The sequence below is a fragment of the Gallinula chloropus genome, assembly GCF_964237585.1.
Source record: "Gallinula chloropus genome assembly, chromosome: 5".
Lineage (NCBI taxonomy): Eukaryota > Metazoa > Chordata > Aves > Gruiformes > Rallidae > Gallinula > Gallinula chloropus.
In genome coordinates this window covers 61,448,429-61,519,469 of record NC_140090.1, presented here as the reverse complement: position 1 = coordinate 61,519,469, position 71,041 = coordinate 61,448,429, and the positions used below count along the sequence as shown (strand labels likewise).

Below are 71,041 nucleotides of genomic sequence, written 5' to 3'. Positions count from 1 at the left end.
ACAGACAAAACCCCAGACTGAAGTGATGTACAGGGAAAAGGACCTTGAGAACACACAGCCTGAAAATTCTGTCTGAGAAATGCAAAGCTACATTTCATACTCCTTGCATTTGGACTATTTTGGGAGCTGGGAAGGTTTTCCACATCTATGGAAGAGGCATATAGCATTGCTGCTTCTTTGGTTTAAATTCAGTCATGTTGAAACTTCTCCTTCCAGAAAGAAATTATTTTTATCTCTTTTACTTTGAAAATACATACTTAATCTTATTTAGAGTATTATGCAGCATATTGTAGAAAACTTCCTGCTGAATTTGTATTAAAATTTGCATATTATATGACTACCAACTTTCAGAAGTTAAGTAAAGCTATCTTGTAAAAATCAGATATATTTATAAACAATATAAAAATGAACATGCTGACTTTTTAATTTCAGTGTTTAAAGCGATCATCTTGATAAGATAAAATACAGGGAGAAGCAGAAGTAATGCAAAGCCTTGTTGCAACAAGCAGTGTGCCTTCCAAATGTTTGAATTAAAGTGCACCATCTGATGAAAACCAGCAAAGTTTTCATGCAGCTGCTTTGCAGACCCTGAAACCATGTGATCAGCAAGCCAGAGAATTTCAGAATTTCAGAGCTTCTATCTGGGCCTCTTCCTTATTAAAAAAAACATTCTGAGCCTACCTCAAAACACTTGTTTTGAGCTATTTAGCTCTAACCACCATAATTACAGAGACATTTAACCTGACTAGGCCTAAGACAATCTGCTGGTATATAAAAACACACGTTTCCAAGGTCTCCGTGACAGCACCATTCTACTGCCTTTGCGGACCTACAGCAGGTGAGAAGGTGACAGAAGGTCCTGTAGAACAGAAGCTAAATTATCAGCTGGGCTCTGATGCTTTTCTGCAGAAAAATAATAAATCACTCTGCATACTGGCATGCCTAACAACTCCACATCAAAGGAAATTTGTCTAAGCTTCAGGAAAAAAAACTTACTAAATGCTCCCATGGAAAGGCTGGGGTTTCCATTGAATTGCAGGGCTGCATGGAGTCTCAAAGCCTGGTAGGATCTGCTACTCCCATCCCTACTAATAACACCAGACAATCAGAAATCTGTTTGCAACCCTCAATTTTCTCACTGTGTTATTTTGCCCATGAAGATGTCACAGTTGGAAAACTGTGAGCAACTTATTAACAGTTGTGGCTTTATTACAGTAAGATAGTACAGGTGCCTGGTTGACATTCAGATTTGCAATTGAGTAGAAGTTGGAAAGCAGCTAAAATTCTTCGATGGAAAGATGGAAACATGGTTCTGACTTACACACTTACATGCATTTAACAAAGGTACTGAAGTTTTCCACTTGTGTCCCAAAAAGAAGGTAACCCAGCTGGGCATAGGCAAAGAAGACAATGAAGAACATAATGGCAAAGCCCAGGATGTCCTTGGCGCAACGTGCCAGTGTTGAGGAGAGCTGGGTCATTGTTTTGTTAAAGCTAATATACTTGAATATCTGCAAGAAGAAAGAATAGGGACAGAGCTGGGCCAAACCATCAGCTAGGTCAGTCTCTCCCATATATGTGCATGCTTAATAAGAGAAGAGGTTCACTATATTACCAAAGCACTGTCACAGCTAGTCTAGGGGAACAGTGGCTTAGTGTTTAGCATATTTGTCCCAGATGTGCCACCGTCTTCTTGTGGGATCATGAACATATCACTTTCTTCCCTGTTTCAAAGGAAAATAGAAAGAGGAACTGCTCTAAGGACAAATGTCTTGTGGCTAATGAGGAGCCATAAGTACAGTGTGGCTTTCCACCATGAGAAAATGCTTTGATTGAAATGCAAAATCCATGCCAACAGATGAGCTATTTCTAGTTGCTGGGTGGCCATTATGAAAGAAAAATGTTGTTTGCCAGAGTATCCTCCAAAATAGTAAACCAGTACAGGATGGACAAAATTTCATTGTACTTGGCATTTTCTAAAACCACTTTTACATCACAATGTCTGAGCTCTCAACATCCCCATGCACTATCTCCAAATAAATGGCCTCAGAATGCAGGGTGAAGCGTTGCCTGAATTTACTGCAAAACAGAACATACAACTTTGAGGATAATCCTCTGATATATAGTTGTTACTCTCATTCACTCAGAGAGGTGGAAGAATCAACCCCCAAGCTACCTAGAGGAAGAGGGTTGAGACTGGAGTCCTGCCATCTCCCACACCCCCTTACACCCCATACCTTGATCCAGGCAAAGAATAAGTTGACTGCATTCATATTGTTGTACTGTGTCTGCCAGAATGCCAGGAACTCGAAGTCTGCATAGGTGTTGGGGTGTTTCAGCAACTCTCCCAACAGTCTGTTCACCTCAATGGTGCGGAAGATGTGAAACCCAATAGCGACAATGGAGAGCTGTGAAGAGGAAGAGTCTGCAGTGAGTGCTGTGCTTATGCCTTCCAGAGTAATTAAAGTGTTAGGGAATTCCTTGGTATCATGCTTCAATGTGGGGGGTGGAAATAAGGTCCTGTTGTGCTGAATGATGCCCTGACTTCACTGCCTCTCAGGCATCCCTAAGGAAGCAATTTTCTCATAATAGCTGATAGAAGAGCATATGTCCCTTTGCTAGTTCATTTTTCCCTTAGAGCGAATCATGGGTCAGCTCTTGTCTTATCTAGACCAGTTTCCCCATTCCTTCATTTGTTTTGGCTCTTATACCTCTCTGTCATTGCTCAAAAAAATTAAAGTGTTATCCTCACCAGAATGACAACCACATCCAGGATGTTCCAGATGCTGGTGAAGTACTGAAGCTTGTGGATACGCAGCTCCAAAATCTCCTCTACCACATAGTAGAAGATGAAGATACAGAAGACAATTTCACAGGCAACGATGAAGAAGTCCCATGCACTGACATATCGTATAAGCTTGACTGTCCGTATTTGCCAGGAGGGAATGGCACCACCAGTGGCTGGAAACTCAACCACCAACCTTGAAGGGGACAAAAAAACCTCTGATAATTACAAAAAAGTAGATGAAGGCTCTTAGATAATTTTGAGAGGCATCAAACCTGAGCATGAGTTGTACATGTGTTTATGCAGTGTTTTTTCTGCTGCTTCATTACCCAGGATAGGAAGGTGTGAATGGTGAAGAGAAGTGTGACTGGCTATGTCAGGAAGACCAAGTCTTCTTAACAATCTATGTAACATCTACTGACACTACTCAGTCCTACCACCCTGGTATACCATATTAAAATATTTGCATTCTATGAAATGTGGCATTGAGGAAGGCATAAGAAGCAGAAGAATATTCAGTGGGATTCAGCTTACCTCAGAACACAGAAGAGATTGATATTTGCATTATACACAGAGAAATCAATAAAGACAACTCGTGTCCCTCGATCCAGCCACAACTTCTCCTTCAAGATTTGCAGGGCTTCAGCACTCTCTTCCCTGGTCAACTTGAGGTCTATGTAGTATCCTCCCCCACTGTAACTGGTTAGTCTTCCCCAATGAGATGAGCCACCCAGCTCCTCCTCAGAATGATACCTCCACCTGCAACAGACCAGCCATGAGCTGTGCAGCCTGCTCTAGGCAATCCTGCTCTGGCAGTGGAGTTGGACTAGATGATCTCCACCCCAGGCTTGGATACGATTTTGTAGCCAGGATAAAACAGATTCTATCTTCAAGGGACAGAACAGATTTTAATTAAAGAGCTAACACCTAATTCTGATTCCAGATCTGACCCTGCATAAGTTCATTATTGATAGATTTCTGATCTAGTGCTTTGCAGCAGTGACACATGACTAGCTGTAGGAGGGAAAATACTGCAAGTTCAGTGGCTGTACCACAGTCTTGTTTGCATGGAGCCTACTACCAGGGTCTGCTGTAGTGCCTACTACCATGATGCACACAATTCTCTGATGACAGAAAACTTACACTTATATTTCTTTATGAACAAAAGCTTCTTGTTCACAAACCAATAAAGCAGCAAGCAAAGAGTTACTGAACTGAAGCTACATCACATTACTATAGAGAAATAGGTTTTCAAGATGAGAGACATATGCTTCCTTCTCTGGGTCCTGAAATCCAGAAGAGAAGCAGGTAGCATAATCAATTTGACAGATCCAGTCTCAGAAGACTCTATTTATCCTCACCCTACTAAAACCAGACAGTTTCTACCTAATTCTCCACTGGATTTTTCTTGGCTTTCCTAATAGGTCCCCCTTTGCCACTCATTCTGTTGTGGTTTTCCTCAACTAGGCACTTGCCCTTATTGATAGACAAAAAAGGACATGCTGCTACTGACTGCAAGGGCAATTCCAACCTTATATGAAAAAATGAAACCCTGGCATCGTGTCACTCAGCAGATCTTATTTTAACTAGAAGAGACTAATTTGGGGAAACTAAAAAAAAAATAATAGAAGTCACAGGATTTCTAATCCTGAAGAGCAGGAGGTATACTTACGCTGTTCCATTGATGAGTCCAAAGGAGACCTTTTCCTCCTTATCTTCTGAGTATACATCATAGCAGCCTGAGATTTCCTCCTTGAAGTCATCATGGACCACACAGGAGTTGTTCTTCACCTTCAGCTGTCGCACACGTGGAACACCCAGCAGAAGGTTCTCATAATAGATGTATGACTGGGTGCCATGTGCTGCTAGGGACTCATTGTTGTACCACTTTGTCCAGTAAAGATTATCCAGAAGTGGCCCTTGTGCATACTGCAAGAGAGGGAGAGGAGAACAACTACTGCATAACTCACATGTTGGAGGGGTTTTCTTAGCCTGGGATTGAGATAGTAAGACCTGGCTGACTCCTCTCTACTCCCCAAGTTGGAAAGTAGTAGAAGCTTGTGGTGGATAGGGAAAGACCAGGACTGCTGGTAGAAGAGGGATGCTAGACAGCAGGATCATTGTTGGCTCCTCACAGGCCTGTAATATGGTTGCTGCACCTTGTTGGGCTAATAAGGAGACAAGAGCCCTACAAACCTCTTTGCCCCTTTCACTTCAGGAAGCACAAATCTCAAGGAATTGCCTTGGCATGAGGTGTGAATTATGAAGAGGAGGTGTGCCAGTGCCCTGGAAACAGCAGGACAAAAACAATAGTGCCATAGTTCACTGGGTTTTTTAATACAGCTGAGAAAGACAAAGCTAACTGACAACCAATTTCTGGCTGACTGTCAGAGATAAGTGGTCGCAATATCTCAACAGCATTTGCTGTGGCTCATATTGTTCCTTCATCAGTTCTTTGATAGGAATATATTAGACCCCAGACATCCTGCCCCTCCCCCTTGTTCCCTTGGATAAAAGTCAGTGCAAATTTCAATCCAGCTTCTTGATAAAGAATCTATAGATCAGCCCAGGCATGCTTACAGGCAAGCTGAGTATGCTGTTCCCACAATTACCACAAAAACAGACACAGGCCTGTTACTGTAACACCAGCATGAAGACGCTGGACTGCAGAATTAAAAGCCATTTCTACCACAAGGAAGCCTGAAGTAAGTCACTTTGCTTCTACAAGGACAATCAATGAGCATCATAGCACATCAACTTCTTTTTGTTACATCCTGTCTGTTTACCTGGTAAGTTACTGGGGAATGGACTCTTCTGGGCACACACAGCAGTTAGCCTAGCCAGCATTCAGGTCGCAGTGCTCAGAGGGATCAATTATATTTTAAATCTGTGGATATTTTGCATGCAAATAGTATAGTAACTATTGCTAGTAGCTGGCAAAAGCTTGTCGCAGCAAAATGCAGTGCTGAAATCACTGGGTAACACGCTCAGAGGGAACTGAATATCCCAATCTAGCTGACAGGGTTCCCCATGCTAGCCCAGATTTGTACTCACCACCCAGAAGTCGGTCATGCTGCCAATGGACTGGAAGGACACACGGCCATCTGAAGAGGTCTGCAGGAAGAGCTCAGACATGACTTTGGTGTAGTAATAGGCATTGGAACTTGTCATTCCATATGTCACTAAGAAGAAACAAGAGGAAGGTCCTTCTTTATACCTGCATATTGGACTCTGCTATAAAGCTATGTATATATTCACTTTCTCTGTAGCTTATACTATCACAAGTAGCCAAGCAACGCACAAGAGAAGAAATCTCAGGAATTCTAATCATATTATGTTCTACTTTCTTAGGGATTTACAAACTTACCTGTTGCATGTTCCAGACTTTAAACTGTCAGACTGACAGACACTGAGTTTAAAATCAGAAAAGACCATAGAATGATGGTAACAATTTTTGTTCTCAGACAAACTTTCTGAGATTTCTTTTTTCTTCCCCCCACAACAAAGTCCATGGTCTATATTTTGAAGTTCTGATATCAAGCCACGAAGGCATAGAAACTACCCCATTGTCCCACATGAAAAGCTCCAGTTAACTTAAGTTCTTATTTTCCAAGGAACCTCAAACAGGAGCATGCTCTAACTTCCCTAAACATGTTTCACCTCTCCAATGCTCCTGCCTGCATAAAAGCATCCATCACAGTGATCACTAAGAACATGTCCTACTCTTGAAAGGGCATTATGAAAATAAAGCAGCTGACATTCAAGACTCCACCACCACCACTTCTGGATGAGTCAGTGTGTGACTACTGGTACATCTATATGCATATTTGGTTTTTTAGGAAGAGTGACTGAAGCATTGTTGCCCTGGGCCACTGTGATAGTAACTCAGATTGGTATTGTCTGTTTATCTCTACTGCCATAGGTTCCATGAAATCACTGTCCCAGGCCACAGGTGCTTATTTGTGATAATGAATGAACCTTCCCAAAAAACAAACAGCCATTGTTCCACCCACACAAAGTCCATAAGCATTCAGTACAAGGATGTATTAAATCCATCCAAGAACAACAGTGTGAGCTGACATCTGCTTCATCACCTCAGCCACCCTTCCAGCCTCAGAGGGAAAAATCTCTCTGAACCCTGTGTCTTCAGTCCCAGGAAATTTCTAGAGCTGCTCTTTGGAGTTTGAACATCATCTCTGAAACTAAGAAAACACCTCAGGCAGGTTATCCCAAAACTGGGAAGTCAATGGCTAAAGCTGATAACATGGATCAGGAAATACTGGTTAAACTTAACCAGTATCAGTTGGGTCTAGAGCAATAGTCAGTTACTTAACTTGTGTAGGCAGCAGCTGTTCCGTTGGTTAATGGCAGACCTGCTTGCTGCAGTGAGTGTGTGTACAATAAATTGAACACCTACAACAAAGTGAGGAAGTCTCATCATAAAATCTCACATTATTCCCCTCACATTGTCATGAGATATGACAGCTACTTACACAGACAGATGTCCACCAAGAACACAATATAAACGAGCAGCTCTCGCAGTGTGGTCTTCACATAAAGCTCTCTGTTTTCAGCTGTGTTCTCAGTCAGCGTAGTGCCCCACAAACCTGTTGAGCATAAAGAAGAAATTGGAGAGTTTTGATGGCCATTCTCAAAGGCCATGTGAGGACCTGAAGTCCTGTTTCCAAAGAACATTCTTGGGAGTCAGATTTTTGTCACTATTCAAAGCTGTCTATTTAAAAACTTGACTAAAAGCTGCAACCCCCCCCCCTAAAAAACAACTATAATGCCAGTGTAAAAGATTTGAGGCTGATCAAAACTGAAATATACTTGCTTTCTTACTTTGCTAAATCACTCTCCAGCTTTCTATTTGAATTCAATATAGACTGATCTTTTTCTTGACTGCTTTTCAGCTTACTCTTTGTGACAAAGACTAGATTTCTTTAAGTACTCTTGAAAACTCATTTCATCTCAGGTATTCATGTGCCAACATCTGACTTTCTGAAAGGACTTCCATAGCAGAACTGCATCTGATATTAGCTTTACAAACATCAGTCCCAGTGTATATTGAACCACCAGACCCCAAATATTTTCCCCTTGCTTACATAAATACTCATGCAGATTTCTTGTAGATCATAAGACTCAAATAATTCAATATTTCCACCATAAATCTTAGACCCAAATTATCTTTGGGATGTCTATCAATGGAGCTCTACTGACTTCAATACAGTTGTGCCAATTGCTCCAGCTAGTGATCCAGTTTCTTCATACAGTGAAAGCAACTCATTAAACATCACCAGGGTTGATCAAAAAGAGAGAAGCACTTCCTTTAAAAGGACCCTTTATATTTTTGGTTTGATGAGCCGCCTGACACCATTAGCATGTCTGTTTGTCCTTGCTGTAATGGCTTTCTGTTGCGATTTCTGAAACGCTTCCAAAGTTGAAAGGCGTAAGAACTTCCACTTGAAAGCTTACTGATGGAAGCCACGTCAATAATACCCATAGTCCTGCTGCAGCTCCTACAGAGCTCAGCCCTGATGCCCATCCCCAGCAGTACACAACAATCATCTTCCTGCAGGCCAGGATCAAAGCTGATCAAAGGCCACATATTTGAAGCCATCTCTGGCAGAGGACAAAGTGCTTTTTTCTTTGGAGCGAGCAAAAGTGGTATAGTGGTCTGTGCACAATTACTTCTGTCCTTTTCATAGCTCTTTGGCACCTCAACAGATTAGAGATCTTTTTGCACCATCAGCTACCATAGTGACTGTTGCAGCATCTACCCTTGCTCCTGGACAAACTAGAATCCTGTTCTGGACATGCCAGACCAGCAATAGAAATGAGAGCTGGAGAAGATCTGGATTAATTTATATGCAGGAGAGAGTAGCATGTGGTCTACAGGACCACAATGAAGAAAAAAATGGGAAAACGAACCATCCACCTGTTCAGATCACTTTTATGTGATTCCTTTCATCTCTAGATATGACTACATTACAATCTTTTAACAGGTTTGTTTAGTTTTCCATGAAGGAGGAAACTTCCAAACCTTAGGAAGAGAGGCACAGATTTTCTTTGCTTTGGGAACAGAAGTGTCCTCAGGAACACCTGAAATATGCATGCAAATATGCTTGAAAGCTTGGTTCAGAGACTTGTCCAAAACTGTAGCTGGAAGACTACGAGGTAGGTCCAGCATACTTTCAGACTGCATCCAGTAATTATAAAACTGTATCAGTTGAGGTTTAGTTTCAGCTGTTTCTTTAGGAAATTTGCCATGGAAATGTACCACCTCATACACAAGACATATCCCCATCTGCGTCTTCTTGAGCACCACTTACCCCCTTGGGAAGACAGCTGTTTTGAACACAACGTTTGGAACAGGAGGTTACTCAAGACTAGAAGACATCCAGGCTTCCTTATGGCATTTTGCATGACCATCCAGCACTCACAAGGCAGAGCAAAGAAAAAAGCCTCAGAATCCAGAAGACCAGGCTATACTGTTACTCAATTTCAGATACTGTTACAGGATACAGCTCTGAGAAAAGTTCTTGCAGGACCAGGAAGCAGAGCTCCCAGTGTTGCTTTTCTTCTAAGTCAGGAAGAAGTAAACATTGGCAAGAAAATGATAATTTCCTGAAAAATAGCTTATTGCTTTTCCTTCCCTGTTTTTACAGCATCAGGACTTTATATCTTCGAGAAGAAACTGTTCAACAAATGCTTTTGTCCAGGGCTTTATCCTTACAAGAGGCCGAGCTTGCTCCAAGCTTTCTGATTGCCTCTGAATAACGCTACATAATATCTCTTTACCCTTTGTCTTCTAAACTGGAAACTAGCACCTCTTTCTTTCAGTTGTCTTCAAGCAAAATTTTTTAAAATACATTTCTGTTACCATCTGTATTTCAGTCCTGACAGTGCTAGATTTAGTCTGGGGAATGTTTATGTCATTTCTTAATTTACTGTAACACAGGAACTGGCACCACTCCATCTAGAAAATGCACGCAAAGACAGCATAGTCTCATCATCAGAGCAATGGTTCCTGTGGATTCCTGCCTTGTAGCAAAGGTAACAGGACAAACCCTGGAGCTACAAGAAAGCACACAGAACAAGGATGTTCTTTACAGGCCAGCCAAAGACTCCACTTGCCTATATGGAGCAGGTTTCTGAACTGCACAGATACTATGGGGTTTCTACTTTCTGCATCCCCATGCTCACACCACCCAAATACCATTGTTCTTCTCAAGGGATAGCAAATCCTGTCTAGCGAGATATCAGAGCTTTACCTCGAATGCCTCTGAAGATGTAGAAACAGCACTTGAGGAAAGGACTTGTCTTCCCATCCACAGCTTTGCTCTGCTTTTCCGGGTAGGGCAGCTGATCCCTCACCTCTTCAAAGTTCTCATAGGGATTCTCTAGGATGGACTTGGGGTTGTAGATAGCTCGAATCTTCAAAGAAGTAGAGGGAGACCCATTGTAAACAGGATTATCCCAAGCTTTCTTCCCCACTGACTCCATTTCATGCTCCTCTGAGGCTTGAGAGTGGGTCTCAACTCTCTTGTTTAGGTGAGATGAGCTCATAGCTAGTTACTGCCAGCAGAAGTACTTCTTAACTGAAACTGTGAAGATTGCCTGCCCAAGCTGCAGCTGTAAACTGGCAGAGAAAGAATCAGGCACACCAAACAGCTTGTCCAGCTCAGCAACCCAGGAGAGGGCACACGTCCTCTCTATTTTATACCAGCTCAGCTGATGACACCTATCAGAGGGGTGGCACTACCCGTTGTTAGGAACCACCGACAGCAGCAAGTCCAAGAGACCTTCTCTGTTTTTTAAGGGAGGTAACAGACCCAGATACCATCGTGGGAAGAGGAGGCTGCTAGAACGCAGCCCCAAAGTTGGGGTACGGAGGGGAGGGATAGAGGAGGAGGCAGCTGGGATTTAATTAGACCCCTCAGGCTGCCTGCAGCCGAGATCGCTCCAGGTGAAGCAGTAGCGGGCGCGGCGAGGGCTGAGGGTGCCGGTGGGGAGAGAGCTGGGCGCCCGGCTGAGCGGGGCCGCCCGGGGAGCCTTTGCTGCGGGGGTCGGGGAAGTCCTGAATGGTCAGTTAAGCGCCGAAGAGCAGAAACGCTCCCTGTAAGCGGCGGCAGCGCTGAGCCGGGCGGGCGGGCGCAGCTCGCCCCAGGCGGCTGCCTGCGCTACGGCTCGGAGATACTGTAATTCGTGGTCCAAGCAATGCGGGTACTTCAGGAATAAACTGAGGTTTGGCCTAAAACGTGGTGCCGGTCACCATTTCCATATCATCCTCTTTGCTGCCTCATTGTTAAAAGCAGGAGTAAAAAATGGGAGCAAACCTCTAGTGTTGATTTTGGAAACCAAGGGCTCTGCTTTTTAGTAATTTTCACAATCCCTGCATTGGCGGCTGGCCCTGAGGCAAGGCTCAGACAAATCGGGATTATACCACACAAAACTGGAAATAGTAACAGATAGGTGTTGCCAGCTTTCCCCACCTAGGCAGGGGATACATTGGCTGCTGTTGGAGAATGCTGTTATGAATAGGCTAAGTGATGCTATCTAAGGGATGATAATGAGAGAAGGTCTAGATGATCTCTGAAGACCCTTTACATCACAGAATTGTGTGATGCTGGGAGTAGGACTCCAGTCCCTGTCAACTGCCCTGTGGCTTGGGTAACGTGTGAGCTAGCCATCCTGCACGTCTCAAGCCTTGAAGGAGGCTACAGCAGCACACTGCTGAACAGAGTTTACCAACTGGCTGGTATTCACCTGTGAATGAAACAGTACTTGCAGACAGGAGGGAGTAATCACTTTTTAAACGTAAGACATTTCATCTATTGGAAGTAATGTGAGGGGAAAGAGAGAAGAGTTACATTTTTAAAAATTCAACAAATAATCTTAATATTTAGTTTGTGTAATTTTGTCAGTGCTCTGAATTCAATTAAACTGCTGATTCAAAAGGCTAATTGAAACAAAATGCTTACAATTAAAATTAAATAAGTAAAGTTGTCTTAAGCTACACACACACCACACTCCCAGTACAATGCTCTGTTAAGATCTCCAGCAATTAAGAACCTTAGAGTCACAACTGATAAGCAATATGAAATATGGCAAAATATAAAAAGACTTTTTACTAAGCAATGCTGCTGTGGTAAAAAAGACACCCTGTAAGACCAAGGAATATCATTTATCATTCTTCTGTAGCTAGCAAACAGCAGCCCTGCTTCTGATTGTATGAACATTCCTACAGGTACCTGAAAATCTTCTCACTAAAAAAAAAAAGTAAAAAAAACCCAAACCCATGTGTTTCTGAAAATATATTTTTCCCAATCATGTTTCCTGGACTAATAAAATACTTTGCCTTCCACCACACCCCTGCTCTTGTTTAGAGCAATCACTTGGCTTATAGACAGTTAGAACAACTCTGCTCCTGCAACAAAGTTGACCAGCACTTACCTGTCATTCAGCAGACGCTGGGCAGGCTTCAGAATTCAGGAAGCATTGCATCCTCCGGAAACAGTTCTCAAACAATCCCCTACAAAGACCTCCAGAAAGAGGGCAGAAAGCGATGGTGTGGACAGGAACACGTGTGCCAGGCGCACATCCAGTGCCTTTGGCATTTGTGACTTGCCATACCATCGCCGCGAGCCTGTAACCAGCCTCTTGGCCTGATCCAAACCTATCCTTTTGCACCAGCTTTTCACAGGGCTGTGAGCTGATCTGCTGGGGGTAGCACAGCATACTTCTCTCTCAGTGGCATTGCACAATTTGGCTTACCCATGCTTGTAGTTATGAGGATATCCTCCCAAAGGCTCTTGGGAAAATGGACATCACAGTGCTGAAAGGGAGGGTGGGTGCACAGGAACCTTGGTGGGTTTTGTGTGGCTTGCTTAGGTTTGTTTGGGTTTTGGGGGTCCTTGGTTCTTTTCCTTTGTTTACTCTTAAAGTGTCCCTCTATACAGCTAATCTGCGGTGCTTCTGTGGTGCAAATAAACCTCCTCCACATAAAGAAATGAAGGAAATGGAGACGCCCTCAAAGGGGTAGTCCCTCCCCAAAAAGGGAAAGATAAACAAAATGAAATATTTGAAGATTAGTTAAGGAAAAAGCAATAGAGAAAAAGATAGTTGGGGTTACTAAACGATTTGAGTGAATTGCTAAAATCCAAGACCTGGTTGGGAGGATGTGGATGCAGTGTTGGGTGCAGTGCTTTAGTGAGCCAGGGAAGGAAAAGAGCCATGAGGAGCAGTGCAAGCGCCTCACCTAAGGAAACCAACCCCTCCTGAAGGATCAGTCAAATGCAGCTTTAGAAGAAGATTGCCCGAGGCCAGTGATGATTAGAGACATTAAAAAGAAAATGAACCAACCAAACCACAAAATGAGGGGACCAAGGGACTGAACCCTTGATAAAAGTCTAGCTAGGAAAAGAAAAAAACCCAAATCAAACCCCCCAATACCCTGTAAAATTTTTAATGGATACAGGCACCTCATATTCATAACTCCATCCTGACCGAAACCAGGACATCAGTATTAAACCAAAACCTGATCCCTGTAGGTCAGGGTTTTGTAACTGTTTGAGGTGGTTTGGCCCTGCCTAGAGGCCAAATGCCTACCAAAGCCACTCTATCACTCCCCTTTTCAGCCAGAAAGGGGAGAAAATATATATTGGGAGGCTTAGGATTCGAGGTAAGGACAGGGAAAGATCATTCTGCAATTAGTGTCATGGGCAAAACAGACTCAACACAGAACAAAGGAAAGAAAACTAATTTATTACAACTACACTACACACCCAGTGGCACCAAGGTTGGGTAATGAACAGTGTGGCCAGGTTTTAAAGCACCTTCCCCCCACCCCTCCCTTCTTAGCAGACTTCACTTTAGTAATGGTTTCACTCCCTTCTCCCCCCACCTCCCCTCCCAACATGGAGCGGGGAGGGGCAGGGAATGGGGGAATGGGGTTTCGGTCAGTTCCTCACAAGCTGCTTTCCTCCTCTAGATCTTCAACCACCTCTACTTTCCCCCACCCCTCCCCTCTTAGCAGACTTTAGTCATAACTTCACTCCCTTCTTTCCCCCTCATCGTGGCACGGGGAGGGGCAGGGAATGGGGTGTGGGGGTTTTCAGTCAGTTCCTCCTGAGTTCTCTTAGCTGGGGGGGTGCATTTCACACACCCCCTTCCCCTGTGGCACCGTGGGGTCTCACCCGCAGGAGACAGCCCTCCACAAACTTTTCCAGTGTGAGGCCTTTCTATCGGGGCATCATCTTGTCACCAATTGCCTCAGCATGTCTCCCATCCATGGGATGCGACCATTGGGCCCAGACTGCTCCAGCCTGGTCCCCCCCAGAGTCACAAGTCCCCCAGCAAACCTGCTGTGGTGTGGGTCAGTCTCTCCACAGGCTGTAGATGGTCTCTGCTCTCCATCATTTTCCATGGGCTGCAGGGGGACAGCCAGCTTCACCATGGTCATCTCCACGGGCTGCAGGGGAAGCTCTCTCAGCCATCTCTGCAGCCCCCCTTCTCCACCAGCATCCAGATACACAAAACTGTGACGCTGTTATAGGAGCACAGCTCATTTTCCCATCTCTGTGTAGCACAATGATCACGTGGTGCACACGTGGGGAACTCAGGCAGCAGCCTTTCCAGAGGAACGTTAATGGTACCTGCGCTGAGCCAAGGTAAAGCTCCTTTGTGAACAATCCAATCTTTAAAAGGCAGAGAAAATAGGAGCGATGGTGTACAGTGACACAATTAGATGCTTCTTCAAGTGCTCTGTTCCTGAAAAAAAGAAGTCTGGTGAAGTAGATACCCAAGAGAGCAAACAAGTTTTGCAGCAACGATGGATCCTGTATTTAGGGGCCAACATTACAGTGGCTGGGGGTGGCAGGTTTTACTACACATTATACCTCGGAAGGGGATTAATCACAGTACAAGACTCACAAAGAACCAGACGGAGGATTGGAATGAATTTTATTAAAAAGTACACGTGGTGTTACCCATCCTCCAGGTTAACTAGGAATAGCTGGAATACCTCTATTCATCCCAAGTACACTAACAACATGACAATTAAAACGGGGGGCGGGAGGGTGGGGTGGGGTGTGGGGAGGGTTATTTCAACAACGAGCAAAACAGTCCATAAAGTAAATTGGGGAATAGGCAAGTGGAAGGTTTCGCCCAATATTCCTGGACAGGAATTTCCACACAGAAATTGTAGGAGACACATTCTCTCCAGACCAGACTTACCCATTGGGAAGCTTTAGCTGGAATGCACACAGGGCCAATTTAGCCGTGCGTAACACCATGAGGATTTACAAGGCAGCCCTTGTAAGTGCTCCTTGTGCCAGCAGGGCAGCAGGAAAGTGTCTAGTGCTGCCGCCTGGACAGTGAGGTCGAGCACCACTGCCAAAAGCCCACTCCTCCTTGGCTGTGCACACCGACCCAGTTGCACCACACAGGCAAAGTCAACTTGGCCCTATACCCTACACCTAACTTGGACCTGTCCAACACTTCACTGACAAGTTTCCAAAACCTACCTACAAACCATCCAAACCTCATCCTTGGCACCAACTTGGTCCCTTAGACAAGCCTTCACAAAACTCCTCTCCTGCCACACTCCAACATCCAACACCTGCAGCAAAGCCTGTGCAAGAACACTCCAGCATCAACCAGCTCCTGCCAGAAACAACTCACTTGCATCTCAAGCTTCCGCCCTACACTACCTGCTGACAAACACACACTATCCTCACCAAAGCCAAACATTGCAACAGCCAGTGCAAAATTAATGTTGCCTGTGCAGCGCAACCTTGTAGGTGTGAGTCAAGGCAGAGGCGGGCTGGAAAGTGGCAGTGGACACCCTATGGTTTAAAAGGGCATTTTACTGGGGAGTCTGGGCTCTGCCTGGGAGAAGTGTATAAGCAGAGGGTGTTTAAAGGCAAGACAGGAAGGGTTCTCCAGGTCGCTGAAGCACAGAGTAACACATTCTCTCGGGTTTCTGCCATAGGATCCCCTTGTCCACTTGCTTTTCTATCACACTGGGTGCTGCTGCGGGGAGAGAGAGAGACAGACAGACTTAGGACAGGATTAACAACCTCAACAGCCCTGTCCCAAGCATATAAAGTTAACCCAAGCCTGGGCACATACAGAGCAGCCTGAGAAGGTTTATGCCACTCTATGCCCCCACGAAAAGCCTGACAATTTAAGGAATCATACAGAAGATAGTTCTCGAGGAGGCACCCAAACTTGTGATATACATTCTGGATCCATCCTTCACAAATCAACATTTATAGTCAGCACCTTTTTTTGAGGTATCTTAGCATTTCCCTTTGCATCCAATCCTCAGTGCAATCTTCTTTTTCATCTACCTCAGCATTTCATGCTGCAGGACCTCTGGTGTCACTGCCTGCCAGAGGTACATACAACAAGTGTTTCCCCCTGAAGTCCTTTTCACATCACATCACACACACACCCCCCCCCTTGGATTACTTCAGGTTTTAGCCACTGAAGCCTCTACTGATGCAGTCCTGCAGTTTGTGTACCTCAATATGTCCTGCTTAAGGCATTTTGGGACCATGCCCTTGTTGAGGTACCTCAGTTTTTCCTCTTCAACAGTCCCCAGAAGTCATCGCCTTCCAGAGGTACCTCAGTACCATCTACTCTTCTCAGCATTCCTTCTAAAGCATCCCCCCCTGGTGCCACCCCCTCTATAATGTCCCTCAGGCTTTCCCAGTGAAAACTTACCCTCCCTCCCTCTAGTGTTTCCTGCTGAATTCTCCCCATTGGCTTCATTTTCCTGAGGTACCCCAATTGTTCTTGCTGAACCACCACTCTCCCTCCCCATGCCGCCATACCTCCCCCGAGCCTTTCCCGGCAACATCTTCCCCAGCCCCGAGGTACCGCAGGGATTCCCGCTAAAGCACCCCCGGATCTCGTCCCCGCCTGAGGTGCCTCAACATTTACCGTTGAATCCCCCATGGCGCCGGCCGTCCTCCCTCCCCCGCGAGGTACCTCATACTTTCCCGCTGAGGCGGACCCCTCTGCCGGTTCCATTCTCGAAGTAACTCAGCCCTATCCGCGCCGCTCCCCCGGCGCTGTCCCCTGCCCCGTGAGGTACTTCAGCCTTTACGGCTGAAGATCCCCCACGGCGCCTTTTCGTGTTGTCCCCAGCCCCGCGGAGATACCTCAGCGCCTCCGGCTGAAGCTCCTCCGTCCCGCCTCGCCTCACGGCTCGTCCCGCCTCGCCTCACGCTGCCGCCTCGGCTGGAAGCCGCACGCGCCTCGGAGCCCGCGCGGCGCCTGCCGTGGAGCGATTCAGTGACGAAGCCTGAGAGACGTTCCCGCCCAGTCCGCCGCACGAGTCAACCGCGTCCCGCCGCGGGACCGCCGGAGAGCCCCGCCAGGCGCCCGCGGCCGCAGAGCGCCGCTGTCCCTCTCGGGGGTTGCATCAAGGCCAGAGGCTGGGAAACCGGTGGCCGCAGCACCGAGCGGCTGTTACACATCCCAAGAAACAAGTTAGGCTTCCAAGCAGAGGACCTGTGTGCCGAGGAAGCTGTTTGTGCTGCAGTTTTTAGGTTTTCCCAGCACAGCGTATGAACGGCAGTGTTTTCATTACTTTTAATCTCAATCGAGTTTTCTCTGGCTAAGTCAGGTTCAGCATCCATGAGCGGATTTACTCTGTGTTTGGAATACCTGATGCCATTCTCATCCTAAGAACGCGCATAGGCTAAGATACGCAAGCACCTCCTGAGAGGCTTGTTGAGGAACCAACACAAAAGGTGTACGCAAGCACAGACTGAAATCCAGCTGTAGAAACCTGGTACTTGCAAGTGTCATACAACATAGCAACCAGTCTCCATAACCATTTGTATGTTTCCATATGTGTACTTACCAACACTTGCCTATTTCCCAACACCCTGGAAAGCTCTCTTGCTTTCACACCTGTGCAGTGGCCCTCAGTGGGGGCTGCCTGGCTGCAAGCTCACAGGGAACCCACCACGTGTGCAACTCCAGCTGAGCTGGAAGAAGCGAGTGAAAGGGCACCTTGCAAGGTCCTTTCCAAGACAATGGCCGTTTTTCCCTCTTTTCAGAATATAATGACTAGATATTCTGGACCTGTGAGTGCTATTTGGATTACTAACATATCTCAGGATGTTGTTTTCTTAAACTACATGCACATGTGGATGTACACACACACACCCTCCCACACCCCCACACACTCCCCTACAGTATTTTCTGGATTCCACATCAGCCAACAAGCACTAAAGCCTGCACTTCCAATCTCCATTGTCTCTGTAAAAACTCAAGGCCTTGAGGGCATCTTTCCCCAGGGTTTCTTGCAGGATATTCAGCATGGCAGTCTCAGTATGCTGAAGCAAATGGGGTCTTGGATGGGAACCTTTCTGCCTCAGGGCTCCCATAGCTGCTCGGGGCCTTGAGCACCCCGTGCCAGTGACCCTCCAGCAGCTGCACAGCCCCTGTATTTCTATTTGAAGAATAAATTCCCTTCTGGTAGTCCAAATCCATCAAACCATATTGCTTTCTAATAGTCAAATCAGTTTTCAACGCAAAGAACAAATCCACATATGCTAGTTCATCCCATTTCTTATATCCTTGACCAAACGACGTTAATTTAAATACAGTATGATATTTCAAGGTACCATTTTCAGGTCGTATTTCACCATTAACCAATTGATATTGTGGCCACCATTCATTACAATACTGTTTTAATTTAGCCCTAGTCAGAGGCATCCCTCCAAATTTACTTCAATACTTTAAGATGCATCCTAAGGGAGAAGGGAGAGCAACTTTCTCGGAAGTAGTGGAACCTAAACCAACATTTCACACACCAAAGTTCCAAAATTTCTATTACAAAATGAGGGATCTCTTCCCTACGTTACTAACACCAACATGCAGAAACAAGGCCACGCTGCTGCTGAGTCTATATGTTACATCTTATTCAGAGCTTAAGCAAAACCAAACCCACACTGCTGCTTTAAAAGTCCTGCTTTCCCCCCTTCTCCTCTTAAATGCCTCTTTCAAATAGCATTGCACCATTGTGTCGCTTACAGCCTGATGCAGGAGAAGGGCTGATGCATTTCTTGGTGTGGTCTTTTAAGAACGATTTCCTTCACTCTTGCAGGAATCAGTAATTGTTTCAGTGGCATCACCCACCAGCCCTGGTCATGTTTTGAGCAATCTGATTGTTCCATCAATTGCTTTTCCTTTCCAGTGCATTTTGGAGGCAACAGCTCTAAATGAGAACCTGGAATTAAAGCTCCTTCTATGCTGGACTCCCTCATGGGTGCTTCTTTAGCTAGCTAAACTGCTTTTTGATTTTCGTTTTGGAGACTCGGTAGCCTGCTAAAGCTAGAAAATTGAGCAAGCTGACTGTAGCTTGCAGGCACCCTTCATAGGTATCAGTACCAATCAACAAGCCATCTACGTATTGTAACAGCGTGGTATTATACTCACTGTGTCATTGCTGTAGTTCCTTTGCCCAGTGCATTACCAAACGATGTGGGGCTATTTTTGAATCCCTGGGGAAGCGCAGTCCAACTGAGTTGCATCTTCTGTCCTGTAGCTGGGTTTTCCCATCCAAAAGCAAAAATGGTCTGACCATGTTCACCCACAGGAATACAAAAGAAAGCATCCTTCAAGTCCACTACTGTAAAATAAGTACTGGTATCAGGAACTGAGGCAAGGAGGGGGTAAAGATCTGGAACACAGAGTGCACGTAAAGATCTGGTGCACAGGGCGCATGTCTAGAGACCTCGCATTAACTTCTCATACATCCTGTACTGGTCTATATTCCTGGGAGTTAGGTTTCTTCACAGGCAAAATTGGAGTATTAAATTCTGACTGGCATCCCCTTAGTTGTCCGTGCTCTAAAAAGGAATTTATTTCAGGTTCCAGTCCCTTCTGAGCTTCCAATTTCATAGGATTGAAACCGGCTGGGCTCCTGGTTTCAATTGCATCTTTACCAGAGTCCCATTCTTGTCTCGTCCTGGTGTTCCTGGGGTCCAGACTGTAGGTATTCCGGCATCCAGTACTTCCTCAGTAATATCCCCCTCTTCCATAGGGTTCTTCTCCATCATATCTGAGCTCTCCACACATTCTCTGGGTGAATATGTAACTGAGCAAAATCTTCAGAGAAGGTTAACTGTGCATTTAATTTACAGAGTAAATCCCGCCCAAGTAACAGCAAAGTGTATTATGGCATAGAGAGGAACTTCTGTGTCAATTTAGTAGCCCAAATTCCAAGTTCCATAGGCTGTAAAAATGTCCTCAGAGGGTTTTTCTTTCTTGTAGTGCTAACAATGCTTATCTTATTCTTACCTGATGGTCCCTTACAACTAGTTAATACAGAATGGGTGGCCCCGCTACCAATCAAAAAAATCTATTGTTTCATTCCCCAACTTAATTGGAACAAGAGTATCGGCTGGGAAAGCTTTAAGAGATTCCTCTGGTCCCCTGCAATCTAACGCAACCTCTGCCATTACCCCAACGTTTTCCTCTTTCTGCTCCCCTCGGCTATTCCAAAGATGGGGACATTTCTTTTTCCAGTGACCCTCCTGCTTACAATAGGCACCCTGACTTGTTCCTAAGGAAACTGCACAGCAGCTTCCTCTGCTACCTCCACAACACCTGCCTCTGCCTCGGAATCCTCCTCATATGCCTCTTCTTCCCTCTCCTTCTGTCAGGGTAGCCAGCAAAGCAGCCTGCATTTTTGCTCAGCCGTGCTTCTCCTGTTATTTCACCTCTTCCCTATTAGCAAATACTGTGCATGCAATCGACATCAATTATGACGTTGTCATTCCATTTGCACCACCAACCTTTTGCAGTTCCCTTCTAATGTCCAAGGCCAGTTGACCAATGAACAACATATTGAAGAACCTCACAGTGCCAGCATCCTCCGGATCCAAATCTGTCCATTTTCAAGCTGCCTCACACAATCTATCATAAAAGGCAGACGGGGTTTCTTTGTTGCCCCACCTTATTTCATACAATTTAGATACCTCTTGGGGCTTTTCTACCCCCTTTTGGATTCTGTACAGATATAGTTCTTGGTGTATCTTCTATTCCCCATAATCCTTCATCTGTATTAGGCTCCCACTCAAGATCTTCCCTTGGGAGGTAAATGTCAGTGGTAGGCACTCCTCGGTGCTTCTGGTACAATACTTCCCTATCTTTTTCTAAGTTAGTACGTTTCACCCTAAACTAAACAGTGTCTAAGTACTAACCCAGGCACATTTTTGTCCCTGTGAAGCGGACAAATTCTACTTTGTAGATGTCATGGGTCAGCGTTGTACTGGCATTACGGAGAGACTTTGAAGCACCTTGGGCAGGGATGAATGTCCAGGTGAGCACCACACATAAAGGAGCACACGTGCCCTACAGGCCCGTCTTGAAAGCCAAAGGTACTTCCTCTTGTGCAATGCAGCCAGCTCTGGGATGGCAACCGACCATCATTTCTCCCCCAGAGGTAATCCAGGCTTAGAAAGGCAAGCAGCTTCCTGTGGGCTGAGCTGCTACCCATGCCAATGCCAGGCCGTTTGGTTACAGGCTGCTCCTTTTAGCACAGCCAGCAGAAAGAAGGGTGCACACAGCCTGTGCCCCATGGCATGTCACAAAAAACACCAGCCAGTGTCCCTGCAAAGGCAAAGTGGGACTCGAAGAGGGAAGATTTCTTCCCCAATCTGGCAGCTATCTGCTGGATGCAGGCAAGTCCCTGCATAATACCCCTGAGAATACAGCAGGTTGCAAGTGCAAGAGGAAGAGATGCTGATCACTCCTCCTTGGTTAGCTCCTGAAAGAGCATAGGCTGGTTTTCAAACAGCTCCACACCAGCCACTGACAATTCAGGCAGATCATTTGCTGCTTTCCCTCAGTATCTCTGCGCACAGAGTGAAGAACCAGACAGAGAGTGGAGTCTTTTCCAACTAGAGAGAATCATGATACCGTAGAGGCCTTTCCAGTAATCGGGAATCCTTAGCATGTTCCCTTAGAGGGCTTATGCATTACATGAATAGAAAAGCAAAGGCACAGAGGCAGACACTGGCTGCATGATCTATGGCAGGCAAAGAGCAAGGAAAACCTCCAGGCTCCCACCCCACAGGGTTCCTGGCCAATGCAGCCTGCCTTCCTATAGCTCAACCCCAACAGGAAGAGATCGGCATCCAAGGATTCAATACCTTGTTTCTTTAGTCCCAACGAGGCCTTCCCTACTGGCACCCAGTATGCTTCTATGGTAAGTAAGGTGGTGTAAGGAGCAGTTTAGCTCTGCAGAAGTAGGAAGAGCTAGCTGAAGAGAAGAACTTTCAAGACAGAACAGGCCTAAGCTGGTGAACGTTGTGCTAATGCATAGGAAAAAACAACAGGAAGGCTTAGAAGTGAGGGACAAATTGTGACTTCCCATTAGGCTTGTTAACTGAAGCAGGCACGAAGGAAAACAGCATCACTACACACACCTTCCTGATGGAATACCATAACTCATCTAATGGGAGACTGTTAAAAGAAGGTGTCTGTTGTGCTATCGTTTACTTCCTCCTGAACTTTGTGTTGCTGCTGGCAGTCTCACCTTCAGATGCATCAGCACTTTTTGAACTCCTTGGTCTCTGAGGCGCAGGTAAAGCCGATACTCTTGTCAGTTTGTTCACATCAAGTCTGGCATTGAAATCTTGGGTGGTTTCGTTACCTATTATTCATACTTTGCTGCTTTTCATCTATTTGCCAATTACATGCTTACAAGGTTAGTAAAGCTCTTAAACTCGCTGTTGTGGCCACCTCGTTTTGCTGGGCGGCACATGCCTCTCGGCTACAGACTGGCACAGGTCTGCCATTTGGGAAACCTCACTGGGAGCACCACTGACCTTTTCTGACTTTCTGTATGCATTCTGTGGGGATAGTGTTCAAACCCCTTAGCAATCTGGGTCCAGCCTATCCCAGACACTTGTGTGTGTGTGTGTCCCATTGTCATCATCATTGACATCATCGTTCTCCCCACCCCAGCTGGGGTGATAGCCAGCAGGTGAGACCCATGGGATGTTTTGAGTGTTACAAGCCCTATACTTCCAAGTTTTGCTGGATGTCAGCAGCCCGGCAGGGGTCAACAGACCAGATCCACCTCTCAGTTTCTCCCCTTCTTCCCCTGTAGACAGCCAAAACATCACATTCTCTACGCACACACCAACTGCCGGCTATGTGGCCGCACAGGCCAAGGACAAGGGCAGCCCACCGGCAGAGCCCAGGTGAGACGGCAGCGGGATCTTGCTCTCTCCCATCCCGCTGCCCTTCCCGTGACGGCCTGAGGAGCCAGTGGCCTCGCTCGGAAGGCGGGTGGGCTCCCACCTTCCCCGGGCTCTCCGCGCTGGCACCTCCCAGGTGCCGCCGGGGCCTTGGCCACCGGGTGGCAGCAGCGCTCCGTCCTCCGGCCGCCACCGCCGCAGGGACCGCGGCAGCCCATCGCCCGCAGCCCCGCCTGGGGCCGAGCGCCCGGCTGGCGAGCTGGGCCCGCACACAGCATCTGCTTGGAAACCGAGGGTCGAGGGGCTGCCGTCTGCCCTTCACCTCGGCCGGGTAACGCCGTTTCCCCCCATCCCCCCCCGACCAGATCTTCGGGTGTTCTTTCTGTAGGAGCAGGGGGGTGGCACAGACCTCCCATGCACGCACAGCAAAGCCCATCTGTGAGGGGAAACCTCTAATGCTGCCCCAGAAGCCGCCCACCAACATGACTTTGGGGCTGCTGCCTTATCCTCAAGGGGGACCCCAGTCCCAGGCGGGTCATGGGCAGAGGGGGAGGTGGCACCTCTGGGTGATGGCAAACCATCCGCTGACTTCCCCAGATGCCTGCCCACGTCAGGCCACAGCACAGCAGCGGGGAAGCACTGCCTGGAGTGCCATCCTGGCAGGTTAAGCTTTATTTGTGAGCCACACTCAGGCCTCAGCTAAATCTCACTGCAACATAACCCTGCTCCCTCTTGTTCAGTGCACAGAGGAAGCAGCCCGCTGAGCACTGGGAATCCCGGGAATCCCAGTCCCACCAGCACTCACCTCCCACTCACACCCGGTTTGGTGTTGTCTTCTGCCAAAGGCCAAGCTGGATGGGCTGTGGTGGTTTCATGCTGACTGGAGACTAACCGCCCACCACAGTCGCTCTATCCCTCCCCTTTTCAGCCGGATAGGGTGGAAAATACATAGTGAGAGGCTTAGGAGTCGAGATAAGGACGGGGGAGATCATTCCACAGTCAGCATCACAGGCAAAACGGACTCACAACAAGGAATAAAAAACAAACAGAATTTGTTACACACACACATGCACACAGTGAAACCAGAGTAGGATAATGAAGAGTAAAACCAAATCTTAAAACACCTCCTTCCACCCTTCCATTCTTCATGGACTCAACTTTATTCATAAATTCTCTACCTTCCTCCCCACCCCCCTCCCCAAGGTGGCACAGGCTGACCTGTGGTGAGGGGCATGGGGGGAGATTCCTCACACTCTCCCCTGCTCCAGCATGGGGTCCCACCCACGGGAGACAGTCCTCCACACCTTCTCTAACCTGAGTCTTTTCCCATAGGGTTTCAGCTCTTCACCAACTCCCCCAGTGAGGATCACTTCTATGGAGTGCAGTCTCTCAGGCCCAGACTGCTCCACCCTGGTCGCCCAGGAAGTCACAAGTCCCCCCAGAGAGCCTGCTCTGGTATTGGCCTCTCTCTCTATGGGCTGCAGGTTCTGCCAGGAGCTCACTCCAATGCGGGTTACAGCATCTTCCATATGTCTCCACCTGATCCAGCATCGGGTCCTTCACAGGCTGCAGGTGGGTTCTCTGCTCCCCATCATCTTCCATGGGCTGCAGGGGGGAGAACCTCTTCCACCAGGGTCTTCTCCACAGGCTACGGGGAATCTTCCTCCTCTGGTGCCTGGACCACCTTCTCTCTTCACTGTCCTTGGTGTCTGCAAAGTTCTGTTACTTCTTCTCACTCCTTTCTCTGGCGGCAAAAAGCATCTGCTTGCAGTCTCTGTCAGCAACCCCGTCTAGTGGAAGGTACCTCTGCCTATGGGAGGGGGAGGGGCGTGGAATGAGATGCTCTTCAAGATCCCTTCCAACCAACCTAAACCATTCCGTGATTTGATGGAGCACCGTCAGTTACTGCCTACTCTCCCAGCCCGGTTACAAGACTCATCCTATGCTGCCAGGACAGAGCCACAAAAACACCTAAGTGAGAAGCAGACAATCTCCTGCAAGAGCTCAGCAGAACACTCAGCTATCAGCCCTGCCTGAGGACCAGTGCAGGTGGTTGAGGTGAAGGGGGTGCAATTTATTCCCCCTGGGAAAGCTTTTTCTGTCAGGTTTCTGCTCCCTGCATATCACCCACAAGCTGCAGCATGAGGGACAGACGCACAGCGCAGAGAGAGTGAAGGATATGCAGTCCCCACCAGCAGCCCCCACCAGCAGCTGCCTGCCAGGCTCTTTGCAGTTTAATCATCACCTGTTGAGCAGGGCTGGGTGAGAGACCTCGGGAATCCTCCCACCTCTCAGGGCCTTCTGGCAGGGGCAGACAATGAAGGTATCCCCTGCAGGTAATTTAGGGAAAGTCCAAGGGGTGGGGCTGGGAGGATAAAACTGGATTAGCAGTTCAGATTTACAACCTGGGCACTGGTTAACAGTCATGTAGCTCGTTCCTGCCCAGAGTGCAACTCGCCTCTTCCTGCCTCTTCCTGTCATGCCTGGAGCAAACTTAAGTGATGAGACAAACTAAGATCAGGGATGCCCTGAGCAAAACCTTGAGCATCTCTGATACTTGCTGCGGGAGTATCCCTCTGGCCCTCCCACAGGTATCAACCGCTGACCTTCTGAGGCTGCTTTTCCCTTAGCCCATGGCTGAGACTCATGTGGTGACAAGGAGAGACCCTGTCCCCAAGGGCAAAAGAACTGAATGTGATAGATTCAGCCAGCACCAGGGGAAGAGCTGGGTCCTTGCACCTGGGGTCCTGGCACCTCCTGAGATCCAGGTGTGAACCCCAGGGAGGACATGCACAGCAAGGAGTTGTGACATCTTTGGAAACCAGGGCTTGAACCCTCCAGGCACCATAGAGCAGTCCTAGTCCTACCCCAGCATGCCCAGAGCTCACTCTACTCCTTTGGGGTATAGTGCTGGCTGAGTCCTGGACACAGAGCTGCTGCCTTCCTACCTCTGTCCACTGGTTTTCTCTAACCAAATCACTCTTTAGGTGAAGATTAGCTGCCCCCAGTTCAATTGTATGACCTCAACCTGCACAGTCTGGTTTCCTTCTGTTCAGTCCTGAGCATGTAATTCCAAATAATCCACGAAGGTCCCATTTTAGGGGACCAAAGGCCTCGAGGGACCATCTGAAAAGCCAGAGGCTGCCATTGGTTTTGGGATGAGATGCTACACATGCTTGACATTCAGGCATGAGCCAATCCCCGTGGTTGAGCCAGGTCTGTAAGGATAAACCTGACTGATTGAGAAAGAGGAGGTGAAGGAGGAGTCGGGGCCCTGCAGGTCACTGGCAGCGTCATGTGTTTGCACAGCAACTGGCCGTTATCTGTGTTCCAGCGCTTTCCGGATCCACCCTACCCTGCGTTCAGGAGTGTTAGCTGGGATCCTGGGGGCCCTGTGGGGTGCTCCCAGCATATTTCAGAAGCTGTGACATGGCAGTCACTTGCTAATAGTTTGACTGGTGCCATCCTGACAGGCATCCATCCCCCATCATTCCACAGCCCAGAGTCACACCTGCAAATGAAGCTTTGCTGATGCAGGGTGGGGTAAGTTTGGCTGGGTTCTGCCTGTGTTATTTTTTCTCATCAGGGAGGCTCTTTGAGTTTTTAAGGTTGCTAATCTTTACACAAAATTCCTTTTGCAGAGCTGTTTTTCCTAAGGCACAATACAGAGCCAGCAGCCTATTTAAAAAGCAGACTGGAACAAGGGACAAACAAAGCAAAACTTTGGAGCTAAGGTGTCCCCAGTGCCAAGCAGAGCCAGACAGTTATTCCACGTGCCTTTCCTATGCCACTGTTCCTACATCAGCAGTTTTTTCTGCTTGCAGTAGCATGATGTTATAAGCACATGCCTCATTGCTGCCCCCAAACCCTTATCTGCAGAACTGCCATGTCACCAATTTACTCTCTTGGTGTAGGTTTGGAGAGTCAATTTTTCCCACCAAGCCAGAACTTTGTCAAGTGAATTGCATCCTGTTTATTTCAGTCCATGTATGCCATTTGCCAAGACCTTGCTGGAAGTCTAAACAGTATGACCTCCAGCACATTTTTCACCCTTCCTAGTCCAGTACAGTCTGCAGAAGTAGGAAACTTGTTCTGTCTTCCATCACATATATCAGCTGGGAAACACTGAGGAGCCATACTGCATGTATGGATCCCAGTGCTGTTCTAGCAGGCCTCAGACTGAAAGTGGGTACTCCTAGTCCCACTTCTCAAACCTCTGCACCCATCCTCATCTAAGTCAAACTAGGTAGAGCCAGCTGTGATAACGCCATGACTATACATCAAAAAGCCATAAAATGCTCCTAATTTGGCCTTACCTTACTTTCTTCAGGACTCAGGGGTAAAATGTCATGACCTTATCAACTAGAGAAGATTGAAGCAAATTCTGTGTCCACATGGTTTCTTCATGAAGTTTATACCTGAATTCTCCACAAACAGGACTGCCTCAAACACAGCTCAGATGAAGTAAAACACATCCCTTCCAGAACATACTGTGTGAATGCATGAGTGCATGTGTACATGTGGTGGCCAATCATCTGCTGCAGCTCTCCAGTGCTGTGAGGACCAGACTTTGTAAGGAGCTTTTGTAGGTCAACCTTTTTGATGAGTCTTCTACATTGGAACTGTCACGAGATTTAAGAGACAAAAGGAGAACTCTTGAAAAATGTTCCCAGACATAGCTGAGAGTAGACATTGGGCTGCAGGGTCCCTTCAGTGTTAACTGCCCAGGATTTCCTTTACACATACAACAGGTGTCTTCTCCATTCCAAACAAAACCACCAGGTTGACATGGGGCATTTTACCTACCAAAACTAACATGAGCCCACAGGTCTGCAGCTGTTTTCTTTAAGTGAGAAAGTAAATGTGGAAAGGGAAAAGTGTGTTTCCAGCTCTGTTCTTTAAAGGAGACAGGGTAGACAGGTTCTTTAAAGACCTGGGAAGGCAGCAAAACCAGGCAGGCAGGTAAGGGCTTCATTCCCTGCAAGCAGATCTAAAAAGGTTCCCATCCAGAAACATAACAGCTTGTCACACTTTTCTCCTTCAGGACTCCAAATGTCCTTTCCTCAGCCAGCTATGCACACTGCTGCAGCCCATCACACATCTCAGTGGGGAGGCTCTCTGCATATATGGGAATCCTGAACCAATTTTCAGTTGTGAATGGATTTGGACAAAGAACACAAGTACCAGCCCTGGTTTATAGACACACACAAAAAAGTGGTGCTCACAAGACACAGCTCTTCAGCATAAGCAAAGAGGGAAGGAGGGAAAACAGAGATGGCATCTGGAGGAATACAAAGACAGCTCTCTGCTTTTCTCCCATTGCCCAAGAGGAAAGAGAGCGTTCACTTCAGAGGAAGCTGTGGTATGGATATATGCAAAGTTGGGGGTGGCAGATAGGGAGAGGCACACCCCATCAGTGGAGTCTTCCCACTGCTAAGTGTAGAGTGGGGAAGGGTAGGATGAGGGGCCAGCCATTTCCCCCTCTGCCCCTCCTGCTACTCGTACAGGCAGCACGTATGCATTCCCAGGGCAGCCCCACCAGTTTCTCACTATCAGTGCACGCCTGTTTCCCCTACCAGGAGTCTGTTGGAAACCCCTCCAGAAAGAGAAGAAACAGCTGGCATTCAGCCACCAGCTCAGAAGGGACATGTCTCCCTGCTCCCTAGGTCCCAGGTTATTTTTAACTCTGGGAAACCATTTTTGTTCTCTGAAGCGCTGGGCAGTCCCCAGATGCCCAGGCTACTATTGCTAGCAAGGAGACAGTGGAGAAGACAAGGCCTGAGGTTGCACAGCCAGGTTACACAGCGGTGTGAGCCACTGTGCAACAGGAGCAAGCTGGCCTCGGATGTGCCCTCATCCTATCCCGGTGCTGCAGTTTGTCCCTGTGCTGATTACACGGCATTCAGCCCCCAGGCCTCACGCTGACAGCCCCAGGGCACCATCCTTCTCCCACACGCAGGGACGGACATCCACCCTGACAGGCAGGAGGCAGGCGGCTCTGTGTCAGCTGCATCTAAGCCCGGGTGGCACCGCGGAGCAGGAGGCAGCCTGGCGCTGCCTAGGCTGGGCCAAAGGATCTGCCGCTAGAGGGCGGCCTGCCCCCAGCGCCCTGCTGCCGCTCCCTCCATGCTGGCAGCGGTGGACGCTGGAGGGGACAGTCTGGGCCTGAAAAGGGGGTGCGGGTTGCAGGTGTGGGGAGGCAGGCACAGAAGTCCTGGAGGAGCAGAAGGGACTGAGCTGAGGTGTGTGGAGCAAACTGCATCCTGAAGAAGGGAGGCGGCCGAGCTGCAGATGGTGTCGCTGCCCAGCAGACACAGGCTGGGGAGTGTTGGGAAGGGTGCTCAGCGTGCGGACTCCTTGGCACCTGGCCTGCCATGTCTGATGTGGGTAGAAAGACATCAGAGCGCACCAGTGCTGAAGAGGGTGGCATCACAAAGGCTGCTGTGTTCCTCTGCTCCCTATCCCTTTCTCCCCCTCCCCTCCCAATTTATTTACCCGAGTTCAAAAGACAGCTTCACAGTCCCGAGGGGCTGGCTGAAGTGGCCAAGGGGTGGGCTGTGAGGTCATCTTTAATGAGGGCAAAAATCCAGTGTCAACAATGCTGCCCATTGTATGGCCCTGTTTAGACAATACCGGCTGGGTTCTTGCTGCTGGCAGCCCCAGGACTGGGAGCAAAGCCTGTTTGGGGCAACAGGAGGAGAGGAGGATGGTGAGGGGGTCTGGCACTGAGTCAAGCAGCAAGGGATGGGGCAAAGTGCAGAGATAACCACCCTATCCCAGTCATCAGCCTGTTATCAGCCTGGTTCTCAGTGATATGATTACTGTCCCAATGGCCCGGGAATTTAGCCATCCTGGTCACAGCCTGGAGGCATGGACAGTCCCTGGAGGTACATCTGCCTTCCTTTCTGATCCTGGCAATGAAAGACCAGTGTTTTCTGCTAACTTATCACCTCCCTCTCACCTCACATCTCCCACTCAGCAGTAGCAGGGTGGCAAAGTAGGCACCAGCTTCCTCTCTCAGTCCCAGCCCTTCCCCAGGCATCTGTGGTAAGACAGCCCATGGTTTGGCCACTTGCTGCTCTTCTGGGAGCTCCCAACAGCCATCGCTGACTAAAGAGCCCAGGTAGCCCATGTTAAATTCAGACATGCTTTAAGGGTGAGGATGGACCAGGGGATCCCTCAGGGATCTGTGGGATCCACTGAATTTATGGAGCAGCAGTTGTTTCAAGGGAGGAGGGAAACACGACAGAAAGCAAGCAAACAAGCAAAATCATGCCATTTCTTGCAAACATAAATCTCACTTTTGGTACATGCCATGACATCAGACCTCTCAAGTCACAGTTTCTGGAACCAGGTGACTACACAAGTCTTAGCTTTCCATTTCAGAAATAAACCCATTCACTATCTCTCCTGGCCAAGGAAGAGTGTGTGAAAATACAACACAGGGTCACCAGATTCCAAGAGCAAGTATGAGGGAGAAAGCAGCATTAAAAAAGGGTGACGACCCTACGAGCTAGCATCTGAACTCCTGTGGCTGACAATCCTGAAAGACCTGCAGCTGCCATCACATTCTCTTCCAAGCAGGCATTACTTCTGAATTGCTGGAGTCTGAGACAGGTCTCGTCTCACCTCATTCTGTAGCCATGGCTAGAAGGTGACCCTGTCCAAAACTGGGGGAGAATTAGCTTCTGAAACCGCTAGGAGCAGTGCTGAACCATGCTGGTGTTCATGTGCTCTGCAGAGTGGGCTCGATGCCTTTGAAGAGCACATTCTTTATGAGGGGAAGGAGGAGGAGGAAGAAAGGAGAATTGGTGAAATGAGAAAAACAGCCCTGCACTTCTCCATGGATTAAAGGCCCATGGCATGATTCTGCTATCCCCAGAAAAAGCTCTAAAGATGGAATTGCTTCAGCCTTCTTCAGGAAAACAATGCAGGAGATGTAGAAAATAATCCTAGGAGACCTTTTGTGGACCTTTATTTTTGGCAGAGAAGGGGTTGGAGTCAGCTCTTTTCCCAGTTCTCAGCTTATTACCTTTATTTCAGCCTCCTCTTTTTTTTCTTTTTTTTTTTTTTTCCAACTTCTAGTTGGGAAATAGAAGAAGGGGAGGGGGGACGGACAAAGGGAAAGTTGTTAAAAAAGATAAACAACATGAAACAAAACTTGCAAAGCCCTTGCATCAAGCTGTTGGGTTGTTGGGTTGGATTTTTTTTATGTGTGGCCTTTTCAACATTTTTTGAGGGGGTAACTGAGGAGATTCACTAAAATTTCCAAGATGTCGACACCAGATGAAATCTCCTTGCAAAACCAACTGCTAAATGGGAAAGCAATACTCTTTAATTTTTTTTTTTTTTTTTTTTTTTTGAGGGGAGGGTAGTAAGGAAAATGTTTTGGTGAGATATCCCTAGCTGAGCCTTGACCCTTTTTCTGCAACCTGGCACTGTGGTAGCAAAACCAGGCTGGTTAGTGCATCCCAGGAGGGGACTGCAATGGTTCTTTCTCAGACAGGCTCAGCTCACAGATGGTGCCTTGTGATAAACCCCACTGCTGGTTTGTGCTTCTCTTTTCACCAACCTTGGTAAAACTCTGTGAGACCCTCTGATAAAAAATATTCTGCAAGAGCTTTTTACTAGCACGGTGCCTCAGCTGGGTCACAAATGTTTGGGGAGGACTTCAGAGGAAGGTAGAAACGGCCTTACGTTAGACCATGCATTTCTAAAGAAACCCTGTCCTGAAGGGCACGGCCTGTGCTGCCTGTGGCATGGCTCTGCTCATCACTGCCCTGCACCACGGCCCTGACATTGCATCAGATCAGTTTTGAGAGAACATGACCTCAGGCAGCAGTCATCAGTTGCAGAAGAATTGAATCCGTTTCCTCAGGACGGTGGCTGGAGCCAAATCTTTGCTGTGCACTGTTGGTGAACTCTACCAGCGATAGACTTCTGCTGAAGGCTCAGCTACGCAGCTCTCCCTGGAAGGAGGAAAAAGCCTGTCTGGAGAGATATCAGTGAAATAAATATGGTATAAACTGTATTGCTGTGTCTATACTAGACATGCCTGGGTTTCCACCTGGATTGCCCGGTGATCCCCTGCTTTGTCTGAAGCTTTGAGCAGCAGAGCTGAGACAGGAGTCTGAAACAGAGACTCAGATGGACAGGGCCCAGTGGTGGGGGACAGGGGTGCGCAGGTGCTGGCCATTGCCCCTGCCAGCAGCTGTCCCCAGGAGGAAGCCTGGCTGACATGGCACAGCCAAGCCTCCAGCCTGCAAAGGGCTAAAAAGCCTTTTGGCAGGCAAAGCTGGAGCTGCCACAAGCCAAACATTGGGAAAGCAAACTACGCAGCATGCTTGGCCAAGATGGCAATGTCTGAACCTCGTGGCCACAGACAGGAACATCGACCTGTTTCAAAAGCATCAGCTGGAGGAGCTGGCCATGCTGTGAGGGACCTTTCTCAGGGCTGTCCTTAGCATGTGAGCCTTGAAACCTGCCAGCTGAGCACAACCCTGATAATGGTTAAGATCTGTTTCTCCCTAAGCACAAGAAGAAATGAGATGGTTACCTCCCAGGGTGACTTGGCAGGGGAATGTTCAGAAAACTTGCTCCTGTTGTGTGGGAGCAGCCAGACATGGAGTGAACTGCAGACGATGAAGTGTCCAGCTGTCCTGCAAGGTCCCCCTTAGCCGTGCTTCACACTGGAGGAAAGACACAGATGGGACAAGAAAGAGCTTTGGTGGGCCTGAGTATCTGCAAAACTGCAAACCCTGAATCCCCAAAAGCCTCATTTTCACCCACCAGTATCATTTCCAGTTCTCCCCTTGTTCACAACATTGAGATTATTTTCCCCACGTGGCATAAACTGCAGGGTTTTTTTTTTAAATCAACAAGTAGCAAATTTTTTTCTTATTTATTTCTTTTCTGGTTTTCTTTTGACAATAGCAGAAGTCTGAAGTGCTATGGATAGTTTTTATCACAGTTTACTGTTCTTCCAACACTCACATTGAAAGTAGGTAAAATCTTTAATTAAAACATCATTTACCCCAGTGTTCAATAACCCTCCATGTTGTTTAACCAAGGATTTAACATGGAGTATTAAAAGGGATGGTTAAAAGTCCCTCTCTGACTCCTGTCAGTTTTCACCATCTAGGAATATCTTCTGATGTGGGGTCCCTGTTTTAATGCTGTGCCTCAGAAAGCGGGAAAGACTCGCTCCTAAAGTAAAACTGAAATACAGACTTCTCTCAGACCTCTTCACCCACCACAGTGAAATGAAAAAGGAGGTTCAGACTTTTCCCCCTTTTGCTGGACACCTCTAAGTCCAGAGAACAACAGGGCTACTGTTATTTTTCATTGTCGCTTTCCCCTCTCGGTGCTTACAATGCTGCTCCCTTTTGCCAGCTGCCACTGAATCAGCCCCACTATGTCTGAGCCCAGGGACAGACTCTGCAGGATCTTGGTTGTCTGTCTGTATGTACCTCATGTGGTCAGCTCCATCGCTGCAGGATAGCTGCCTGGACAGGATATGCGTCAGGGGGATATGGGCACACTTCAAAATGGCTTTTGACATCCCCATTCCACACCCAGAATGACTCATATGTCAGCAGGGGGGGTGGGGGTCAGAGATTGAACATGGGACACACCATGAGACAGGGAAGGAGCCGAAACAGGTCCTTGCCAGGGTGATGGCACTAGGGCACCCCAAGCCTTGCTGCCAAACAGCAAGGTACAGTAACCACACGGTGGGGTTAGGAGGTCTGTCTCCGGGCTCTGCCACCAGCAAGGTTTTATTTGTAAGGGCCCTCTTTTTTGTTCTTAATGGTGAATGTCTCCTTGGGATAGAGCTTGGATTTTCCTGTTGCTGGCATTACTGGCCGGTGAGAAGGTTGTTATGGAAAACAGCTGATAGCAAACAGAGCTGCTACTTTTTCCTACTGCTTCCCACCCAAAAGGAACTGGGTTTTGATGGAAAATGGCCAGGATTTGTGCTAAAGCATTAACTACCCAACATTTTCCAGACTGCTTTTGCTTATCGAGATAAAACACCTACACAGATACATACACATGCTTATCCGGATATACAGTTATGGGTGTGCTTTTCTTTGCAGAGACAGATGGGGTTTATACATATGTACATATGTATGTATGTATGTACGTATATATAATGTTCCCCATACCGATCCCCTATACAGAGTGGATGCTTTACGACGAAGTCCCTTCTTTCCCCACCGCACTCCGCAGCCAGCTGAGGAAGGGGTTGAGGCTCCATCACCCCCAGGCGCCTCTCATTTCATCAGGGGCAGCCTTCGCGGGCGCGGAGAGGGGAATACGGAGGGCCGGCAGCACCCCCTGCGCAGGCGACAGGCCGAGCCGCGCTCCCCACGGCGTGCGCGGAACCGAGCGCGCAGGCACCGGCGGCCGCGCAGGGTGCGCGCCGCGGGGAGCGAACAGCAGATTGCGGGCAGCCAATGGCGAAGGCAGGCCGAGGTGGCACCAAATTTCCTGCAGCCAATCGGCTCGCGAGGGGGAGGGAAAAGCGAAAAAAAAAAAAGAAAAAAAAAAAAAGCAACCAGGCATCATGAAAGAGCCTGGCCCTCGCCATCCTCCTCTTCCTCAGCATCCTTCCTCCCGCCCATCGCCCCGCCTCCCCTCCCGGGCACGCCGAGAGCCGGGCCCCGCCGCGACTCGTCGCGTTGACCCCGCGCATCCCATCCGCGGGCAGGGGGTCACCGGGAGGCCGGGGCACGGAGAGCCCAACCCCGTCATCCGCCAAGCGAGCAGCCCCGCTTAAATACCTCGGCGCCCGCCTCCCTGAGCCGCACAACTCTCCGTGCGAGGGGCCGACAACAGCCAGCCTCCCTCCTCCCGCCGCCGGGAACCTGCGCGCCCGCGTACCACCGCTGAGCAGCAGAGACAGGGCCGCCCCATGCCTGCGCACTTGCTGCAGGAGGAGGTAAGCAGGGCTTAGCCGGTGGGCCCGGGGGTGCGGATGCTTTGTCTTCCCCTCGTCCTTTCCTTCATCGCGGCAGCTCCGGCAGCGGTGCGCCGCTGCCGTCTGGGGAAGAAAGGTCTCTGGGCATCCACGCGTGTCCGTGCACGCACACATCCATCCGTGCACACATACGTGTGTGCGTGTGCCCTCTCTGTGTCGCTTCTCAGTCGTGAGGCAAAGTCATTTGCTGCTAACTTAAGACCCAAGCCTCATGGGAAGACTGTGAATGAAGCTGGGATCGCCGCCGCTGGCATTATCTCCCTGGGGAGTCTATGCCCTTGGATAGATCCAGCATAAAGCGCAGGTTTATCCAGAAAACATCCACCTACGCATGCTGGTAAGGGCTTTTCAAGAAGGTCTTTTGTGCCAGCAGGTCGTGGGGGTTCCAGAAATGCTCAGGCTGTGATTTTGTTTTTTTTTCTCTGTTTTACTAAGAAAGAGCTTTCACTGGCAGCATTTTTAAAGCAAATGTTGCACCAGGGAGCGTCTCTAGGACAGACACAAGGTGAAAGCGGCCAGCTGCCCAGATGAAATGAATGACTGTGTCTACATTGCCAGAGCCAAGCAAACATACAATAGGGAGACTGCCCATTTTTGGCATAAGAAGATCTGAACAACTGGAACCAGGAAGATACTCGGAGCTGTTGAATCTGTTACAGCTTTTCCGGGTTGTTTTTTTTTTGCCCCTCCTGGCAGCCACTCTTTGTCCAAGGGGAGGCAGGGGCTTGATTCTAGTATTCTTGCTCTCAACTTCTCATCCTTGCTACTACTGCCTATGCTGAGGAATGGAGGTAAATCACAGTCTAGCTCTCTTGCCTATCACCAGCATGCAGGATCTCCCCCGGATCCTCTTGTGCAGGTGCATGACCTTTCAGGGATGCTGAGATGGAAAGAACTTTACTCCTCTTCCCACCCAAAACACATGCCCAGGGCACAGTGCTCAGACTGTGTTTCATGGTCTCATGTATTTTGGGGTATATTCTGGAGTCTGGAGGGAATCCTGTCCCTGGGTCACACTGGGCATATTCAGACATACTGGACACAAGATTGAGTGCCCTGGGGCCCCAGCGCTGAACCCAGCATGGGAGCTTTTGAGCTGCAGTTGGTTGTATAAGCTGGCTGGATGCCAGGATCACCTATGGCGTGTTCAATGCTGGTGGGGGGCGGTGGGGGTGTGGAGATGTGGGAACACATCTGTTCTGCAGATGAGAGCTGCAAAGTCATTCAGAAATGAGGGTCCGCTCATGAAAATTATTTAGTTGGCCTCCTCCCCCTCTCAGCTCTAGACCCTGGAGAGTCCACATCCCATTTTCCTCAGTAAGAGCTGCAGAAGCCACTAGGGCTATAAGGGGATAAAATCCCTCTTTCTTTCCTCCTCATTTCCTCAGTCTCCAGCTAAATAGCTGCCCACCCTCCCTCCCTCTCCCCTCCATAACCCCCCACCAAGCCCATAATGGTGGAGCTGTGTTCCACTGCTGCTGTACAGCCCTTTGGAGTTAAGGTTACTTTACATGTGAGAGATGACCGGTTCCATTGTGTGGCTGTAATTCCAGCAGCAAAGGTCTGCTGGTAAATTTCCTCATGTGGCTACTATGATTCTGGAAGAAGAGATTTTTCCCCCCTGTTTCCTTTGCACTCTCCCTCCTCTGCCCCCGCATAACTTTGACAGCGACATAAGCTGTCGCAGAGGAGAAAAAATGCAACTCCAAACCCACATTCTTACTCTGGAAGCAGCACGTCCATCTGGGGAGCGTTACCCGTCTAATTATACCACCGGATCTCTGTTGGGAATTTTTCCTGCATAGACAAGTCTTCGGTCTTCTTGGTAGATTGTCTTCCAGCCAAAACGCTAGAAGAGACTATCTGACACTTTGGAATGGGCAGGACTTTTCCTTGCCTAATCTGTGGATTAGAAAACGCTTCTCGTGGCTTTTTTTCGAGGGGGGCGGGGGAGGATGGGATTGCCTCTACATTCTCCAGCAGCTCCGAGTGTCACCCCTCTCAGAACGCTAATTAGGAAAAGCAGGTAGAGACAGCCTATAGCTGGGATGCGGTGGAGCCGCTCCCGAGCTCAGCAGCTGCCTGGGTTCTGTGAAAGCAGCAGGGTACTTTGTGGCCGTGTCCTTTTTCTTTCTTTTTTTTTTTTTTCTCCTTTCTAACCTTCTGTAAGGAAGAAAAATCTTAGAGAGCTCCCCCTGTAGAGATCATTTTACTTTCCAAATGTGGGGAAACTGTCAGCTTTGCCAGCTCCTCCCCATAGGAAGGTATGTCTGTAACCCTCTAGTTTCTACCCTTGGGAAAGGGAGGAGTTGGGGTGGCCACGTAAGCTGCCTGGCCTGATTTTAATGCCTCCCTCAGGAAACTAGGCCATGGCTGGACGGGGGTCTTTTATGGGTGCCTGGGTGGGAATATGCTGTTAATTCAGGAGAGATTTCTGTTGTGAAAGGAGGTTTTCCAGCTTGGCCGTGATCCCTCTTGTGGTCCCTGCTCTCCTGTTCCTGCTGGCTGGCCTTTATTGCCCCTTTGCATGGGGAGGCGGTGGTGCACGCAGCAAAGGGACATGTCCTTCTATCAGGCAAGGGGATGGGGTGGCATGCCCTCCCACCAGTCCTATCCCATGTGCTTGGCATCCCCTGGGGTCAAGCCCCATTCGGAGCTTGGGCTCCAGCCTGACAAAGGGATGCGAGCACCAGCAAACACAAGGCTGTCATGATGGAGATGGAAATTGGTGATTCAGGGTCAGTGAGCTGTCTCATTAGGGTCAGTCCTGCCTGCTCCTTTCATCATGCATGCCTGATCGAGCAGGCTGTCTGTCACTCAGCCAGGACAGGCAAGCGTGTGCAGAGGGAATGTTGTGTCACAGTTACAGGACAGAGCCGGGAGCCAGGATGAGCCAGCCAGGATGAGCCAATTTGCTGCTTAAAATTTCCTCTCTGCATGCTGGTGGCCTCAGCTCAGCAGACTGTTCCTGTGCCTCAGTTTGCCTGTGGGTGGAAAGTGGAAGAGGGATAAGAGGCTTAGAGCAGCCATGGGATAGGATGTTTAACTAGAAGCATACTGCTCAGCTGCTTCTCTCCACATCTCCAAGCATGTCAGTCTTACCACATCTCCCAGCCTGGAAGGTGACGCAGAAGGATATAAGGAGGTACCCCAGAGGAGTCTCACTGTGGATCTTCCTGACATCCCCCTAGTGAGTGGGGTGACATAAAGAGGCAGAATATCAGCAGCAGTCCAATGATTTATAACAAAACCATGTTTCAGTCTGTATTTCTTTCCCACTTCTTTGTTCATTCACAAGATTTCCTTTATTGTTGTCTGCTTATGCACAAGCCCAGACCACAAGCCCACCTAAAAACGCCCACTAATAAAACTGAAGGAAAACAAAAATCCTTGCAGCCTGCATATGATTTCACCAAAGCAATGATGGAAAAAAACCCCTGGCTTTCAAGACTTTACTTTCTGCACCCTGTCCATCATTCACCTCCTCTCCCCAGAAAGATTAGGCTCCCTCAATCTCAGGACATGACACCATGGGGCCAGAGTGGGCTCTTCTTGATGCCAGGGGCTCAGCTGAAAGAATATGGGGCCTGCCAGGGAAACTGCAGGCTACAAATTTTGGTACTGCCAGTCTAGCTGCTCGTGTTTCAATTCACTGCATTGTAGCCACCAACTTCTTTTTTTGTTTTCCCTTTTTCCTTTCTCGAAAACCTCCACTGTGACTTCTCCAAGGAGTTCTCCTCCGCTTCCAGCACCACCACTATCGGCACCGTCACCTCCCGGGTGACCAGGAATGGAGATGTCATCACGGGGAAGGACTTAATCAATCATGAGGACTTGGCAGGAGACCGGGGCATGATGGATGATATCTTTGATGAGACCTACCGGGAGAAAGAGGGCCCCAAGCCCCCCATGCGATACGTCTGGAGGAATATCATCCTCATGAGCCTGCTGCATCTAGGGGCCGTATTCGCGTTGACACTGGTACCTTCTGCAAAGATCCAGACATTGGCATGGGGTAAGCACATTCCTCCATTTGTTTCTTGGCAAATCTCATATCTGTTAGGGTAATATTTTTTTTTCCTCCAAGCTCACACACTCAGGAAGGAGAAAGAAGGGAGTAGAGGTCTTACGTTAGAAAAAGCTACTTTGTGAGCTTCAGAGCAAGCTGTAGGAGGTCTTGCTAGTGTCTCTTGTAAGGTCATGCATGAGAGGGAGGGATTTGGCAGGGGACAGGCAGCTTGGCTGCTGAAAGGGCAAACTTGATTCACAGGCATTAAGCTTGGAAGTAGCCCACACCTGAATGTGCAGCCACTTCTGGGGTGAAGCACAGAAAACGTTTGATGGAGTACTGACAGTCCCAGAAAGTTAGGAAGAAAGATGCTAGCAAGAGCACTTTAAGGGGTGGCTGGGGAGTCAAAGTACAGGGCATTGTTTGGCTTGAACCTGCTGCCCAAAGACAGGAACCACTCCTGTTCTTACCAATGGAGGGCAAATCCCACAGAGCCATGTGTGTGTGGGAAAGAGACAGAATACAGTTGTGCTGAAGATAAAAGTCAAGAGTTAAGTCAGAAGCTCTTGCAAGAGCACAGATTAGCCCCCATCATCCCGGAACCAAGCCTGACAACTTTCAAAAAACAAATAAGCAGCTCTCCAGGCAGCAAATTCCAGTGGAAAGCACAACCCAGCAGAAGGTAGCTAGGCAAAGCTCCCTTTTCTCAGAGACCCTGCCCTGGGTAGGAACCAAACTTCTCCTCTGAGTGCCTGAAAGGCAGCTGGGCGCACAGCCCAAGCTGCAGGGGAGCTTTGCTTTCCACAAGCCTTTGTGTGGACCCCTGGAGATGTCGAGAAGCCAAACGGCTGCCAGCGAGGAGGCAAAAAGGTGGCATCCAGCCCCTGCCTTCCTGTGAGTCAGAGCATCCTGAAACAAAAAGCAACAGTCTAATTTGAGACCTGCTGGCAGGCTTTTGTTTTCAGTGGTTCTCCTGCAAAGTGCTCTGCTGGGAGCTGGGTACTGGCCAGCTCAGCTGTGGACAGGCCCTGGAGCGATCCACCTGGTCTGTCACACTCTCGATGTCTGTCCTGCTGAGGGCTGTAAATAGCAAGCATCACAGCTGGACCAGGAAAGAGATGGCTCCCTGGACAGCCAGGCTGAGACTCTTCCTCCTGGACTATCTCAGCCTCTCACAGGCAGAGGCCTGGGGACCACAGGACTTGGTCAGAGACTGGCTATAGCATCTGCAAAAGGAGAGGCACTGACAGATTCCCTGTGCAGCCAGCATAGCCTTGCAGGAGGACATTATGAAAGAAGACTTTCCTGGGCCTTTTCCTTGTGAAAACCTGACAGGCCATGCTTTTTCCTGGGATGGTGGTGCTGGGCAGAACATGCAGCCTCAGCAAGATCTTGGAGGAGTGTTTCAGGGCTCTCAGTCCTGCTTGGTGTGCCCCGAGCTGGGCTCTCAACTGGAGGCTAGGCAGGGTCTGCTGGCTTCTCTCACTGAGCTGACAGCCTGTGTTTTCTAGCCCAAGCCCCTGTTTTTAGGGCACTGGGGCAAGGAGGAGGAAAAAGGTGAGGCAAGTTTACTGGTTTCATTCCAAGCTGCTGAGATGCACTGTGATTTCCAGATTCATCCAACCGTTCTCCCTTGAGCTCCCCTGAGATACTTAAGTGGGCCTGAGCTTGAACATCATGATCTAGAAGGTTAATGCTGCTTTGCATTCTGCTCAGCCCCACCTTACCCCCAAATGGTCTCTGAGGCAGTGTCTTTCTTTGCAACTACATGCCTGTTTGAGATGTCTGTATGGCATAACATGGCACTTTGTGGGAATCTGCCTTGATGACAGTCTCTCTGGCTTCCCTCCCTCAGATAACTCTGATGTGGAGTGCCAGTTGCTGTCCTGCCACTGTGAGGCACTGCGAGATTCCTTGGTAGCTTCTGGAATGACAGATGGGTTGGGTGTGGGAGAAGGACACCAAGTTTGGGGGGACCGTATTGTTCCGGACTGGCTGAAGATGCATTCTGCCTTATCAAAGCTGGAGTAGCTCCACAGAGCTCCCTGTCTTGCATCCCTGGCACTTGTGCTGGGAAAGGAGCACCCTTCCCTGCAGCCAAGTCAGAGCTTTCCCATACAGTCCATTCTCCTCCATTGCTGACGAGCTGGGACACTCTGATCCTCCACAGGTCTGGCTCCTCAGCAAGGCTCCCTGCTCCTTTTTGCATCGCCCTTTTCTCAGTTCTTACTTTTCTTTAGCACATAGAAGGCATCATCTCAGTGGCTTGCTGTTATTTATTCAGCACCCTCAGGTAGCAAGGAAAGGACCACAGTTCCCATTTTACACACAAAGATAGAGCAGCAGAGACTTGCGTTGCTCCTGGCAATACACTACGGGTTCATGGAAGAACATCTCTCCCAATGGTAGTTCTGGAGCTGCTGGGGTTTTTGCTTGTTTCTTTGCTTGTTTTTCAGATTATTCATTCCTTAGGCTGTGTATGTATAATATAAAATTAACATGGCCCCAGATGTTCTCTGCTGTGATACTGCAGGCAGCCGTGGTGCCTGGTAGCTGATCTGCCTTCTATATTTTATTATAAGTAGCAAGCCCCTCTTTATACCCTCCTCATCCAGGCCACTGTCTCCTTGATGTTCCAGTCCCTCTGAAACCAGTTATATTGGTGACTGTGTCCTCTTTTGTTTTCATTTCTCTGTGTGCTAATTCCTCTTTGTCTCTGAAGCTCTCCAGCCCTGCCTTCATCATTGTTTGCTGTTCTGCGTTGCTGTGTGCATTGTATCCCCTGATCTCTTTCTGGTACAGAGCTTCCCAGAACGAGCTGGGGTTGTTGATCAGGTGAGAGCTCACCATAACGAGAGCTCTCCGAGCCCTTCCAGCACTATGGCTTTCTAGCCAGCTCCCCTTTTATTTACTGTCTTCTCCACTGCACTTGACAAAGGCTTGCGCAGTCTTTTCAGGGATCACAGGGCAGACCTGCACGGCATTTGCCAAACAGCATAGAGACTGAGTCTGGAAAGGCAGGATGCAAAGGTGATTGACAGTTTCTTCTCTAAATGCTCTGAGCCTCCCTGTAAACATGATTTTCAGGTTATCTTCCTGGCCCTTGGGTGCAGCAGACCAATGATATTTCTGTTAACTCCTGTTGGCCTGGCCAGCAATGCCTATAAAACAATGAGGGTTCCTCTCAACAGCTCTAACAACACCTCAGCTCCCCACAGTGCCAGCAGTGGCAGAAATATGGGTTGATATGATTTTTTGTTGCTGCTGTGTTATCTTTGGATCATGGAATGTCTTACTGGATAATTTAGGCAACTCTGACAGCCTGAAAATCTCATCCAATACTACCCCCAAGCAATGTGTCCAGTAAATATTTACAGAAGTTTTTTGTTACTTTGCCATCAAGACTACTGCTGGCAACACCACAACACCTCTCTGCTTAGTGTATTCTCCAGGCTTAACTAGCAGGTGGCACAATTCTCCCAGGGTGGAGGGGAAGTTCTGATTTTGCCAGATAGGGAGGTTAGGTTTTAGCAACAGTACCTCCTATTGGTCCTCCTAAACACCACTCCCCCTGTGTAGCCTACACATTTCTTCGGTCTTAGTACTGTTCTCCTCAGAGTAGCATAACCCATGGGGCTAGCAGGACTGGGAGGCAAGGAGGGAACAGTCCAGAGCTGTGTTTTCCCTCACACTGAGTAGAAGCCCAAGGACATCTGCTTGGAGCAGGGACAGCTCTTCATGTAAACATCCTTGGTGTTGACTGCAGGTGACAATGCCTTTAGCACATTCCTGGCTTCCCTTTCATAACTTAAGGTCTGAATCTGGGCCCTGAAGAGGTAAATGCTAGCGAGTCATATGGGCATGACTGAATCCAGAATGGTTTAGGTTTCATTTCTGGAGCACTGAGTGCATATTACTGTCAGTGGTCATAATTCTTTGTATTCCAGTTGAATGGGTCATTGGGATCATCACCTGAGGGTTGACAGACAGTCTTTTGGATCTTGGATATTTCAAAGCATGGTGTGGAAGATGGGTTTGAAACCTCAGCTGATGAAGTGCCTGTGTCCTTCAGTTTGGGGCAACATCACAGGGCAGCTGTGAAAATCTGTGCTACTTTATGTCACCTTCTCTACTGTCTTTCCAATTTCATTCCTAGTGGATGATCTTGGAGGAGCTTTTCTTCTTCCCTGCACAATGCTGATTCCTTGGCTATGCAGTGATCATCATGGTACTATTTGAGGTGATGAACCCTCTGAATCATTAGGGTGCTGTATTGTTCTATTTTCCATCAGGCTTTTCAATCTTCTTGTCCTTATCCTGTTACTGTCACAACTCTTAGGTATGGCGGGTGGAGCTAATAGTTCCCAAGTAGGGGCTGGATTACTGTGGGGCTGGGTGCCATGTAAGCACATACTGAGAATCAGCTCCTTTCCCACAGAAAAGGTCTGCTACTTAGGTAAACTACAGCTGCTGTATATGGGTAAGAGGCAAGGCAGCATGGGAGTATAATTAGAGAGTTGTGGCTATTGTAGAGACCTGAGACAGAGCTCCAAGACAAGTCAACATGAGCTGCTGAGGTTCATGGGCTCTCGGTGAAAGCCATGACTGCTCTGTGCCAGGGCACTCTAAAGCAGTGGGTACTCATTCAAATTTTTAGCAGAAGTTTTTGGGCACCACCTGAAAGCTAATAGTACTGGGTTGTCTGGTTTCTGGGTCTGTCAGTCTCCCCATCTTCTTTTTTTTTTTGTTGTTATTTCTTGTGCTTGCTGGTATGTCTTCATTGCTCAGGTCATCTTTGTCATACAGGCAGATTCTGAGAACTGCCTGTATAAAAAAAGATATGGATGAGCTTACTTCTTGAAAAGCTTAAATACCACAATCCTCAAACAGAGTCATCTTCCTGGGAGTTTTTTTACCAAAAAACTCCCAGTCAGCATGTGATAACTGATGAGAGAGAGAAGCCTGAACTCAGGGTTATAAATAGGGCCTGTACTCACCTAACCAGGCATTTACTTGTTAGTGCTATTGAAGACCACGAAAGATTGCACAGTACCCTCTGTATCAGTAACTCATGCCTACTTGCCCCACAGTGGAGATGGGCTCTTTCCCTAGCAAGTTGCCCCACAGAGCAAGCTGCTGTTGTTTCTTGTAGGCTCCCTGTCTGGTGTTCTTCATGGAGCCTGTGTAGACTCCTGGATGCTCTTCTCAGCTCTGCCATAAACTGTTTGTCACTCCTGGAAATCCACCTCAGTCACTGAGGTGTGCACCATAGATACAAAGTTGCCCAGAGGTCTTAGGAAGTGTGGTTTGCAGGGTATATCTGGTTATGCCCAAGGGAGAGTGTCACACTGCCACTAGTAGGAAGTAGCTGAAACACCCAGGAGTGGGTTTCATTGTTACTGCAGTGTCTGAGGCCAGAGAGGTTCTGCAAATCAGAGTCATACAGTAGGTGCTTTTTCAAGGTTTGCTTTTCTGTATGAATCTTTGGGGACAGTGACTGATTTAAAGTGAATCTTACAATCTAAAACAAATGGGGAACTGGTGATGAGCTGGTTCTAACTTTCAAATCAGCATCACGAGGCTGGACCTTCAAGGTGTCCAGCATCAATACCTTCCTGTCAGTAAGGCCAAAGAGAAATCTTAATCAAACACCCTGCTCCAGCATCTCTCCCTTCTCCCCTTCCAGGCTTGGCCAGCTTTGTGAGCTTTGCTCAGCTTCATTGTCTCTTGCAAAGGCTGGGTCCTGCTGCATTTCTATGCATCTTCATCTCACTTCGAGCCCTATAAATCAGCCGTGAATAGTGACTGCTCGGCTCCTCCAAGAGACCGCAGAGGTGCTAGCAGACACAAGGCAGAGGTGTGCTGGTCTGAGGCTTGCACTGCATTCAGCTGCAGGGAGGGAAGCCAAGGGAGATGATGAAGGTGGGGAGTCATGGTCAGATCAGCTGACAGGGAAGGTTGCTGTTATACAGCAGGGTGGGAGTGAGGAGCTTCGTGCAAGTTTAAGGGGCCAGAAGAGGATGTTAAATCATCTGAGATGGGCTTTTGGCGGATAAGAGATTAGGTTTGGAATGTAGCAAAACAAAAGGGAGGTGACAGAAGGAAGAGGGAGCAGGAGATGATGGGAAATAAAGCCTGGATTATTGTGAAGGAAAGAAAAAAATGACAGTGCCTTGTGCATGTCTCAGATCTCTGATTCCAGGCAAGTTTCTGGCAGAGTATCTATTTTCTGGGTTGAAGATAAGCTTGATTAGAGCTATTTGGCTGGACTGAACGATATTGTCAAGCATACCAGCAACTCCTATCCACGGGTTTATGTGTAAGAATAAGGAACTATTTTCATGATTGATCCAATTGGTGGGAATCTGCAAATTTATACCAAGAGAAGAGTTTTCCCTGAGGAACTGGTAAGAAGGCATCCTTTCCCCACAAGGGACTAAAAGTAGATGGATTGATATATACACAGATGAGCACCCTTCCCTCTCAGTGTCTGTGCTTGCAGGGCAAACCAACTGTTGAATGCCCCTTCTTTCTGCCAAATTGCCTAACACTTCCTTCCTAGAGAAAAAGTTAATTTCAGATCCAATTTTCTTATCCCCAACTTCCCAGTGTAACGCTGCTATGACCCTATTGGGGTCTTTTCTCCATTTTAGTTCTATGAACAGATGCTGGAACACAGGTTAAATTCCAGAGGGCCCATGAGGTCACGTGGGAATGATCCAGAGGCAGAGGGATATGGTTTTTTACTAGCTGCCAGAGGGCCAAGGAATTCCTTCTGACCTGTGTGGAGAGGGAACACATGAAGCAGCCTCAAAGTTCAACTGGGCCCAGCAACACCTGCCTCTGCCATGGGCATGACTTGCAATGAGTTTTTTGCCTTGAAGTTTCCTTCCATAGATGGTGCAGGAGCTGAGCAGAGGGGGAGATCAAAAAGACCCTGGGAACAGGACCCTCTGGGCAGGTTTTAAGTCAGCAGTGGAGCTGATGGTGAAGCCTTCAGTAGGTTAGATCTTTTTCTAGTCAGATTATGCTCAGAAAGGGAGCAGAAGAGAAGCCTAACCATGGGCCTGAGCTGTCCCCCTGAAGAACTGTAAGATCATTAAAAAAATGTAAAAAAGGTTTAGTGGGGAGTGGTGAGATAGGAAAGCAAGACCCTTGATTATTTGGGCTGGGACGAAAGGGGGAAGCTGTTCCCTGGTGGACTGCAAAGCTGAGTGGTTACCACAGGGCTATATGGAAGCATACTATTTTCACAGATGGCACTACACTGAAGATCTAACCCTTCTCACAAGTCTTATAAGGGGCACTCTCCTCCTTTATCAGAGGTGAAGAGCTGAAGTGATTTGCTCCACATTGCTTAGGAAGCCTGTGGTAGCTTGGACACTCTCACATTGATTTTTATTGCCCCAATCTGTGGTCACCATGAGCTTCTCTCTGGATTATACAACTTTGGGGGAAGGCCTGCCTTTGTGCTGCCCTGCCTGAAACTTTGCTGTAGGCTGACTTAACTGCTTCAACACTTTCTTTTCCTCTCCAGCTGTTCTGTGCTTCCTGGTGAGTGCGCTGGGGATAACAGCTGGATCTCACCGCCTCTGGAGCCATCGGTCCTACAAAGCCACACTGCCCCTGAGGATCTTCTTGACTATTGCAAACTCCATGGCCTTCCAGGTAAGCACCCACTCGATGTGCCAGTAGTCCTCAGAAGGAAGCATTCCCCTGAATCCTTATCTCAGATACAAGGCACAGACTGATAGGGAGGTTCTTCTCTCCTGCTCTTGCTCTTTCTAACCTCTTGTTAGGAAACAACTTGCCCTTTCCATCTAACATTGCGGTGCTTGAGTCAGCTTCACTGTCTTCACCTTGTCCAGCTAAAGATTGACTCTGAGACAAGCCTGGTGGGGAAGGGCTAGGAAAGCTTTGGAAAGCAGGAATGTACCCTTCCTTCAAGGTGCGGTCTCCCTGTTCTTGCTCCAGGTCCTGTGAAAGAGGTGTGGAGGTGTAAGTGCTCTCCTGGTGTTCCAGTTGCCTCACCCTTCTCTTGCTGCATGGCTCTTACTGGGGGGAGACATCTGCACAGCCCAGAGAGCCTGGCTGTGGAATTTGCTGCTACAGAAAGCCCAAGAACGTGTTGAGATTATGCAGTTAGGGAGATGCTTCTCTGTTGTGGAAGAGTGACATTTAGGAATAAACCTGTTGTAAGTCACATCACTAGCTTCCAGAGAGTCATCCCAGGTCAGTGATGTTTCAAGGAGAGAAGGGTTGGGCCCATTCAGAGTGGCTCGAGTAACTGCAGCTGATAAGCACCTCACAGGATATTGCCTAACCACTCAGGAGAGCACTTCACAGTCCACAAAGCAAAGGAACCTGTAAGTCTTTAGGGACTGTAGAAAGTAGCAGAGATGGCCCTTTGGAAATTGGAATTGCACAGAAAAATCCTGGTGGTCTCTTGAAGTGAGATGCTGCTGTGAGGGATTTCTAGTGGGCAGTCCTTCCTCAAGCTGGACTTGAAGGGACTTCATACAGGTGTGTAGGAAGTACAACCTTCTGAGGTTGGCAGGGTAAAGTGCTTTCTGCTAGAAAATTAACAGAAAAGTAACAGTAGTGTGTCCCTAAGTAATTCTCCACCTGAGGTATGGGGGAAGGGTGGGCATTATCTCCCTTCCTTCCCACCCCCCTCACCCTCCCCCCCTCCCCATGTAGCTTCACTGACATATAATCAGCACAGGGTGGGGATGGGGTTTTTGAGCCTTGAAAAACTTTATAAAATCACAATTCACTGTCCTGTTTTCAGTTAGCACCAAGCTGGAGTCTTTAATGAGGAAGAAGGACCAAGCTGCTTATTTCGACTACTGGTCCAGCACTCAGCAAAGGAATAGGATGAGTTGCTGTGTACTGGCTAGTCCCGTACAAAGACCATCTTTCACAGGGTTATAGGGCAGAGGGTGAAAGAATTTGCTGAGCTATTGCTGTAGGGGATAGGAATAGACAAAGATGAGAGCCAGACAGATATTTCAGCTTCAATAGGAACTAATCCAAAGTAGTACTGAAAATTCAGTACCATTACCCATGGATTTATTTTTTTTTAATAGTTGGTTTCAATAAGATCAAGAGAATGTTTATTTTCAATTTATCTCATTCCTGTTAGTGGCAGCAGCAGTGGTAACTTTTAAAGCCAGAGAAGATTATAGATTATCTTATCTGAAGTTCTCCAGAAAATGCCTGTTGGCAGCTCAGAGACCTATGTCTTGTGATGTCAGAGAATTTGGTAATTCTGCCCTTGGTTGGCTCCTCCACCTGCAAGACCAGACAGCTGTATCACAGCAGAAGCTCTCCTTGTTATAGCTTGTAGCTGGAAACTCCCAAGGAAGGAAACATTCTCCTAGGCTTTGCTTGCCGGTCTCAGAAAGTCATGATCAGTTGAAGGAGGAGTGGTTACAGCACTTGAGGGGTGAGGAGCTGTGTCTCTGCTACAGGCTCCCTGTGATAAGTCACTTGGGCTTTCCAGGCAAGAAAGAGGGATGATTATGCCACTTCCTTACCTTCAGAGTGTTTTGAGGAAAAGTCCTATGTACTTATGAGGTTAAGTATCCTCTTGTGCACTACAGGCAGTAGAGAAGTGCTCGGATTTGTTTCATCTTTTCTATGATGGTGTAATACACGGCTTTAAGCACACCAAAATCTTGGTATAAAGGAATGAACACAGGTTAATTAAAAACCTATTCGTAAAACTGGCCAAAACAATCATTTCAGAATACAAATGATGAAAGCTTTGACATTTTCCAAACTGTATTGAACAGTTATGGGACTGGAGGGAGCTAGTTTTGAAAGCTGCCAGTGAAATGGTGTGTTTATTCTGTATCTAAAGAGGGGCCTTCATTTTAAGACTCTCTGATTTCCAAAGGGAAAAAAAAAAGTTAAAAACCCCCCTCAGCTCCAAGTTAAACAGATCTGTCTGATTTGGCAATCCCAGGAAAAGCAAGGCAGGTTGACCCATGGAAAATGTCAGGGCAGAGGGAAGGGGCAGGTTGATCAGTTCCAGCTGGCACCATGTAGGGATGGTGACAAGTGACCTACAAGAGCTGAGCGCTCGAGGTGGGAGGAACCAACTGGCCAATGAGGGTTGGCTATTGCAGGGGTGGGGGCAACAGGCTGATGCTGAAGAGGATGTGCAAGCCAAAGCCTAGAGGTAACCAATTAAAGAAAAGAGAAAAGGTGACCCAACCAAAGAAGCCGATTTCAAATAAAATTGGTTGAGTAAAGAAGATCCAACCTCTTATTTTAAAAGCCAAAACCCCCAAACTCTAAAGAAAGATAAAATGACTGATACAAGTTCAGGTCAATGGGATTTACATATCAAAATGTTTTAGGCCCTTTTGATAACTTGGACACTTCCAGCCCTGGCCCTAAGACTCAGCTCCTGTTGCCTTGCAGAATGACATCTATGAGTGGGCCCGGGACCACCGTGTCCATCACAAGTTCTCCGAGACAGACGCAGACCCTCACAACGCCATGCGGGGCTTCTTCTTCTCCCACATCGGCTGGCTGCTGGTGCGCAAGCACCCGGACGTCATAGAGAAGGGCCAGAAGCTGGATCTCAGTGACATAAAGGCTGACAAAGTGGTGATGTTCCAGCGGAGGTGAGTGGTGGGGTCAGCCCCGGCATAGAGCCATATGGGATGGAGTGGGGACTCCACGAATAAGCTGGGGACCCCGAGTGCCCTTAATGGAGGAATTAAAGGCATCATGAAAAATGTGAGACTTTGGTCTATCTGAAGCTTTGCTGTGGGATGAACCCGTGAGAAAAGAGCTGTAGCTCTCCTATTGGAAGTATTTAGGAGCTAGTGCTACCTCCAGCCCTCCCACACCTCTTCCTTGCCTGCCTACCCTGTAGCATCTTACCAGTGGCAGGCTGAGCTTCCCACTGCAAAGCACCTCCACACCTGCCTGCCCACAGCCCAGCTACTGACTTGGCTAGCCCAGAGCCCATCTGTGGGTGCCTCCAGGCCATTCTTGGAGATGTTGTGGTACACCTTCCAGGCCATGCCTCTTTCCCTCTCCCATCAGTCTCCTGGAAACAGTGTGGTGAAAGAAGAGTTGAAAATGGGGACATGAGAGAGGTTGTCACTGGGAAGGACAGTCTTGATTCACTGGTGCCTCCTGGATGGGGTTTCTCTCAGCTGTCTGGGGATCTACTCAGGCTGATCTCCAGAGCAGGTGAGCCTGTCACCAGGGCTTCAGGGATGGGGCACTGAACGCCAATAGTAACCACCCTCACTTGGGAGGTCCCTAGCTCAGTCCCAATTGAACCAAACAAGTGTATGGCTTCCCTCCTTTTTGTGCCTGGGATTTTTCTTGTGGGTCATCAGAGTGGTTCAGTTTCCTCTACTCCCACCCTTTCAGTGTGAGAGACCCCACGTGCTCATCTGTTTGATGGCACAAGTAAGTGTACCTTGCTTGCACTTGGTGGGGTGAATTGGTAGGTAGGGAGGAGTTGCAGCACTGGGCCAGAGATGGAGAATGGACCTTCTGTGGGACTCTGCAAGCATGGGGTTGCCTTTATGGGGACCAACATAGCTGCGAAGCAAATGGAACATGAGGCCAATAGCAGCAGCTAGTGTCTGGACTCATGGTGATGAGGACATTGTTTTGTGCACTTGTGAAACTGAGACAGTGAGAACAGGATTTTAGTTCAAGTCTCCTGCTTGATAATAAGACTTGTGAGTCTCCAGGAATCCTGCATATCCAGGGCAAAAGATGCAAGGCTCCAGGGCGATGTATTTCTGTATTTTATTTTCCCTGTGTAGGTGAGTGTGAATCCTCCAAAGGGAGGAGGACTTCCTGTCCTGCCTCTGCCACTGAGCACTTTCCTCCTGGTCCCTTCCTTTACAGATACTACAAGCCCTCGGTGGTGTTGCTGTGCTTCACACTGCCCACTGTAGTGCCCTGGTACTTCTGGGACGAGTCCATCATCATCAGCTTCTTCATTCCAGCCATCCTGCGCTACACCATAGGACTCAATGCCACTTGGCTAGTGAACAGTGCAGCTCACATGTTTGGCAACCGGCCGTATGATCAGAACATCAACCCGCGGGAGAACCCCCTGGTCAGCCTGGGGGCCCTAGGTACGTTCAGCATCCGTGTCTTTCACTACCTGTAGACTGTAGAGTGGGGACTGCCCCTCAGGGATGCAGCTTCTGGGAATTTCTGTGAATCCAGGCATCCCCGTTTCCCCCTGCAGCCTTCCCCTCCAGCCTTTGCATCTGGGGGTGTTTCCCAGGCTGGCCAGTGAGTACACAAGGGCACTGGGGTTATCAGCTCCCACCAGCCTCTCTCCAGGCTGGAAAGGACTCTGCTACACTTAACACCTACTTATCTCAATAGCAGTATTTTATTTACCCTGCTCGAAGGTCTCTCTGCCGCTTTGGTCAGACTGAGGAGCATGTGCTGCATTCCCTGATAATCTGTCTTAAATTTGTCAATTTGAAAACCAGCAGTTGCTCATTTGGACATGTCATCAGGGGAGCTGATGACTTTTCAGGGTAGCTGAGGATGAGACAAGCCAGCTGATCTCGTGCATTTCCCTTAAATTTGGGGGACCTTGGAAGGTACATCCCAGGGTCAGCATTTTCCTTGATCTGTTCTTCCAAGCCCAACTCCTCAGCTGGTTTGCATTAGTGTACACCACTGGGGCCACCCTGATTTTATTTTTTTCACTAGTGAAGGACCTACTCCTGGAAGGGATTTGAATTGTGGAGACTCGGGGAATAGGAGTAGGACCCCAGGTGATGTTATTGGAGGCATGAGCACAGAAGCCAGCCTTTACAGCCTCTGGAGCAGAGGGTGGCTGACTGAGTGGCTAAGTCTGACTATTTTATTGTTGCAGTCTTGTAAGCAAGAGCCTTTCTCAGTTCCTTGCCACACACTTGCTTTCCTCTAAAGCACCATAGGTCCTCTATGACTATCATTACCTCATTTGGGCCAGCCTGGGCTTGCTGAACCATGCCCAAATGAGATAGGGTAGATTTTAGCAAGGCAATTGGGCTGAGATGAGAGAGGAGAGCCTGGACTCAATCCAGAACTGTTTCAGGAATGTGGCGCTTTGGGCCAGGAGAAAGGGACTACCACTGAGAACTCTTCAATATCCTCTTCCTGATGATGTTTTACAGGAGAAGGCTTCCACAACTACCACCACACCTTCCCCTACGACTACTCCACCAGTGAGTTTGGCTGGCGTTTCAACTTAACCACAGCCTTCATTGACCTCATGTGCTTCCTGGGGCTGGCCAGTGATCGCAAGAAGGTCTCCAAGGAGGTCATCCTGGCTCGGAAAATGCGGACTGGAGATGGGAGTCACAAGAGTGGTTGAGTTTCTGCTTCCCTTCACACACACATCCATGCCTCTCCTCCCTCCTTTTTTCTCCCTTTCTCCCTTCCTGACCCCTCTGAACACGCTGGACAAAGGTTTAATGTTCTGTTTACTAACTACTGAATAATGCTACCAGTTTGCTTAAGATAACGATAATGAGTTTTAACCCCCCTCCCACACTGTATTTTACATGATGTATTTAAGATCTAGAACTCTGCCTTTATAACGCAAGGCCGCCCCTTTCCCCCTCTCCTTTTCCTTTCTATTTGTCCCCTCCAGCCCCTCTACCCCACCTCCCGCTTTCTGTCATCCTGGTCTCTCCCTGGCAGAGGAGCTGGTAGGAAGCAGCCCGGGGAGGCCGATAACAGACAGCTACATACCATGGAGTTAAAGGGAAGCCTGTACCAGCCAGCTGAATAGTTGGGCCAAAGTCAGTGACCCTCTCCCCACCACCATTCCCCAAAATTCCTTCCTCTGTCCCTCCTCCTTTCTCAAGGGCTGCTGACAGACATGGCATGGTTAAACTCCCCTTCCTGGGAAAAGCAGCCCCAACCCCCTTCCTTGCCATCAGAAAGAGTTGTCTCTTTCCAAGATGTGTCTTGGGAAGTTTTACCCCCCTACACATACTCCTCTCTTGCTGGGGAGAGGAGGGCCCCTAGACTCTCTCAGAGTTCCAGACAGGTCCGTAAGTGTCTGGGAAGGGTCTGGCAATGGCAGTGGGCATTGGATGGCCTTATTACCTCATCCCTCTGGCGTCGCAGCCTCCTTCCCAGCACTGCCTGTCACACCCTGTGCCACCACTGCCTGCAGGGACTGAAGGCAGAGCTTGGCTCTGGGCTCCATGGCCCCTCTGCAGAGCGACATCGAGGAGTGGGACAGATGGAGGGGTGTGCCAGGGGTGGTTTTGTTTGCCCCGACGAGATTTTTGCCAGCAAATGAGACTTTGCCAAAATGGAGATGAGGAGAATGATGTAAACCAAAGCTCCACCTCTGAGTTAAGCTGCTTTATGTGCTGGAGGAACAGGGTCCCCACTGGGTTGCAGGCAGATGAACTGGTGTCCATGCTTGCCCTGTGGATCCACATCCTGTACTGAGCACAAGGATGGGGCAAGGGAGCGTCTGCAGGTGTAGGGAAAGGGTGAAGGTGTCCGCAGGACCAGGCCACCCTGTCCTCATGGACTCTGCTCAGCTGATTAACAAGTGCCTGAGAAACACCAACACAGGGCCAGGCAGCACAGGGGCTTGAAGGATGCAAGACACTGCTGCCAGTGTGGGCTGCCTCCAGGCTTTCCTGCCCAGGGTCCAGTGGTTTGCAATTCCCTGGGAGGCACTCCTGAGAATACAGGGAGGGGAGGTGAATGCAGCCCCTTGTTAATCCCTTAGCTTGCCTCCCAGCCCCCTCAGCAAGCCACCTTGCCACCTTGCTCTGTCACTGGTGGGGCAGGCAGCAAGGATGGCTAAGCCTGCAGAAAGGTCAGTTATAATACTGAGCCAATGTGGGCATGCAGCTGGAGGGTGTGCTGGGGAAAAAAGTCCTCCTGGGTGTTGTTTCCTGCAAGTTGCAGAGGCTGCAGCTTCAGTTCAGGCAGTGGGTTAGGTTCTGGGTGTTGTGGCCCGGAGCCCCTCACTGGGCTGAACATGCTTGTTTTTCCCCCTTAACTCTCCCCATTATTATTAATTTTATTATTAGTTGTAGCAATAGTATTGGTTTTGTTGCTTAAATGCATCGAATGGAGCTGGAGGAAAGCACAAAAGGTGGCTGGAACGAGGTGATGTTGGGGTTTGCAGTGTCTCGCTTATTCAGGCAGGCCGGGTTGGGCAGAGACGGAGCGGATGCCAACTCCCTCACCTCAGCTCTGCCATGTAGCAGCCAGACAAGCTTCACAGGAGCAAGTCTCTGCAGCTCTGCTTGCTCCTGCTGCTGCAAAACTCACCAGGAGCCAGTACAGCTCTGTGATGTTCTCCTTAAGGAGAGAACGTTTGTTTCTCAGAAAGGAAGTTGTCCTCCTCTCCTTTTCCCTTCCTGCCTCCACCATGGCCTTTTTACTGTTCAGCAGTGGGACACTTCAAGGTTTTGAGCCATCAGGAGTGATGCGGTTTCCAGCCAAGAGGTACAACAGGGAGGGATGAAGCAGGGAGCTCTTCAGCTCACGGTGTCAGGAGATGGCATCCTTACTGCTCCAAGCCCCATGACTGCCTGGGGAACCTGACTTGGGCAAAGGGGCTGTGGCTAGAATTGTATCCTACCATTAGAAAAAAAAAAAAGATAAACATTGTCAGCTCTCTAATTGTGGGCTGACTTAGCTCTAGTCTAGACCCTTCTAAACTGATGGAAGCCTTCAGAGGAATGAATTTGCTCCAGCCAGTAACTTGAAAAAGGTGTGGGGAGGGAAGAAGGTGAGGAGAATGATTTCCTTGCTCCTGGTGCCCTTATTGTGTGACATACACTATTGTAGAGAAGCATGCCATGACATGCTGCAAATATTTCATACCCTCTCAGCAGAGAAGCAGGGTTTGACATCAAGGGTTCCTTTGAAATTTCAAGTGCTGTTTTGGTTCCAGAATCTGGAATTAGGGTGGAAGCTGATGAGCAGTAACCAAACAGTCCTGGTGTTTGCCCAGTCACTTAAAGGTAGATTGGCAAATATCTCTGGGTGCCTTAAATCTTTCTTTAATATACATAGGAGTATTGACAGCTATTTGATGTAATTTCTTTTCTTTTTGTTTTGCTGAATTGTGAACATTCGAGGGGTTTCTTAATTATTTAATTGCCTACATTGAACTGTGGGTGCAGGTGATTTTGAATGTATTTGAGTTAGAACTTTTGTTAGATTAAGAAACAGATACAACACTTTAAGTAGAACTTTGTTTGATATATATATATATACACACACACCTTTAAATATATATATATTTTTGGTGGCATGTTTGTATCCTGGACGCGTCGTCTGTATGTTTAGCTTAAATGAGTCTGTGAGAGGTGGAAGTAGAGAAAGCAGCAGTGGAACCTTGTGGCTAGAGCAGCCGTTCTCCTGGGACCTGTTCCCAGCTTAGCTACACGTGATTTGGGACAAAGTCACTTAAAAAAACCTCTCCGTGCCTCGGTTTCCCTGCCTGTAACGGGGTTACGCCTGGCCTCCCAGCGAGGCTCGCTGCCACCCGGCCCAGCGCAGAGGAGGGAAGCGTACGTACCACACGCACACCGCTGCTGGCAGAAGCATGGACTGGTTTCTTTTCCAAAACCATTCCCAGCCCCGCTGGTACCGTGACGAGCAGATGTTCAAGTGTTGGGTGTTCAGGGAAGGATGGGGAAGCTGAATCTGCGCATTGCCTAAGCTCTGTCACTGTTAACATGTGAGTAGGATACAATTTTTTTCACAGCTTAGGGATTTCTGCATAGTCGTATCTCTGTTTTGTGTACTGGAAAAGAAAAACAAACTTTTTGAAATAATTTCTACTAATATGGAGACAGACATCTGGTTGTGCTGATCTGAAATTTTATTTGTTCATAATAAAAATGTTACTTTCAAACTTCTGGGGCTGATGACTTGGGGGGGGGAGGGGGGGGCTGCGCTCGGCAAGGCACACCAAGCCCCACCGGGACGCGTTACCGTTCCCGAACCCCGCTGCCTTCTATGAGAACCCAGGAGGGGAAGGAGGGAGGAAGAACCCCAAAAACCCCAGCCCCGACCGCTGGCTCTTTAAGCGCCGCGAGCGAGCGGATGGTGGTGGCTGGGCGGCCGGGCGGCACGCCCCGCCGAGGCTGCCCCTCGCCGCGGGGTTACTGCAGGTTAACGCCAGCCGGGGCCTCCCGCCAGCGCCTTGCGGCTGGTGGATACACATGCGGCACAACACGTAATACCGGCAGCCCGTCTCCCCGGCCCGGCCCGGCCGCCACCGCGTCAGGCGGGTTCATTAACCTCAGCGAGGGGGAATTTTCCTCCTGAAAGAGCCAGCCTCCCTGCGCTCCCCACCCCTTCGGCCGCTGGAGGGAAGCGAAAGGAGAAGGGGGAAATCCCCGGACCAAATCCCACTTTAATTGCTGTTAGTTAGCATCCCCCCTCCCCGCCCCCCAACCCGCCTTTTGAACATCCCCTCAGAGCGGAGCGAGCCCAGCTCTGCAGGGCTCCTGCCTGCTCCATGGCGGGGGGAAAGGCAGCGGGGCTGGCCTTGCTTGCGGCAAACTTCCCACCTCCAGCACTGGGGACCTCCGATCCAGGCGGTATCTGCTGGCACTGCCAGCCCCTTGCAGCTGGCATGCCAAAGCCCTCGGCAAATCTGGCCCGCGCTTTGGTTTCCAGCTGCAGAAGCTGGAAAGCCCTGTGGATGGGAAGGCCGGAGCCAGCGTGCAGCAAACCCGAGTGCAGGGGGGAGCACAGGGGCGAGGAAGGGGGATGAAGGCAATTTGGGAGGAAGGTCTGGGCTCTTCCCCCAGCCACGTTCTCCCACCTGGAGGTGTGTGACCAGCTCAGGCGATGTGATGCGTGGCTGCCCTGAGCTGTAGAAAAAAAGCAAATTAAAAGCTCCATCTCACTAGCTGGTCACAGAAACACGTCCCTGGAAGTGACAGTGAGGTGCTGCTGCTGATAATCCAACATGATTTTGATCCCAGCTATGCCAGCATAGCCCCTCCTAAAACAAGCGAAACAGAGAAGGCAGATCTTCAAACCTCCTGATTATTCAGCCAAGCCTAAAAATAAAGTTAATGATCCCCCTTGTCTGGATTTCATGAGAGTGGAGCTCAGATCTTGGCCTCTCCCTCTTCGTTAAAGGCTGTTATTAAATCCCCTGCCCAAAATGTGTTTTCCTGTACTATCGTGCCCTTCAGCAGTTTTGAGCTCACTGCCTGGAAGCATTTAACACGACTGTTTTTCTTGGTTTCCTATGTAATCTATGAATTTGGATTGCAATTCCAATGCACCCCAACTTTGCTTCTCTGTAGATCTCCCACCAGCCAGGGATGGGGAGGGAAGGGAAGGGTTAATGCACCAGCCAGCTCTGCTGAGTAGGAGAGGCCAGGCAAACAAGTGCCTGCTTGTTCAGACCCAGCCAAAGAAGCGGGTTGCTGCTGGCTGTCAGCATCCAGGTGGAGGTTTTAGCTGCATCTCCTCACTCTGGACAAATGCAGGAGATGCCAGTATGGTCTTTTGGTGAGGACCAGGTTCCAGCTGCACCCCCCTCCCAAGACACAGGATGCAGTGACCACAGATCTGAACCCAGTGGACCAGAGAGGGTGCCCTGTGGGACCAGCAGTCCCACCAGAAGTGCCCAGCACCCCGGCTGGGTGCTAGCTCTGCACCCAGCCACTGGGCTCACACAACCAGAAAGCAGCAGCTGCTGCTACTGAGCCTGCAAGAAGGGCCAGGACCCCAGGAAGGCAGCGAGGACCTCCTGGGGAGCAGAGGGGAGGTAGAGAGAGTGAACAAAGTCCCAGGAGAGCACATGGAGGAGGTGGCACCACCATATCCCTGTGTGCCAGATGGATGGTGCGGGTGGCATTTGTTTAACGCCCAAGTAACCCCATCCCTGCCCCAGAGGGACCTCTACTCCCAAGGAGCCCAGCAGCAACCCTGCCCCGGTGGGCAGCTCTCTGGCACTTGGCTGCCAGGGCCAGCAGTGGGACCGGTGCTCGTATGAACTGCAGGACAGGGGGGGGCTGTACCACATGCTGGCCATGCCCGACCTGCCACAGGCTCCCACCTCCCGCGGTGCTGGCTTACGTAAGGGACCTGAGCCCCACCTGCTCGGGCCCGACGGGGCCGCTGGCACAAAAGCAGCGCTAGCCTGAGAAGCCGAGTTCTGCGACGCTTCCGAGGGCGTGCGGGGACTTGCCACGCACACACCCCCCGCGGCCACTGCAGAACCGCAACCGCCTGACGGTGCACAAAAAGGAAGAGCAAAAAAAAACCCCGAGTAGGCTGAGTCTCTCTGAGGGTTACTGCCGGTCACGCCACGGCCTCCGGGAGCGCGTCGGCCGTGTGTTTACAACAGCCTACAGCTCCTGACCCAGGCAGGGCCAATCGCCGCCGCGCCGCCCTTGGCTGATCCTGCCCGGTCCAATCGGCAACCCGGCGCTTGCACCGCATCTCCGGCGGGGCCCGCGGCTCAGGGCGCCCGCCCGGCTTCGCTCCGTAGGGCCTCGGCCTACGCCGCGCCGGGGCTCGCCGTGACGCTGGTCCGCACCGGGAAAACCCCTCCCGAAGTGGTCTCCGCCCCGCCGAAGCCCTCAGCGGCGAGCGCGGGCCGCGGCTGCTGCTGCCCGTGAGAGGGGTCGCGGAGCAGGACGCCGAGGAAGCAGCGAACGCCCTTTGCGGCGGAGCAGCCTTTACCCGCTCTCCCGCTGCCCTCCCATCGCCCCCTCTAAACCGGCGCAGCCACCCCCAGCTGCTGCCCGGTAGTGCTTCCCCGTAGAGCATCAGGCGCTGGAGGCTGTGGGAAGTACGAGCTCCTCAGCTTTCGTTGGAAAAGGCAGTGTAAAAACCCCCAGGAGATAAATGTTACAATCCGGCGTGCGTGTGGACACACATAGTTACACTCAAATACGTGTATATAGACACACAACTGCCAGACAAAGGGGATGCTTAAGGTTTGGGATAGGGGCTTAAACGGGAATGGTGTTTTTGGATGCATGAACACCAGTTGTGCTACGATTCGGTCACTTTGTGACTGGGCATTGAAAGCATTACATAAAAACAACCAAGTCCTCGTTTACATGCAATTCTTAACTGAAAAAACAGCCTGTAAAACTATGCCTTATTTATTTTTACACTGCGTGGAAAGATTGAGCACTTTGCAGAACAAACAGTGTTTCACAATGGAGACTGCAGTGACGACAGCTGTTACATGCCAGCTCAGCTTTGTCACACACACATCTGCTTGGGTTTGATTTTTTTCGGTTCTCCTAAAATAGCTTTTTACAGAACCCTGATCTTGAGGGCTCAAACAGAACAAGTGCCTACCCCTTCTGAAAATGCCCGTGATCTTCAGTCACTGTATAAGCTGAGTGAAATTGTCGTTTTGACAAAATTAATGTAAATATTTGTCCTTTCATCTACAGCAGTTTCACATTCTGTCACATTTACACAGATGTATAAAATTAATGGTCTCTAAGTTAATCACCCAATTCTGGTGACACCTGCCATGTGATTTTTAACATTCAGAAACAGGAGGAGACTTACATAATCATAATATTTCTCCTCTTCCTTGCCTTTTTCAGCTGCCTAATTAAACACTGGAGAGCCAAATATAATGCATTTGACTGCCATTTTATCACCTAAAATAGATTTGGCCTGACCCTGAACCCCAAAGAAACCATGCTTAGATACATTGTTCTTGGGTGACCACTGGGAAGTACATCATTATAATAACCCAAAGATAATTAATTTAAAAGCCCTGAAAGACTACAGCTGTGACTGAGGTCGAGGTGTTTTCCCACCTCAAGCAGGTGATGGTGCATCAGGCTACTCTGCACTCACCCACCCACTATCCCCCTTCAGCCAAAATTCTTCCAAGATGACTTAAAGCTCAGCTGTCTGTTTTCACAGTGCAAAAATGGTGGGGGCAGGTTTCAACTAAGTTCAGCAATTTTAAATTTATGTATGAAATCCACTCTGGTTAAATAAGCATCCTCTATAGAGTCAGAGACAGGGAGGCGGCTTCTGCAGTGACTCACAGCAGCAATCTGAGATACCTGCTTTAGAAAAGGGTGAATCATCTGTTGGTGGTACAGCTGTAACTTCTATATACGGATAACCTGGATTAGTTGTTGGATGCCTGTCTTTTAGATGATGAGTTTGGTGCAGTGAGTCCCACACCTGGACTTTAATGAGGACAACCCTCAACTCTCCAGCAGCAGCCCACAAAAGCGCAGGCTTTGAGTGCTCAGAGTGAGGAGCATGTCATCTGAGGCACAGTGGTGGCTTTCGTCCCTGATTCAGCTTCCTCGTTCAGAGCTAAGGATGTTCAAAATGCCCCAAGAATTACTGGAAACTCGAAACTGGAAAATTTTAGATGTGCTTGACAGATAAAAGTACTTTTGTTTTTATACACAGGAGGTAATAAACTTCTGCAAACTGTTGCCATAGGATGTCACAGTAGCAGATGGCATCAACAGGTTCACAAAGGGTTTAGGGGGACTCAGGGTAAATGAGGTCCATAACCAGATGGTGAAAGCAGAGGTGTGTCCTCTGGCACACACAAACACAAGAGGTGTGTAGACCCAGGGCTGAGTGCAGCCACCCTCAAACAGCCCCCTAGCTTGCACACTCTCCTTACACAGCCTCTCCAGTTCCCACTGATGAAGAATGTGACATGGGGCAGGATGGATCTTCCTTCCAGAGGAATGCTACATGCCCCTGTCAGGCAGGTATCATGGGATGAGGAATGGTTGCCACTAGTTACCCTGCTCTAAATTCTGTTCTCATGGTGCCCTCTGTCACAGCATGGGGACATGGAAGGCTGGAATCACAACCCTGGGATCCCACCCAGCTTTACCCAGCTTTGGAGGCAGCCAAAGCTGCCTCCATGCTATTCCTCCATGTCATTCCTTTCAGATCTCCCAGTTCACTTCCCCCAGCCTTTGTTTTTAATACTCTAAGCTTCTGAGAAGTCCAACCATCAAATCATCAAGATGTCTGATGGTGCACAATAAATACTGAGTCTTTGGGAATGAAGCTCATAATTCAGTTTGCCACTCCTGACTAACGAGCCCATTTCAAACTCATAAAGGAATATGTTCTTCGGACTAATGACCACAGAACATGCTGGGATTGATGTTGTGAAAGATATTGTAGACACATGGGAGTTTTCAGGAAATATCAAGGCTCTTTAGAACCGCTACTAACAATGCACTAGCTTTGTTTTAATATCTGTGTGGGATTTATTTTTTGTGTTTATGAGATTTTTTGCTTTGTCTCTGGTCTCTCCAATTCCAATTAAGCTAGGTCATGTGCAGGCAGAGCATAAGGGGTTGTATAAGAGAAGCATAAAAAATGGGAAAATTTGTTTCACATAAATTATCTCTATCAGTCCTAGCTTGTGTTGGGATTCAGAAGGGTGAAAAATTAAAAACTTCCCAGTCTTTTTGGATTTATCTCAAGACAGACAGAAAGCTCTGATCTCCCAGCTGTCTTGTCTGGCTGATTGTTTATGGGCAGTTCTCTTTTTCAGCCTCAGCAGTGTTTTCCTTCCTTCCTTTCATTTCGATTTGACTCCTGTCATAAGGTACATAATCAGCACCTTTGCACACAAATACAGCTGAAAAGTCTTTTCCAGGCAAAAGCTAGAAGCATTTCATTTTGAAAATACTGAAACCAGAAGATTTCAAAATGGCCAGAACTCTTTTTTTTTTCCCCCTCCTCTCAGATGATATTTCTGGTTACAGGCAGCGTTTCAATTATGATGACCACATTTTCTGCTGGCAAGAGGTCCCCTCAGTGGAATTTAGCTGGCCAGAAGGATGATGCAGCTTTATACCCCTTGGGCTGGGCCAGCCTGGAGTGTGAATCACTACTAATGCATTTGTTTGGTTCCCACTCTGCTACTGGCTTCTTACCTGATACTGGGCAGGTATCCTAATCCTCCAGTAATTGACACAGATGCTGCTTTCCTCCTTCCCAGATTTTCTGCTGTTCTCTACGGAGGAGAACCTTCCACATCTGGCACTGGGAAGCCAGCCTGTGGTTAGGGATGTTGTAACACAAATGGCTGTGGTAGAAAACTCCTGTCTTATCTGCCCTGTTCAGTGTTCAGCCATTCTTGTTTCTGTGAGGTTCACAAGGCAGGTTCTTGTGCCACCCCTCAGCCTTTGAGGAAAGACAAAGCAGAATAGTATCCCATGCCGCAGAAACCCTCACCAGAACCAAACTGCTGTGATAGGAGAGACACTGAAGCACTGAAACTAAAGCATCTTCTCCCAGGAGGTATGCACACAGTTGTGTTTTTTTCTCAAGAGACTCAAATCAGTTCTAACTGGGCATTTAAATACTTAATGCTTTTGAATGATTGATGGGTTGAGGTACAGCTCTCCTAATACCTGGTTTGTTCTGTCCCTGCACACTCATATGGATGTCTTGAACTAACAGAACAGCACAGATGGATAATAAATGCTTCTGCTGTGGGAACTGGACACATTTCATTCCTTAGCAGCATGTTTACCGTCAGCTCTTTCTTCTACCTGAGCAGGTACAGGACATACCACAGGGATCACTAATTGCCTAACACGTCTTTGGCAGTTACCAGCTCAGCTGAATTTTCCCTGCCCTGCTGAGCGTCTTTCATTCAGCCCCAGTATCATGTTGTGCTGTAACAGATTTTTGTTCAGCTGGAGAAACCCTTCTCTGTCTCCCACCCATCCCTGCTTTGCCACCCAGCAGCTCAAACAAACTCTAAGCTCAGCGAACACAAAGGACAGTCACTTTGCACTTTAGTTGCACCATGAAGATACAGCTGCCTTCCATGTGGCTAGCACATACAGATATTTCTAACCCAAATGTCTGCCAGGACATAATATATGGTGTCAGTGCCAATGGCTGCTGACCTTCTCTGGTCTGCAAGAGGTAGGGCAGATAGCTTTCCTGGCCTCGCAGTATCAGCTCTAGCACAAAGGGCAGTACCACACACACTTACAAACGTGCTTGCTGTTCACTGCCATGCTTAAATGCATAGGACTGCTCAAGGCATGTCAGGTAGTAAATATTCATAAGGTTGGGCTGGGATCAGGCATTGCCTCTTTCATGCAAACCCCACTTTCAAGTATATTAGCCTATTAAATTAACTTGCTTCCCCTTCTGTAAAAGGCTGCTGGGTAGAAAATAATCCATTCCTGGTTGTGAGGGGCCTCGGTGCAGCAGTAATGACAGCAGTGCTCGCTTAGAAAATGAGTTAGCTTAAAGGTAATTCTCCCCATCCTCAATGAAGAGTACAGAGGCACTCCAGATTAGCTGGCATAGATAAAGCACCTCCCAGTAAAAACTCTGACTTATAAGTACTAAAAAAGTGCCTCCTTCCTCCTATGTTTGGAAGTACCTTTACCTGAAAGGACATGGTTAGGCAGCTCTTTCTGTTGGGAGAGATGGGGAGACCAATAGAAAAATGTTCCTACTGCAAGACAGCGGTTATGATTGTACCATGGCTGAGAAACAGGCAGCAGAGGCTGAGAAATAACCTGGCTGCTGAAGAGCGGTTTGACTGACCCAGCAGGGAAATGGGGGTGGGAGCTAATTAGGGGCACAACAGATAACAAATGGCACAGTTGCTATGGCTGGCAGGGTATCTGTCATAATGACATAAACAAATAAAAAAAAAGGCGGTGTCTGGCACTGCAAACCCCCCAGCCCCCCAGCAAAGTCCATGCAGAGCGTGATCTGTCAACAAGGGCTGCACGTGCCTGTTGGATTTCCCAAATGACAGCTCGGTAATCAGCTAGAAATCTTAGGCATTGTGAAACCACCTGTAGCACTTCACTTAGCACCTAGGTCCACAGCTAGCAACTCTACTGACATGTCAGTGTGGCCTTTTCAGGCTTTCCTGATGGTTTATACTTTTTATCATGCATACCACAAACCATCACCTGTTTTAAATCTATGATGCTGTGTGGGACTGAATTCTTTCAAAACTGAACAGGAAATGCCAGCAATGTAAAGATGCACAACATACATTAACCTGCCAACCTCACCTCCATCACCACAGGCAGTGGCTAAGAGTTAGCTGTCAAGCACAGCAGCACAACCCTCTCTCAGTTTTTCACACCAAAAATGAAATTGCTCATCCAGAATGTTTCTCCATTCTGGTTCCTTCTAAGAAAACAATTCCTCCTGTTTTCTTGGTTAGTCAGAATCCAACCCCCCCACCCCTGGCCTCCTGGCTCCTCTGCAGCTGACCATGATGTGGGTCAGAGCATCGGGCTGCTAGCAGATCAGACCAGCTAGGTCCTCTGTCCCTGCCGATTGCTCCAGTCGCACTGAAAGCCAGCCCCCTGGGAAGACAGGGAACAAGACCTGAGGGATCCTGCAGTGGGGAAGGGCACATATAATAGTGATCAGGAGCCCACAGGCTTCTTTATTACAGCATCCCTATCCAGTGCTCATTCCCAGCCACTTTGGCTGCTCAGGGCAGGAGCCACTTTGGATGGTCAGACTCCACGGAGAGGAAAAGGCAGGCTGGAATTAGGAAGAGTTTCAGAGCACTCACCCCTGTTCTCCACTGTGGACACCCAAGATGATAAACTTTTCACCAGACTTGCCAGCTACACACCAACTACAGCCCAGACTTCTTTGGAGACCCTTGCTGTGCAGCCAGGAAAGCGTTTCCTCTTTCAGCAGCAGAAGACCAAGACTTTCTGAAGAAAGCAGGGAAAGACAACCAAGACCGCCGGCAAAGCTGCCAGACTGCGCTGGTGCTGCTCACGAAGGAGCCAGACTAATAGGGACCTGCTGAAGGACTAGACTGCCTCATTAACCACATGTATAGGAAAGCCCCAAGCAAACCTATTCACAAGTAACCAGCGCACAGTGCCATGTGGCGGAGATCCTAGGGAGCGCTCTCCTGGTTTGAAAGCTTGGTCCATCCTGCTCTGCTACTTATACAGCAGAGATGTAATTCCCTAAGCTGCCAGGTGCCACGCAGTTAGAGTGCTCCTCTTAACCCTTCTGGAGTCTGCAAGGAACTCTGCTGCAGTCAGGCTGGGCATTACAACACAGCTATCAGAGTTAGGTCATCACTCTGTATGAGGCAGCTGGACCACTAGGAAAAAAACTCTGCATGTTCAGATTCAATTCCACTGAGTGTTAGGAGGAGTGTACTGAAGACAAAAATGCTGAGACAGGACAAAAGTCCATGGATGCTATTAAAAATTAGGAAACATAATTGGTCTATATGAACTTGTGACAGGTTATATCTAAAGGATATAACTGAATAGCTTTAATAGAAAAGGGAAACAGGAAGATGGGCCAAACCCCCAGGCTTTAAAATGGGAATTACATCTTCATGGATGGAGAAATCCAGGGCACAGTGAAGGGTGTGGGTGCACAAAGCCCCAGACACTCTGCAAAACAAAAAGGAGAGCTGTGGCAGGAAGCCTTTCTGTGTGTCACTCTCAGACCAGTTGGAGTAGCTAAATGTCAGTTCCACCCATGTAAAGATAATGGTGCCAGTGTGCCCAAGTACTAAACCATCCAGCTTATTGCCTATGAATTTAAGCCCACCATGTGACAATGTCACGTACTCTGCAATGACATATATTTTCTACCACCCCAGTAAAGCGCTCCTTCCTGGTTTTATAAAAGCCCCCTTTAAGTGTTTTAAGTTCTATTTATTTCTATAGATTCAGATGGAGAAATAGTTAACAGAAAATCTCACAGGCTGAAGACAAGAAAGATATACTCTAGGAAGATGTCATGTGAAAGTTTCCAAAGGACTGATAAGCTTTGAAGATAAGTAATCCTGATGAATTTTCAAGAACTGAAACTTAGACCACCAGAGTCTAATGCTGTACAAGGCTGCCAACACACATTAGCATCTACAACAGGTTGTATAACTTGGATCACACCCAGGAGGGCAGTGGCTGCTATACACAGATGAAGAGTACAAAGTTATGTATACAGGTGATGAAACAAAGTGCTCTCTGAAGGAATTTCTAAAGCCCTACCTAGAAGCCAGTGGTGCATCAGGATGACCTTCTGCTTCTGAGTTTGCACATTGAGGTTGGTCTCCCAGAGGTTGCTCCAGCTTATAAATGAATGCGAATGAGAGCTATGTTAGTAGTAATAGTAGGTAACTGTTCACATAACACCTTGATTCTATTAAAAGCAGCTAAGGAATAGAAGATATTTTAAGAAAGAGCAGTTGTAATCTGTTTTTCCCTAGCACTATCCCCTATCAAGGAAAAATGATAAACCACCTGTTTGGGAGAAACCCATTAAAGACAGTTTGGCACTCATACCTTTTCATGGTGGGACCTGCAGACCCGGCTAGGACAGACAGTGTTAGCACAGGATAGCTTCTTTGACCAAGCAAGCCACTAACCATGAATTAGTTTGTTGAAATCCCAGTGAAATTCTTGCCACTGCTTGCCAGAGGAAATTGGTGGCTGTGAAACACACATTCCTCCTCCTCCTGAAATATGGTATAGGAATTTCAGTCAAATCAGGCCCTGGGGAGGGACTTGACAGGAACTACATGCACGTTTGTAAGGGCAAAATCTCTTAAAATGGAGACAGTCCCACGTAGCAGCCAGCTAAACACTGTCTGCTCCATTACCCACACGTTGTCTTCTCAGCGAGCTTCAACGCATGGCTGAGTAACAGGAACTGGAAGACCCAACTCTGCCACTTTGTCACTCTACAGACATCGGTTGCTGCTTGAGCCTGCTATTTTCATCTCCACAGGTGATGCCTCGTGACTGTCACTGATGTCCAGAAAAACTATGCAGACTCAGCACTTCTGCTGCAGAAAAACAACAAGTGTTGCAAGTCACACTGGTTTAAAGAAAAAAAAAAAAAAAAAAAGACCCACAGCATTTCATCTTGTAAGCCTCCCCCTCAATCTGCCTCCAGGTAACCTGCATTCCCATCTTTCCAGGGCTGTCAGGTCTGTACCTCCACTTAAGGAACAGATTTCTCTATCTATAAAAAGACCGTGAAGTTGTTTGAATAACTATTGCAACAAAACTAGCTTTGTTGAGTCAGACCAAAAGTATCCTCTGACTAACCACAGCCAGTAGCAGATGCTTAGAGGCCTATAGAAGAATAGCCAGATTTTATCTAGACCCCTATTTTTAATAACTACCAACAGCCTCTGTGAAGCACTCCTTCCACTGAGTGCTGAAAGGCTTGAGCCAGATCACAGAGTCTTGCAGCTCCTACCCTGGAAAGTTTATAACCCAAGAGGCAGAACCCCCATATGGAGATGGAGGCACATTCACGACAAAGCTGAGTCCTCACCCTGGGTTGTATTTTCAAAACCATCTGCCTAAAGTGATGGAAATGATTAAACTGAAGAACCAAAGGCTTTGACAGGTGAAACTTCCTTTCACATTTTCTGGCAGCATTCCAGCCTTGATCACTGAGATTTCACATGCACACCTGACCTCTCTGATCACATGAGCACGAAGTGAATACACACCTAGATGAAACACCATTCAAGCAAAACTTTCTGCTTGGTGAGATTATTTCCTCTTGTCTCCAGTAACTCCTTCAATCCCAGCACACTGATAGCAGCAACATCATGATTAAGACACGGAGCAGAGTTTTTTCCAGAGGGTTTCCCAACCCCCTGCCCAACATTCTCATCATTGATGAGGTCCTGGCTTTGAGAGCTTTCTGGGTTCAGGCAAGCCAGATCTGGCATCCCCAGTGAGCTGTGGTCAGCAAACATTTGCCATCAGCAGCTGACTTCCTGCTGTCACCTGCCTGCTTGGGCAGACAATAAAGCACTTTGCTTTTGTGCCTAACACCTCTTTCTGAGGGCAAAAGAGTATCTCCCAGGCTGTGCCCATGTGTTCCCTACAGCTGTTGAATTTGTTTAATCCTCAAGTAAAAGAAGCGAAATCAGGTGTGATCTAAGAACGGGAAAAGTGAGCTGGCTCAGCCCTGCTTTAATGATATTAGTCATGAATTTTTACTCAGAGTTCTCAAAGCTTGTTTTCCTTTTCCCCTCTAATCTCTTTCATCTGTGTGAAACAGATGATGTCAATCCTGCTGAAAGAGTCCTGAAAATTTTGCTTAGCTTTGACACTTCCACTTCTACCTCAGACTTCAAGGAAAGCCTGTGGGATGTCAGCAGCTGTAAAGCTAAAGGGACTCCTTTCCAATCCTCTCTAACATTGTCAAATCTCTACACTTCAAACAGAAGCCTTCCTACTTCAGAAAGCAACATACTTCTCCCTCTGCCTACCCCTATGCATCAGTAAGCAGGGTGGCCAATGGCATGGCTCTGATGCCCTCTAAAGTTCCAAACCACTGCTGCCAATAATCCAAGCAGATGCTTCATCTGGCATTTAGAAAGCCATAGGGTACCAAGAGAGAGTTCTCAAAGGCTGTATCACCAGACTTGCCAGAGAGGAGCCAGCAAGAACATTTAGATTAAATTCAATCACTCCAGGAGTGAAATTAATTACAGCACAGATTGAGTGGGTGAGGGAAACTGCATGAAGTAATTAAGTAATCCACCTACTCAAGTTAAACCTCAGTGACATCCACTCCCTCGCCTCAGAGAAGTGTCTACGGTCTGAGCCTATATGTAACAAGGTGAACATACCAGCTCATTTACCAGCAGGGTAGAAATTCCCTCCCTTTCCCTCTATCAGTCTCATGAGGATAAAAATGTTGCATTGTTTGTTTTTTTCCACCTGACGCATGGAACAACTTGGAGTGGGGCTCAAAGTTCAAATGCTCATTCCCACTCTGCCACTGACCAGCTGAGCAACCTCACCCATGCTTTCTTTTTCCTTCTTCACAAGATGGACTAATCCCCACCTCACTGAGCCTTATGCAACCACACCCCTGCTGCACTAATTGGACTTGTCCTAGATGGTCAGAGGCTTGGCAAATCAATTGGATTTGAACCATCCCAAGGCCTATCTGCATTCTTGCCTAAGAACTTTTCACAGCTGGAGAAAAAAAGTCAATTTCAGATCAAAACGCTTTTTAGAATTTGACATCATTAAGTAATACAGAGGTTTGCAACTGGTTTGTTTGGTTAGTGATGAAATAACAGAGAATATAGCTACTGGAAGCCTTTTGCTAGGATATCTTCTTTGCAGATAACAGAAGAGATACGGTAGCTGTTCAGTAAGGTATGGGAGCTGTTTAGTAAGATTCCCTATGGACACTCTTTGAAGATAAAACATGTGTAATTTTCCCTCACACAGGGCATCCTGCCAACTGCCACATGGACACGGTCACAGTAACAGAAGTGCCAGATTTTCTGTTTGTCTGCAAGCACCAGAGAGTTGCTGAATCTTTGGCTGACCACAGAAACCTGAGAACAGTAAACTTCATGGGTGATAAGACTGATACCAGGCAGCGAGGAAGCCAGCTGATTGATGCACACCCCTTGCTCTCTGACATAGGAGGAGCAAGGGGTTACTTAAGTGAAATGACCTGATCAGGCACTGCCAGCCCGCAAACACCAGCTAAGGCTGAAATCCTCCGAGCAAGATAGCAACTCAGGGACAGACCTCATCAAAGCATGGCCTCAGCTTCCCGCACCTCAGATGACACTTCCTGGCCTTTAACCCTTTACCCCACTATCTGTGAGGTCATCAGCTGAGAAATAGTCCTGGCTTGGACAAAGAAACCCCACAGCAGATCATCTCTGACATAAGGAAGAGCCTACAGATCAACTAAGTTGTTCAAAGACCTGAGAAACAAAGGTCTCCTATGCCCCTGGAAGCAGCCACAAAGACACTTAAAATAGCAGCTACATCCACAAAACCAATTCATAAGCCTCTACACCATAATACTATTCCAGCAACAATCAGGGAAATCACACAGGAGGACAGACTGCCACAGAAGAGAGACTCTCACAAGCCTTCATTGCATTTAAGGCCAGAGACAAAGGCACTGCTTTCCTCAAGGGCAGGGAAATCTTAACTGTCAGAAAGAGTTACAGGCTCTGGAGCCCCAGGTTTACTGCAGGTTCCAAATAACAGAATCTAATAGCTTTTCTTTCATGCTACCCAGAGCATACCTCATCCCAGAGAAGAGTTAGAAATGAGGGAGAACTGGAAAAAGATAACTCCCACAAAGTATGCTTTCATTCCTGAGAACAGCCCGTGTGTTGCTTTTCTACACTTCCCCTATACAGTACCAGCTGTAATAGGTAATTTCCAAATACATCTGCTTCCCCTTTTCTAGCAGCTGCACTACTAGCCTTAAGCAACCACCTAACCCACTAGCAGAATTTCTAAGGCTTCATCTCTAAACCTGCATGGGAGTTTCACTGCAGCCCAATATTTCCACAGCACACAATATCAACAGCACCCTGCATGCTTTCACCTCCCAAATAACCTTACAGAAGGTCTGGTCCCAGCAGCCTCACTGCTCAGCTGCCCTCCATCCCCCATCAGTCCCTCCATCTGGAAGGGTGAAACAGGCACAGCTGAGGGTTAAGCTTGTGCTAATTTCAGCACAAGTTCCAAAATACACAGGTTGAGCCCCTAATTATGCCTGAAAAAAAAATTGTTAACATATTTGACCATAAGTGAATGATCCACTATCTTAGCCTTGCATAGAGAACATCCAGCCTAAGTTTTACATACATGGAAGGTGATTTTGGAAATCCTGCTGAAGATATGGAGAAGGACATGGTTTTCAGGGGGCAGGGACTTTTGGGGGGGGAGGGGGGTGCTGTTTGTGGGTTTTTTGGTTTTTTTTGGGTTTTTTTTGGTTTTTTTTTTAATCAGGATTAGAGAGGGTTTTATGACTGGGTTGTTTTCCTTAGATGTTTCTGAGCTCTGCCCTTAGAAAGTCACTAGTAATCACTAGTTCCTTGGGAATTCTGGCTTTTGTCCTCTCCCACTCAGCAAAGAGGGAGGGAAAACAGCTCCAAATTACCATTTAGCTGATGCTACAAACAACATATTTGGGGCACCTCCCCTCTGTTTTTATAGGACTAAGCACATTTGAATGTGTGAGCATTCAGCTCAAAGGAAGCCCCAGCAGCG

The 71,041-nt window shown here is 48.3% G+C and overlaps 2 protein-coding genes across 2 annotated transcripts in view; one reads left to right on the top strand and one right to left on the bottom strand.

Moving 5' to 3' along the window:
• The window catches only part of PKD2L1 (polycystin 2 like 1, transient receptor potential cation channel), a gene marked incomplete at both ends in the record, with an annotated part of 18,107 nt that extends 7,753 nt beyond the window's left edge, over positions 1–10,354 (bottom strand). Inside the window, 8 exons of the mRNA XM_084264324.1 lie at positions 1,330–1,511; positions 2,238–2,408; positions 2,753–2,981; positions 3,320–3,544; positions 4,458–4,714; positions 5,840–5,967; positions 7,279–7,392; positions 10,060–10,354. Of these exons, the coding sequence (XP_084120450.1) occupies positions 1,330–1,511; positions 2,238–2,408; positions 2,753–2,981; positions 3,320–3,544; positions 4,458–4,714; positions 5,840–5,967; positions 7,279–7,392; positions 10,060–10,354 (1,601 nt within the window). The remainder of the gene's footprint in view (positions 1–1,329; positions 1,512–2,237; positions 2,409–2,752; positions 2,982–3,319; positions 3,545–4,457; positions 4,715–5,839; positions 5,968–7,278; positions 7,393–10,059) is intronic.
• Positions 10,355–34,930: 24,576 nt separating this feature from the next.
• SCD (stearoyl-CoA desaturase) lies at positions 34,931–55,908 on the top strand. Its single transcript, XM_084264259.1, has 6 exons — positions 34,931–34,963; positions 38,732–39,017; positions 46,549–46,679; positions 49,443–49,648; positions 50,901–51,133; positions 52,178–55,908. Exons 1-6 carry the CDS (start codon positions 34,937–34,939, stop codon positions 52,375–52,377), a joined length of 1,083 nt encoding a protein of 360 aa, XP_084120385.1. The 5' UTR covers positions 34,931–34,936; the 3' UTR covers positions 52,378–55,908.
• Positions 55,909–71,041: the final 15,133 nt, after the last annotated feature.

Excerpts from the sequence above, each read along its gene's own strand:
- SCD (XM_084264259.1), top strand. The coding sequence starts at position 34,937 with ATGCCTGCGCACTTGCTGCAGGAGGAG. Across the intron at positions 34,964-38,731 it reads CGCACTTGCTGCAGGAGGAG|GAGTTCTCCTCCGCTTCCAG; the intron begins GTAAGCAGGGCT and ends GACTTCTCCAAG. Across the intron at positions 46,680-49,442 it reads CAAACTCCATGGCCTTCCAG|AATGACATCTATGAGTGGGC; the intron begins GTAAGCACCCAC and ends GTTGCCTTGCAG.